Consider the following 72,089-nt stretch of genomic DNA (forward strand, 5'->3'; position numbering starts at 1 on the left):
GAAAAATAAGGCACGTTAGGAACCAACAACAATTACTTAAAAAAGATGACAGTTATCTAAAACTGGAAGTTAAATGGATGAGAGGGAGGTGGGAAAGGGCAGGCAGTTTTTAGTAAAAGGAAGGGCCTGCAATACTCCATGAGAGATAGGGGAAGCAGAGGGCTCACGATCTTGTTCTGGTTTTAATTGTAGTATTTTGAATTGTGTTTATTTGTGTTTTGGATTAGGAGGGTTTCTTTGCTTGTTGTTTGTAATTTCTCTGTAATTTTCTTATTATTGTAACTTTGAGTTTCAAATATCAATATAATAGGAAACAGTACATCAGTGTTCTATCATGGTTGTATGTTCAAAAGTGAGTAGATAGTTGAGGAGGTCCAATGTTCAAAAGTGAGTAGATGGTTTAGGAGGGTCCTATGTTCAAAAGTTTGCTGGTGTGTATCTTTGTTGGCTCGACATGTTTTTAATTTATGATTGTTGTTGGTGGAGAGAGCGGAAGATGCCGGGGACAGTTTGGAGAAGATCAAGCGGCAGCTGGCCTCTGGGTCTGGTCGGAATTTGTTGCAGGGTCCCCTTCTAAAGCGATCTGAAACAGTAAACTAACGCATTGCAACTCTTTCTGTCTTTCCTTTTGTTTTGAATTGATGGTTACTGCTTAATTGCGCTGCCTTTAGGTCTTCCATTTAAATCGTTCTGACTGTTTTAGTGATATTTGAAGACTTAATTAAATCACCTAGAAGTACTTATTAAGATTAGGACGTCGGGATTTGTGATTTCAAGGAGAATAGAAATGTGAGAAATGCCCATGTTCGTGATCTAACTGTCAGCATATTTGTGTTTATGAATATGGCCGTCGATGTGATAGTATTCTCAGACTGTTTTGTAGTGCGCATATGCAGAATTGTGGTCACATTTGATCAGCCTTCTATTTTCTGCGTTTCTGTTCTTAGACAGCATTTTTTATGGCAATGAGCCTTCATTGTAGCAAATCTGATTTTCTCTATTACAATGTTTGCAGTTGAGGAATTGGAATGAGCGATGGGTAGTTTTGGACCCAACAACAGGGAAAATGGAGTAACCATACGTCCCATTTACACTGTTTTTGGTCCTTCCTTGCTTGGTTCATCAATGTAGTAATATGTTGGTGGAAACAGCTCATTTCTAATGCTGCTGCGATGGTGATGGGGTCAATGGACCTCTGCCAAGAGTGTTCATATCACAAATTGTTGTGGATTAGTTGAGTAAATAAACTCAGGTGCGTTTCACCGAATTCTCGATATGCATAAATCTGAATATATTTTTTCCTTCTAAAATTTGGCTACAAGCTGTATCTTGGTGCTCCAGTAAGTGTATTGTTAGCGATGTAGTAGGCATAAGGTGGGAATAGGATGCATTTTGTGTTTTGTCCATTTAAGTTTTTGGTTTATGCAACAAAACCTTAGCTTGAATTACAACTTCATATTATTTTTCCTACTGCATTCAGTACATAATCAGAAGATACACTGAATGTTCTTGCATTGGGAAGAAGCATGCTGCTTTGGCTGGTTCTCTGGGTTCCTTCACATGGGAAAAGCCTTTGCATTCAGAGTTTGAGCAATTAGAGCAAGGCTTTTAATCTCCCATGACTCTGAAACTTATGTTATTTAGGTCACCATATTATCGTGGAGAATGAACCAAATTTCATTTCTGAATTGTGATTTCACCAAGAATTTGAAAACAAAAATGCATATGGTTTTCTTTCTGATTCTTTTTTATTGCGTATTATTTTTTATTGGTCATTTACCTCCCACAGATGACATGAATAGCGCCAAACAACTACAAAGAGAACTGCCACACTCCTATAATTGCTGCTAACCTACCTAACTAAGAATATACGACAATCTCGAAAATGTGCCAATGAGAGACAACATCAGATCCAGAGATCAAGTTTGCCAAGAACTACTCATAGTAGAATTTGCAAATATGTGGTGCAAACTGAGCCAAGAATAGACAACTCCAACCTTTTTGGAATAGACGTGGTTATCAACCTTTTCACTCTCTTCTTCTTTTCTTTCCTGACTTGGATTCACTGCCCTGATCATTGGATGAATTTAGTGACTTTCCCTTTGAGTTCTCCATTGTTTTTCCAGAAGTTGATGAATGCTTCACATCTCCACTTTCTTTTTCTTTTGCTTTTGAAGATTGTGAACTTAACCTTGGTGGAGAGATTGGTATTATTAGACTTATCGCCTGTTTTGGTAGACTTCCCTTTTGAAACAGGAGTTTTTGGGGTTTCTTGTTTGGACTTCCCCGTCTTCGATACATCTTGCTTGTTGGACTTTGCAACAGCGGCAGGTGTGGATGTCTCATCGTCCTTAGATTTGCTAGTCTTGTTGGATTCGGCATCATCATTCTTCGACTTGCCAGCGATTTTTGGACCTGTGCTACCAAGTTTACTTCCAATTTCAAGAGTGCCTTGATCCTTTGATTTACTTCCAATTTTTGGAGGCTGGTTTCAGCACAGGTGTGGTTTCCTTTTTATCATCATCACACTGACAATCTTTTCACGTTTTTCCAGAAATAGATTTAGCTGATCCCTTCTTTCTCTTGACCTCTGATTGTTTTAAAGAACTCCCCCCCCCCCCCCCCCCCACTCTTGCTGGTTCCATCACCCTTCCTAACAGACTGCTTCAATGTCTTAGTTTCAAAATCACTTGTAGTGTCATTAGTTTACATTTACATTTACGTTGAAGATATAATATTACATTTACGTCATTAGTTTTTGGATGAATTGAATGTTTGATTTAACATGCTCTAGAGTGGATAGTTTAGGAGGTCTGTTAGACCACCATTGTTATTTTACTTATAATAGAAGAAAGGAAAGTAAGGCACGTTAGTAATCAACACAGTTACTTATTCAAAAGGATGACAGTTATCTAAAACAGGAAGTTAAATGGATGAGAGGGAGATGGGAAAGGGCAGGCAGTTTTTAGTAAAAGGAAGGGCCTGCCAGAATTGTTCTGGTTTTAATTGTAGTATTTTGAATTGTGTTTATTTCTGTTTTGGATTAGGAGGGTTTCTTTGCTTGTTGTTTGTAATTTCTCTGTAATTTTCTTTCTATTGCAACTTTAAGTCTCAAATATCAATATAATAGAAACAGTACATAAGTGTTCTATCAAGGTTGTATGTTCAGAAGTGAGTAGATAGTTGAGGAAGTCCTATGTTCAAAAGTGAGTAGTTTAGGAGGGTCCTATGTTCAAAAGTTTGCTGGTGTGTATCTTTGTTGGCTCAACATGTTTTTAATACATTTTAGGTTAGATTGAGTTTGTTGCACTTGGTTGTCATTTTTGGTCTTGAAATGCTTGTTTCAACCTTTTTGGTAGATTATGAGTTACGAACCTATATTTAGGATTTGCTAGGTCGTTTTGAAAACTCAAGTAATACCTAGACACGTTTTGAGCACGTTTTAGGTTGGTTTGAACTAAGTTTGTTACACTTACACACTTGGTAGCCATTTTGGGTCTTGTAGTGCTTTTTTCACACTATTGGAACTTTTTTCGTAGGTTATGAGTTACGAACCTACACGTAAGCTGTTTTAGGTCGTTTTGAAAGTTCAAGTGATACTTAGACACATTTTGTTCAAGTGATACTGTTTTAGGTCGTTTTCAAGTGAACTTTTTTCTTCTTGTATTGACTGTTTTACTATTTCTTCATGGTATTTATTTTCGTAATGAATCTTTCATGTTCTGGTAAACATTGCAGAAACACATAATTTCAGCATCAGAAAGTCGTTTTAGTGGTCCTTCTCGTCGATTAGGTTCACCAGCCACTCCTCGAAGTGTAATCATCCGCATTCGAACAATCCCTCCTGACTTATTATCATTAGAAATCACAGGAATTTGAGGTTTAAAAGAAGCAGAAACCTGGAATTTTCCATCCGCTGCACGTTTGAAACTTGATTCTCCCATTATCACTTCTCGGTTCTCAATCTTTTGGGCCAACTTCATCATTTGAACAAGCCCCATAGGTTCCCAACATTCCATGTCTGCCTTAATCCATGGTTTCAAACCATTCATAAATGTTTCTTCTAAGACAGCCTTTTGTAGAAAAGGCAATGGTGCTACTGATTTATCAAATAAATTCCAATATTCTTCCACTGTAATTTCTTGCTTGATCTTTAAACATCTTCCCAGAATTGATCCCTCACGACTCGATCGAAATCAAACAATAAGTCTCTTCTTTAAATCGTCCCAGTTAACAAACGGTTCACGATCTTCATGAGATCTATACCAATTCAAAGCTGCTCCATCAAAACTAATAATGGACACAGTCATTTTCTCTGACTCACTCAGTTTGTGTATCTGAAAGTATCTCTCAGCCCTAAACAACCAAGAATCAGGATCATTTCCCACAAAAACTGGCATTTCAATTTTTTTAAATTTGCTTCGGTCGCCCGCAGAATCTTCACCCTCCAACTTGGTATGTTTTTCCTCATATTTTCCTCCCATCATCGTCCAATCACTGACATCAACCATGCTGTCAACTCACTTGATGATCCTTCTAGTACTTCTTCCATCGTTGTCTTCCCTTTGATCATTTCTTCAATATATTTCAACAGTGTTTCTGGTTGCTGTTGTTGCTTCTCAGCCTGTACTCCTAACCTCTCAATACTCTTCGCCAAAGATGACATGTTTTCCTTGATTGTTGGCAGATCATGTAATTCTGCACGAATGCCGGATATTTCTTGATCTACCATTTCCAACTTTTCCTCAATTCGCTTTTGAGCCATGATATAGAACTTCACAGATTCGATTTCTCCGATACCAAAATGATAGAACACCAAATAGTGTGTTCTACTAATTTATTAATCAGCCAAACATTTACAGAAAACATGTTCTAACACAGTCTTGAAAACAAAGTACTCGACAATTTGGAAGACAGAAAGCCCTAGAAGAGTGAATATCACGCTTTGGAGAATGCGAAATGGACTATGAACTGTGCAGAAGTTTTGCAAATGAAACCTCCCTTTCTCAGTTTATCTTCTCATGTTTCTCCCTTGTGTTTGCATGCTTTAGAAGATTTACATCATATTTTCTTCTCCTGCCTACATGCAAAGAAGTGTTGGTTTTGGCTTACTTGGCTATCTTCATTTGAATTGGGTTTTCGACTATAGATTTAGGAGAACGCGGTCCAGCTTATTTCATGTCCCATTCTCAAGAAGAAACCAAGATTGATTTGGTTAAATGCAGTAAAGGCCATTTTACCAGAAATTTGCTTTGAACATAATCAACTAACAATTTAACTGATCTCAACTGCTCATGAAGAATGAAACCAGCCCATCCCTGGAAGTTAGAGTTGCTCACTGTTTCAACAATAATCTGATTAGAATCACTGGACACCAACCAGCTGTTACAAAACCGAAAAGGAGAGGGACCCCAAAGAAAAGAACCAGCCTCCAAGAATAAAGGAAAGTGATCCGAGAAGATGCGTGCTTTTCGAGAAACCCGAGAATTTTCAAAACAAATATCCCACATCTGATTTATGAAGAATCAGTCTAATAATGATCTTCAAGGAGAATTACCGTCTCTAGACCAAGTGAACCTTCCATTTTGCAATGGAATTTCCATGAGAGAAACCACTATCTGATCGTAATTCTAATTATTTACTTGGCCTTGTTTCTTTGTAGGCAGTGATAGAAAATACCAGAGCAAATGATATACACAAGCGAGTTCCCTTTTTAGTACCGTTTACTAGCAGGGTTAAGATTTTCACTGTAAGCAAGTTATTTTTTTGGTTTCCTTATCCACAATATTGAATTTCTTGGATGACTGTTAGTTATAGAAATATGTAAGATATTTTTTATTTATGGTTACTTTCTCTATAACTCATTTCACAGACACAACTAGCAGCAGCTAGGCAAAGGAATGGATCTCTTGCTGTTTTTGCCAGAAACCGGTTTAGAATTCGACGAAATCATATATTGGAAGATGCTTTCAGTCAGATGAGTGCATTGTCTGAAGTTGATCTTCGAGGATCGGTAATTTTTCATGATTTATGAAAAATGAAATTGTTATCTTACTTTTTTCTATCTTTTTCTTTGCCCTCGTGAAAACGACCCCTTCCCTCTTCTGCATCCTATAGTTGCAGAGTTACTTGTAATTGTTTATTAGTTTTTTCTTGTTTGTGTTGGGTCAATTGCTTCACTTTTCTGCATGCAGATACGTGTGTCTTTTGTTAATGAATTTGGAGTTGAGGAGGCAGGAATTGATGGTGGTGGTATTTTTAAAGATGTCATGGAGAACATTACACGGGCAGCCTTTGACGTGCAGTATGGTTTATTTAAGGTTATCACGACATTCCTTATTATTAGCATGGCATGGCTTTGTTAATCCTGTAGTATTATTGGATAACATGAAGCGTGATGAGACAGCCATAGTTGTTTGAAATCGCTTTTCAAAATAAAAATAGTTGTGAGATCACATTTCAATATAAAAATTGGTTGCTTGAAATCTATTTCATAAAATTTCAGTAATATGTGGGTATGTATTGTTCATTTTTTCTAATATAAGTTATTTTCTGCTTGGTAATCCAGCAAATTGCTGACCATTTGCTCTACCCCAATCCTGGTTCGGGAATGATACATGAGCAACATCTCCAGTTTTTCCATTTCCTCGAAGTTCTTTTGGCAAAGGTATGGCCATAATTCCCAATCATACATGGAATTTACTTTGGTTGATTAGTTTTTTCTTTTTTTGGATAAGGATATCCTGGTCTTGGCCTTATCATGGAAGATTCTTATATATCTTTCACCCCATACTTTGGTTGAATTTTGGAACATCAATGAATCGCCTGACATTCATAAATACAATGTCATAATTTGAAATCTGCTGTCTTCCTACATTATGCATGTTTTTCTGTTATTGAAGTTGCTGCCCGGTTGTGCTAAAAGTTCTCAAGCAGTCATGCTAAAAGATCTCAATCACATTAAATGATTTTTGACAGGATGTTGTTGTTGTTTTACCCTTCTTCCTGTAGGTCATGTTTGAAGGAATTCTTGTTGATATACTTTTTGCAACATTCTTCTTGAGCAAGTTAAAACAGAAGTAAGGTTTTTAAAGATTTACTGTCTTACTGTTTTGTATTTTGTGCTGATCCACTAATCGTAGTATTGATGGTCATGACAATGACTAGTTGCAAGTTACTTGAATTTTTAGGGTTCTAAAAATCTTACATTTTATTATGGGTGCACTGCCTACTAATGAGATTGTCAATTGCTAACTTCCAAATGTTGAATTTGGGATTTCCATGCTACATTCACTTTCTTGATCTGCAATTACAGAGCTACTCTATACTGGAATAAAGTCTCATCTGAACTGTACATTGCTTTTGATGCTGTAATTGCAAAGCTAGGAAATCTTTATGTATAATGCCTTTTTTTTTATCATTTATTAATGAAAATGAGAAGCCTTTTTATAGGCTGGAGATTACAAGAGTTGTTAAACTAACTTGGGGTTGAGTTAGTTTACTTATAACTAACTCAAGATACAAAATTGTTAATTCAAATAACTAATCCTAAACTATAAAAATGGTAATTCAAACACCTCCTCTAGGATAAAACTCAAGAAACATAAAGAAGGGGGATGTTCTACATTAGCTTTTGTCAAGGCTTTAGCCAAAATTTTATTTATCAACTGTGGGGGAGGATTTGAGAGCTCCCCAATCTCTACACACTTCTCTAATGAGAGTCTATACCAAAATCAAGATACCCATACCCTCCACTCAAGAAACTTAAGTAATTGCTTAGAGAAATAACAAAATACTTGGCCCCACTCTAACAAACACATTCCTAAGGGCCCACACAAATAGAAAAATATCAACTAACTCTCAATCATTCTTTCTTCTTCCTATTCTTGTCTCTACGGGAATACACCTTTACTATGGGAGGTCTATCATTACCCGCCCCCCAAATAGCCACCTTGTCCTCAAGGTGGAATTCAGGAAACTGTTTCTTGAATAAGAGCAGCTTGTTCCCACGTTGCACTTTCAAGTGTCCCCTCACTCCAACGGATCAAAACTTCTAAGTTGTCCTCCTTTTCTATTGTTTTGCGAACTCCCAATACTTCTACCGGAGACACTTGCATAGACAAATCAGCAGCCAAATCTTTTGAAATTGGGAATAATGGCCTGTTTGAACCCACGACCTTGCGAAGAACAGAAACATGAAAGACCGGGTGTATAAGCGATTCCTTGGGAAGGGCCAAACGGTATGCAACGAAACGAATTCGTGCCACGATCATAAATGAACCAATGAATCTTGGGGCCAATTTGGAGTGCTTAAAACGGCTGAGAGAGGACTGTCGGTAAGGGCGTAACTTCACATAAACCCAATCATGAACCTCAAACTGCACCTCCCGTCTTTTAGCATTAGCATATTTGACCATTCGCTGCTGTGATTTCAGTAAATTGGCCTTCAAAACGCCCAAAATTTCATCTCTTTCTTTCATCAAATGGTCTACTTCATCATTCACCCGGCTCGAGCCCTTCACATATGGTAATATAGAGGGGGGTGGTCGCCCATAGAGGGCCTCGAAGGGGGTCATCAATGTGGCTGTACGGACTGTTGTATTATAGCTCAATTCAGCCCAAGCTAGCCATTTAACCCATTGTTTAGGTGTGTTCATAGAAAAATACCCTAGATACGTCTCCACCCCTCGATTGACAACTTCCGTTTGACCATCTGTTTGGGGGTGGTAAGTGGTGCTTCGTCTCAACTGAGTTTCCAACAACCTCCACAACTCTTCCCATAATAGACTTGTGAAAATACGATCACGATCCGACACTATACTTCAGGGGCATCCATGCAAACGAATAATCTCTCGCATAAAAACAGCAGCAACCACTTTTGCACCAAATGGATGTTTCAAGGGGATGAAATGTGCATACTTGGAAAGAAGATCCGCAACTACCAATATAACATCATAACCCTCGGATTTGGGGAGGCCCTCAATAAAATCCATACTAATATCTTCCCACACACGGTCCGGAATGGGTAATGCTTGAAGGAAACCAGCCGGAGTTAAAGACAAGTATTTGGCTTGTTGACACACGGAACATTCAGCAACATAGGTGCGGATATGGGCTGTCATACCTCGCCAATATACCTCCCTTGCTAGCCTTTAATATGTTTTCAATGCACCATGATGTCCCCCTATCTGGCTGTTATGGAATTCAGCTAATAATAAAGTAATATCAGGTGAATCCTCCTCCTTGTAGCGAATATCCATCTGGAGCTTGTTGTCCATTTATCAAGGATAGTCGAATATTGTTAAGAGATTCATATCCAGCCACTTGATCGATGAAAACTGAAGGGTTTAGCCCGCCCACAATACTTACGAGGCCCAATTCAAATACCGGTGGTAATCTCTATAAGGCATCGGCCGCTTTGTTTTCCAATCCTTTCTTGTACTCAATCACAAAATCATACCCCAATAGTTTAGCGATCCATCTCTGATATTCTCCCCCGATAGCCCGTTGTTCAAGAAGAAACTTCAAACTTTTCTGATCTGTACGCACCACAAAAGGCTTACCCAATAGATATGGTCGCCATTTTTGAACAGCCAGCACTATTGCCATAAGCTCCCGTTCATAAACAGCCTTAAACCTATGGGTAATAGGTAAAGCTTGACTGAAAAAGGCCACTGGTCGTTGATTTTGCATTAGGACAGCCCCAATACCCACACCCGAAGCATCAGTTTCCAGCACAAAACTTTGTGAAAAATCAGGAATACCTAGCATCGGGACAGACATCATTGCTGACTTTTAACTGCTGAAATGCGTTCTCGGTCGTCTCATTCCACTTAAAGTTACCTTTTTTAACAGTTGTGTCAAGGGGGGCAGCACAATAGAACCGTAGTTTGCAACGAATTTCCGATAATACCCCGTTAGCCCCAAAAAACCCACCTAGCTCCTTCACGTTCTTGGGTGCTGGCCATTTAACCATCGCTTCTATTTTTGTTGGATCCGCTGCCACCCCCTCTGAAGAAATAACATGGCCCAAGTATTCAATTTTGTCAACCGCAAATTGGCATTTTTTAAAGTTGGCTACCAGTTGATGAGCTACTAGAGTTTCCAAAACCATTGCCAATTGGTGCAAATGCTCGTCCAAGGACTTGCTGTAAATTAAGATGTCATCAAAGAAAACCAAAACAAACTTGCGTAAATATGGGCGAAGAACATCACTCATGATTGATTGGAATGTTGCCGGAGCGTTTCAACCCAAACAGCATCACAAGGAATTCATAGGGCCCCTCGTGGGTTCGAAACGCTGTTTTGTGAACATCGGCTGCCCGCACAAATAGAAAAATATCAGAATGCTTGTTTTTCTTTATTTATTTTGTAATGTCAATTAATTGGCTAATTATTTATCAGAATGCTTGTTGATATCGCTGCATGTTTTATTTTGTAATGTTTGTACTTTTTAGTTGTGATTTGTGAATATGCTAGGATTGATTTGATTTGCTCTTCTGACTGTTAAGATCGGAATGATGTTGCTCATCTGAAAGTAGGCAGCATCATGTGCTTGAAGACTTGTAGAGTATGGAGAGTGAATGGTCAAATTTGAGGAATCATATCTGCTGGCTTTGTAGTCCAAACAGGTTGTCTGGCTAACTTTCTTTTTCTCATTTTCAACCAATTAGGATAGCTGTCATGTTTTTTGAATTCCTTGCCATTCTTGAGTAGTAACTTCGCATTTATTTATTAAAAGGTTTTAATTAAGATTATGGTGTTCATAACTTTGTAGTCACACTAAATAACTTAAAAGAGTTAGTTTGACAGTTGACAAACATGATAGTAATGTGATAGTGAGTGCAAGGGTAAAAAGAGTTGCTTCTGTTGGGTTAAAGTGATGTTTGTGTTTTTTAGTGTGATGTGTTTTGTTTTCAAGTTCGTTAGTAGACGTATTACTTAATTGAAAATTTTGATACCATAGCCAGTGTAGGGGAAGATGAATGGAGGGTGCTATTAGACTAGTTAAGACTTATATGTATCCTAATTTTAGTAATATATAAAATTGAGAGAATTTCCTTTGATTTTCAGGAACAAGGATGAATAATCAATGAAAAAGGAATGAAAAGGTTTATCCATGCAAGCTTCAAACAAAAGTCAAGGATGTCGATCCTTCCAGGGGAGTCCAAAGTTCCCCCCTTATTTTTCTCCATTTACTTTGATTTTCAAAAGCTTTTAGGACAGAAAAAGCAATTTTTTGAGTGGTGTGTGGATAATAGCTTGCTTAGCTTGCATGTTTAGTGTAAACTTGGGGGTTCAAATTTTGCCCAAATTTCAAAATTTTTCAGAATTCTTTCCATACAATAATGAGCATAGCTTAATTAGATCTTGCATAAAAAGCATGATTGGCAACCCTTGAGCACTGAGCTCGGGTTTATGATGTGAAATTCTGAATTTTGATGAGTATATGTGCTGAAATTTGAGCATAAGCTGCTGTCTTTTTTGTTTTAAGCTCCTTTTAGCTATTTCTTATTGAGATGTGAATGCATGATTGAGAAAATGGTATGTGTGTTGTGAATGCTTGATTGCATGTATAATAAATAAGTGCATGGATACTTTTCTAGCTTTGTCTTCCTTTGTTGCTTTGTCGTGACTTACCTATGATGCACTTAGTCCAAACCTAGCCTAGATAGAGTAAAAAAGGATAGGAGGCACTCTTTAGAAACTGGGATGGTTTTAACAAATTTGTCTTGTCAAACATGAGTTAGAAGCCTCTTGTCTAGCCACAATGAACTAAATCCCTTTAGAAAAGGGTCGACATTAACAAAACTTATTGTCACTTCGAAGGGAGCAATCAAACTTAATTAGTAACTAAATGTAGAACCATAGAAAGGTTAGCCCACCGTTCTAGCAAGGCCTAGTTACCACATTGCATACCAAAGAAAGAAAAGAGAGACTTGACAATGCAAAACATAAAACAGTAAGACAATCAAGAGCTATAAAAAAAATCAAACATACACATTAGAAAAAGCCCATAAAAAATGGGGGAAAACTTCACTTTTGGCCTAACCAAAACCAGACTACCTACTCTTAGCGTTCTAAACATAGCATCGAGTTTGATGAGGGCTTTGAAAAGAGGAGGAATCCTCCCCGATCCACATTAGGGGGAAAACAAGGCTTGTTGTCACTTCGAAGGGAGCAGTCAAACTTAGCATTGAGTTTGACGAGGGCTTTGAAAAGAGGAGGAATCCTCCCCGTTCCATAGTAGGGGGAAAACGAGGCTTGTTGTCACTCCGAAGGGAGCAGTCAAACTTAGAAACTAAGTTTAGAACCATAGAAAGGTTAGCCACCGGTTCTAGCAAGACCTTGTTACCACATTGCATACCAAAGAAACAAAAGAGAGACTTGCAAATGCAAAACGTAAAAAGGTTAGACAATCAAGAGCTATAAAAAAACAAACAACACATGCAATATACATTAGAAAAATCCCATAAAAAAACAAAGAGCCAACTTGGTTCGGTCAAGTAGAATGTGTTGAGTTCCCTAACTATCAGAGCTTTTAGCAGAAAACTTTACTTTTGGCCTAACCAAAACCAAACCACCTACTCTTAGCGTTCTAAACTTAGCATCGAGTTTGATGAGGGCTTTGAAAAGAGGAGGAATCCTCCCCGATCCACATTAGGGGGAAAACAAGGCTTGTTGTCACTCCGAAGGGAGCAGTCAAACTTAGCATTGAGTTTGACGAGGGCTTTGAAAAGAGGAGGAATCCTCCCCGTTCCATAGTAGGGGGAAAACGAGGCTTGTTGTCACTCCGAAGGGAGCAGTCAAACTTAGAAACTAAGTTTAGAACCATAGAAAGGTTAGCCCACCGGTTCTAGCAAGACCTTGTTACCACATTGCATACCAAAGAAACAAAAGAGAGACTTGCAAATGCAAAATGTAAAAAGGTTAGACAATCAAGAGCTATAAAAAAACAAACAACACATGCAATATACATTAGAAAAATCCCATAAAAAACAAAGAGCCAACTTGGTTCGGTCAAGTAGAATGTGTTGAGTTCCCTAACTATCAGAGCTTTTAGCAGAAAACTTTACTTTTGGCCTAACCAAAACCAAACCACCTACTCTTAGCGTTCTAAACTTAGCATCGAGTTTGATGAGGGCTTTGAAAAGAGGAGGAATCCTCCCCGATCCACATTAGGGGGAAAACAAGGCTTGTTGTCACTCCGAAGGGAGCAGTCAAACTTAGCATTGAGTTTGACGAGGGCTTTGAAAAGAGGAGGAATCCTCCCCGTTCCATAGTAGGGGGAAAACGAGGCTTGTTGTCACTCCGAAGGGAGCAGTCAAACTTAGAAACTAAGTTTAGAACCATAGAAAGGTTAGCCCACCGATTCTAGCAAGACCTTGTTACCACATTGCATACCAAAGAAACAAAAGAGAGAGTTGCAAATGCAAAACGTCAAAAGGTTAGACAATCAAGAGCTATAAAAAAACAAACAACACATGCAATATACATTAGAAAAATCCCATAAAAAAACCAAGAGCCTGATAGAACTAAGTCATGCACAGCGGAAAAAGAATCGAATTTCTACCCTAATTGCCACAATTAACATGTAACCATAAACTAATCAAATTAGGGTTTTAAGAAGTATTACCTTTGAAGCTTTCAAAAGGTTTGATGTCTTCTTACCAATTCTACCCGAGACCACACTAGTACTCAACTGCTATCCTCTAGACAAAGAACCGGGTTGTGGGACCCAATTTTGGTGTAGAAAGTAATGGAGATAAAATGAGATTGGAAGCTTTCATTTTTCTTTTGTTGAGATTATGAAAATGATAAAAGAGGCAAAAGTCCTTCAACATTTGAAAACATCTCTATTTATAGCCTAATTACATGCAAAAATGCATGCAATTCAATTGCCAAATCTCAACACCTAATATTCCACTAACAATTAGTGGAACTTAGTGGGCTAGGTGTCTATATCTCATATAGCCACATATCCCACTAAGAGTTAGTGGGATTATCCAACAAAATGTTGGATTTTCCCACTAACTTAGTCCAAGGGTAAAATGGTCATTAGATTTTTCTAGTCAAAAGTCAAACTTTGACTTTTCTAAGTCAAAAGTCAATATTTTGACTTTTTACCATTTTGTCCGTCTTGACTAATTCCAACCTCCCGAGCATGAATCCGCATTCATTTTTCCAAAATTCAAATCACATTTGAATATAAGGCCGGTCAAAGTTTGACTTTTCAAAGTCAAAAGTCAACATTTTGACTTTTTACTATTTTTGACCAATTCCGAGCTTCTTAGTATGAATCCGCATTCATACTTATAGTATGTAAAACATAAAGCTCTATTTCTAATTAGAAGACCGACGATTATATCACTGTATATGTCGGTTTTCCTTTCTTCTCCCTATTCGAACAATTCGACTTATTTCATCACACTGTTCTAAGTTTAATCCATATGAGCTAGCAGAGGAACCTAATGGACCTATAGATCATGGGCTCCAACGATTCAAGATTAACTAGCTAAACTCTTTTAAACCGAGTTAATCAACATTCGTTAACTAACGGGTCATTCCACTAAAGTCCCGTAGTTGCACTCCCCTCACTATAGATATATTTGTGTCCATTTGATAAAACCATAATCAGTAAGTTAATCCTTCACAGGTTGCTCGTAACCTTGGCTGGGTCAAAATACCGTTTTACCCCCAAGATTACATCTTGCTCCTTAAGTCCCACTAATCCACTATTGAACAATTCGTTTAAGGTTCAACCTATAAACTTAATCCCTCTCGGGCCAATGAGAGGGTGGGGCCCCTTGTTCAAGACTTGGATTCAGTGCTTAAGAGAGCAACCTATCTACTAACCCTAAAGCGGGTAGGAGTGAATTCCATCTTGTACCCTATGTTCCCAGCTATCCACCGATCTTACCCCTGAAATGGGAGGCTTATTGGGCCAACGCTGATGAGCTGCCCTCACCTATGCAGATCTAAGGATAATCTCGTATGAACAGGAGTTCATAGTTAACTCAGGATTAAGACTAAGTTACCTAGGTCATCAATAATTGAGATAGTCAGTTTTTAAACAGTAAACGGTGTTATAACGTAAAAATGACTAATTCATGGTTCAGTCTTATGTAAACATTTTACATAGGATGCCCCACTTTCATGTCTCTACATGAACGATTAGGATCACATCGTTTGTACAACAAAGTGGGCCGCATCCATAGTCTCTCAAATAAGGCGCCCAACCTTTATTTCATATACTATAGACTATTTAGGCTATATACTCGAACTTGATCCACGTTTATGTTTACACATAAAGTTCAAGTTTATTCAAAAAATAGCCTTGGAACTTTGATTTATTGGATTTAAGATTATAATATTTAATTTCTCAATAACAACTTTATTGAATAGAATATGATTTACAAACTACGAGTTTTAGGACAAAAAATTCCAACAGAGCCAACTTGGTTCGGTCAGGTAGAATGTGTTGAGTTCCCTAACTATCAGAGCTTTTAGCATAAAACTTTACTTTTGGCCTAACCAAAACCAAACCACCTACTCTTAGCGTTCTAAACTTAGCATCGAGTTTGATGAGGGCTTTGAAAAGAGGAGGAATCCTCCCCGATCCACATTAGGGGGAAAACAAGGCTTGTTGTCACTCCGAAGGGAGCAGTCAAACTTAGCATTGAGTTTGACAAGGGCTTTGAAAAGAGGAGGAATCCTCCCCGTTCCATAGTAGGGGGAAAACGAGGATTGTTATGAGGATTTTCCCTTGGGAAATTATTATAAAAGTGACAAATGAAAATATTGATTTGTTTCTAAACCACTGTGGTGCCCTTGTTTGTTATTTTCGCTTATGTGGCTTTATGCTTTGTTTTCTAATTGATAATATCATCTTAAAGTGTTCTAATTGATAGCACATATCTCTTAGTGTTAGTACTTTCTTACCTTTCTCTCTCTTACATATATAGGGGATATGTTGAGCATTTTCGCTAGCAAGGATTATGTACTTAACAAGGCCTTAGTGGATTAGAGAGTTAAGAAATTTGCATATGCTTGCATCCAGACTGTACACCATAATAGGTAATTAGTTTTTTCCATTTCAACATTCCTTATTAAAAACTTATCCTTTTTAACGTTTTGATTGGAAGAACAGATGTTTGATCTATCATTGTTTATTTTGTTGGCTTTCTATGCTGTGATCCTTTAATTGTATATGATATATTTCTTTTGTTGAAAAGTGATATATTTCTTTTGTTGAAAAGTGATATATTTCTTAGATTTTGTTCAGATATATATAACTGACAGAAAGGTTTTTTTACCTTCAGCTAACGAATTCAGATTAATCTTATTTATATATATGATAAGTTGTCTTTATTTTTTCTCTGAATTATTCTTACTTGATGTTGTTCTTGATAGAAACCAATTGAGGAATCAACTTTTGGCTGCATCTGTGAACTCTAACACACCTGCAACTCTATTGTTAGACACAATTATTTTCTTATTACAACCTGAACTCCCATGGGTTTGTAAAATTGTTGGTTACTTCCTGGAAAGAAATGCATATGCGTTGATTAGGGATATCACTTTGACAGGGAAGGTATAAATGTACTTCCTTTTTCTTCTACTTGCAAGTGGTTTTTTTTTTATAGATATTCTGTTTTGCCATGGATTATCCTCTGCAGGTGTTTTCAGAGAACTAATTCACACTCAAAGTATTACAGGAAAGTGCAGATTCACATTCCAAGAGTTCATTGGCTTCTCTAGAACATCTGCTGTCTCTTTTGAGTTCTCATGTTGGTAAGAAGCCATGTTGTTGCCCACGTGTTGATCCCAATTGGAGTTTCTCCTCTCAAATTCTTACTCTTCCTTTTCTGTGGCGGACATTCACATTTCACACCTCTCTCTACCCAATGGACAAAGTTGCATGTGTCATCCTCTACTAGGTTTGTGTACCTTGCTGTTTGGATATAATGGCGTTAGTAATGGTTTAAAGGTCATGTTTTCTCAATAACGAGAAACATAACATGCATGTACTTCATTTAAAAAAGAAAAAAAAACTCTATAGATTTTTTTTGAAAAGATCTTTTTAAGTACAACTTGGTGTGGGACATAAAAAATTATGACTATTCTAGCATACAGAATGGAGTTAGTTCCAGTACTCTGGAGTTTTATTAAAAAGTGCCACGAGAATAAAAAATGGTCATCCTTTTCAGAGAAATTGGCATATTTATCAGGTTGGCTATTACCTTTGGCTGTTTTTTGTCCTGTGTACAAGTAAGATTATCTTCTTTATTCATGTTCCTCTACTTTTGAATTTCGCTTTAATTCCTCATCTGATGTTATATAATTATATGGTATGTTATAAGATTCGGCATGTCCTGATCACTTCTTTCCTTATCAATCAGGCACATGCTCATAATAATTGACAAAGAGGAGTTTTATGAGCAGGAGAAGCCACTATCGTTAAAGGACATCAGATGCCTGATCGTTATTTTAAGACAGGTGAGCTCTTTAATTCCATCATATGTCCAAAAAGATACCCATACCCTCCCATGCAAGACACTTAAGTAATTGCTCAGAGAAATAATAAAATACTTGGCCCCACTCTAACAAACACATTCCTAAGGGCCCACACAAATGGAAAAATACCAACTAACTCTCAATCATTTTTTCTTCTTCCTATTCTTGTCCCTACGGGAATACACCTTTACTATGGGAGGTCTATCAGCTTTCTATATAATTTATGAGAGTTTAATATTGCATGGTTGCATGGTATAAAGATGGAATAATATTTAACCCAACATTGAATATTTCCAATGTTTATCATCACAACATGTATAACTATCTAAATGACTTGCCATCCTTGGATCCTGAATTGTATCGCCACCTTATTTTCTTAAAGGTGTGTATTCCCTGGTATCACTTTTAGCTGATACCACACTTAGCCTGTTGATCAATGATCTAGATCAATCTAGTATCCTGGTAGAATCTTTTTCTCACTTCTTATCTTAAATTATGAAGGTGACATTCCTGAACTAGAGCTATATTTTGTTATTATAAACAATGAATATCGAAAGCAAATTGAAGAAGAGCTACTTCCTGGAGGAAAAAACCGTCGTGTCACCTGTGAAAATGTCATCACATTCATTCATCTTGTTGCCAATCATCGTTTGAACTTTCAGCATAGTTTGTCACTTGTTTATCCAATGTGTCTCCCTACTCCAATGTTGATTGAAAACATGTCCTCCTCAGATACGACAGCAAAGTTCTCATTTTTTGAGAGGGATTCAGCAGCTTATACAGAAAGAATGGATCAACATGTTCAATGAGCATGAATTCCAGGTATCACTATACCGTTTGAAGAAATTCTACCAGAGCTAAATAGCGATCAAATCGGTTACGGTATTCTTCTACATTCGTTTTCTGTTTGATTGAGAAAAATCTTCCAACCAAAGTTCCTTCTCGAATTGATCGAAACTGTACAAGCATTCGTTCTTTCAGGGCAACCCAATTCTTAAAAACTTCCAACTCTTCTTGTGCTTGGTACCAATCCAATGCCAGATCATCAAAACTAATAACGCCTGTGGTTAATTTCTCTGAATCGGTAAGATCATGTATCTTAAAGAAGCGATAGGCTCTAAATGTGAGACTCATTTCTAATTTGAGTAATGAAGTAAAATTTGGCTAGGTATTAAGAATTTGGCATTTGAATAAATCCATGAAAAGGATTAAGTGATAAAATTTTTTATGGTTAAGTATACGTTATTGCGATTCAGTGGGTAGTTCGCGAAGGAAGTTGTGCGACTCATTTCTAATTCGAGTAAGGAAGTAAAATTCGGCTAAGAATTAAGAAGTTGGTGTTCGAATAAATCCATGGAAAGATTAAGTGATATGATCTTTTACGGTTAAGTATACTTTTTTGCGATAAGTGGGTAGTTCGCGAAAGAAGTTGTGCGATAAGAAGCGAAAAAGTCTTTGCGTAAGTTAAGAAATGAAAGTTTTGAGTGTTAGACTAGGAGTTTTGGGTGGTCTTCGTGAGAAGAACCAAGTGTTTCGTGGAGAAGAAGTCTACGAGGAAGCCTTGGAGTTTAACTTCACGATAAGAGTTCTATGCGAGTAAAAATTGGTTAGTTCACGTGGAACGTTTCTTATAATATGTTCAGAAGTGAGTAGATAGTTGAGGAAGTCCTATGTTCAAAAGTGAGTAGTTTAGGAGGGTCCTATGTTCAAAAGTTTGCTGGTGTGTATCTTTGTTGGCTCAACATGTTTTGAATACGTTTTAGGTTAGATTGAGTTTGTTGCACTTGGTTGTCATTTTTGGTCTTGAAATGCTTTTTTGAACCTTTTTGGTAGATTATGAGTTACGAACCTACATTTAGGATTTGCTAGGTCGTTTTGAAAACTCAAGTAATACCTAGACACGTTTTGAGCACGTTTTAGGTTCGTTTGAACTAAGTTTGTTACACTTACACACTTGGTAGCCATTCTGGGTCTTGTAGTGCTTTTTTCATACTATTGGAACTTTTTTCGTAGGTTATGAGTTACGAACCTACACGTAAGCTGTTTTAGGTCGTTTTGAAAGTTCAAGTGATACTTAGACACATTTTGTTCAAGTGATACTGTTTTAGGTCGTTTTCAAGTGAACTTTTTTCTTCTTGTATCGACTCTTTTACTATTTCTTCATGGTTTGTATTCATGGTATTTATTTTCGTAATGAATCTTTCATGTTCTGGTAAACATTGCAGAAACACATAATTTCAGCAATCTGTCAAAGAGTTGAAGAAGAAAACAGAAAGTACTTAAAGGTCACATGAAGACCTAAAAGTTAGGTAATTTTTTGAAAACTTTTTTCTTCGTCTTGCTTAGTTTTAGTGGTATTTGTTAACAGGCTGAGACATACTCTTGTATGCCAAGGCTGGGTGGCCAATTCAATGGATGGCCTGAGACGGTGAAATGACGAGTGTAGAACAAAGTAGACAATCGAGCAGATTTACAAGTAGGAGGATGGTGTTTGGTCTTACTCTAAAGCTACTGCTAGAAAGGTGATTCTCCCTTTATTTACACATGTTATCTATATTTAATTACTGTTTTTATGTGATGGTGAATAAATATTTAAGTCGTTTCAAGTTTTTACATCATGCTTGAGTTAATACATTTCCCAACTCGCACTAATTTTAAAGTTGAGACTAAGTTTGTTGCACTTACACACTTGGTTGCCATTTTGGATTTTGGAGTTTTTTCTACATTTTTTGAACTTTTGGTAGGTTATGAGTTATGAAGTAACACTAAAGCATTATTAGGTCGTTTTTAAAGTTCGAGTGATACTTAAACATTTTTTGAACATCCTTTAGGTTGCTACAAACTAAGTTAGTTTTACATACAGCCATGTTTGCCATTTTGAGTCTTGAAAGATTTTTTTTCACACTTTTTGAAATTTTTGGTAAGTTATGAGTTATAAAGTTACACTTAAGCGGTGTTAGGGTGTTTGAAAACTTATACGTGTTTTCAATACTTGTTAGGTTTGTATAGAACTAAGTTCGTTGCACTTACACACTTGACATTTTGGGTTTTGGAGTGTCTTTTTAAAAAATTTTGAACTTTTTGCTAGGTTATGACTTATGAACTTGTATTGAATATTTGTTAGGTCGTTTTGAAAGTTCAAGTGAAACTTAGAGATGTTTTGAACTCATTTTAGGTTGGTTTGAAACTAAGTTTTACATTGAAGTACTTTTTTCATACTTTTTGAAATTTTGGTAGGTTGTGAGTTACAAACTTACACTTAAGCATTGCTTGGTCGTTTTGAAAATTCAAGTGATACTTACACACGTTTTGAATACATTTTAGGTTAGATTTAGTTTGTTGCACTTGGTTGTCCTTTTTGGTCTTGAAATGCTTTTTTCAACCTTTTTGGTAGATTATGAGTTACGAACTTACACTTAGGATTTGCTAGGTCGTTTTGAAAACTCAAGTAATACCTAGACACGTTTTGAGCACGTTTTAGGTTGGTTTGAAACTAAGTTTGTTGCACTTACACACTTGGTTGCCATTTAGGGTCTTGTAGTGCTTTTTTCACACTATTTGAACTTTTTTCGTAAGTTATGAGTTATGAATCTACAAGTAAGCTGTTTTAGGTCGTTTTGAAAGTTCAAGTGAAACTTAGACACGTTTTGAACTCGTTTTAGGTTGGTTTGAAACTAAGTTTAAAACACATTTGATTGACATGTTGGGTCTTGAAGTACTTTTTTCACACATTTTGAAATTTTGGTAGGTTGTGAGTTACAAACTTACACTTAAGCATTGCTTGGTCGTTTTGAAAATTCAAGTGATACTTACACACGTTTTGAATTCATTTTAGGTTAGATTGAGTTTGTTGCACTTACACACATGGTTGTCATTTTTGGTCTTGAAATGCTTTTTTCAACCTTTTTGGTAGATTATGAGTTACGAACTTACACTTAGGATTTGCTAGGTCGTTTTGAAAACTCAAGTAATACCTAGACACGTTTTGAGCACGTTTTAGGTTGGTTTGAATTAAGTTTGTTGCACTTACACACTTGGTTGCCATTTTGGGTCTTGTAGTGCTTTTTTCACAATGTTTGAACTTTTTTCGTAGGTTATGAGTTACGAACCTACACGTAAGCTGTTTTAGGTCGTTTTGAAAGTTCAAGTGAAACTTAGACACGTTTTGAGCATGTTTTAGGTCGTCTCGAGTAAATGGTATGTATGTTGTGATTGTTTGATTGCATGTATAATACCTTATTGAGAATGCTTAATGCTTGATTGAGAAGCTGATAGAACACCAAGTAATGGTTCTTATTTGTTCATTAAGCAACCAAACTATTACAGAATACAATACTCAAACCAGTCTTGAAAACACAGAACAAATAAGTACTATTACAGACAATAACCAAGTACAAAATAAAACATTCAAACATCAAAAGTAGTTTACGATAATGGAAAACACTTTCTAAGATTAAAGTAACTGAACAACTTCTGTAATTCTGCTCTCCAGAAAATACAGCCCCTCCACTTCCAGAAACTGATTAACCAACCCCCATCTTTCCTTCCATCTCTCCCTTTTAACCTCCCCCTGTAACTAACTGTTGTCCCCACTAAGGTGGTTTCCACTTCCTCCAATTCCATCACCTGTGCACGTGCAATTCCACTTGTCTTTCTTCTGCTATATTGTATTGCAATTGGTGGTCTATCATTACTCTCCCTCTCCAAAGACACCTTGTTCACAAGGTGGGAAATGAGGAAGCTTTTGTGTAACATCATCACAATTCTCCCATGTAGCCTCATGAGGTGGTATTCCTTTCCAACTAACAAGCACTTCCCATCTTTCCTTCCATATAGTTCGGTAAATGTCATTCCTCCCTCCATAGCTCGACATTTGGTCAAGAAACCGTAATCAGATGGTGTCCATGTCTCCATCATGTGTTACAGACTCACTCTAGTCTTTGTCAAACTCGGGTCACCCCTTATAACAACATTCTTTTCATTTTGTATGAAAGTTAAAGTGAGTTTCCGCCAATCCACTTCAGTTACCCCAACGTGTGCAGCCATTGCATTCCAAGGATGACATCATGATAGAACACTGATGTAGTGTTTCTATTATATTGACAATTCAAACACAACTTACAACATAAGCAAACCGTGAACCTCAGAAAAGGAGTCACGTTACATATAATTCACAAACATCAAACAAAGAAAACCTCCTAATCCAAAATTCCGAACAACAAAATACTAATAAGCAAACCAGAATATAGAACACCAAACTTCTGCTTCCCCTGTCTTTCAAGGAGTATTGCAGACCTTTTCCTTCACTCCAAAAACTCACTTTAACAAAGAAGGCAGCCACATTTTCAGGTACAGAAAATAAAGTAGGTAGTATGTAGGAAGGCTAACCAGAACTGAGTTGCATAAGGTTTGTCTTCCGCCTCTAGAGATGTTATATCTTTTCCACCTTTCAAGTTTCTTGTGAATTCGATCAATGACTGGTTGCCAAAAAGACTTTTGTCGAGGGTAGCCTCCCAAAGGGAGACCTAAATATATAATCGGAAGCTGGAATAAAAAGAGAAGAGTATCATCGACAAATTGAAGCAAAGGGAGGTGGATCAAGTCTTTGCCAACAAGGAAACCTTCAAACTGGCTGTTAATATGAAGCTTGTTTATGATTTCTCCTAAAACCTCACTTACTAGGAGGAATAAAAAGGGGGAGAGGGGGTCCCCTTGGCGGATACCTCTAGATGCTGTTATCCGGCCTCTAGGCTTACCATTGATGAAGACTGAATACTTTGGATTTTTTAGGCAGCCCATTATCCATGATATCCATTTTGAACTAAACTTTTTCAAAGATAAATTTTTGTCTAAAAAGTTCCAATTCACCCTATCGAAGGTTTTTTCCAAGTCAAGTTTTAAAATTCATCCTTTTTTCCGTTTTGCCCTATAATCTTCCACGGCCTCGTTAGCAATTAATATTGGGTCAAGAATTTGCCTACCTTCAATAAAGGCGCTTTGAGTGGGGCTTATAATTGCATCCATAACTTGTTTTAGACGTTCAGATAAAACCTTTGCAACAACCTTGTATGCTAACGTAGTAAGGCTGATTGGACGGAAATCCTTGACTAAAGTCACATTCTCTTTTTTCTGCACTAAACAAATGAAGTTTTCTTGGATGCAAGCATCCAATCTTCCATTTCTGTGGAAATCAGACATTAGTGATTTGAAGATATCCTTGAAAATAGACCATTGGGTGATTAGGAACTTCACTGTGAAGCCATCCGGGCTCGGAGCTTTATTGTTGCCAAGTGCCTTTAATGCCTTAAAGATCTCCTCCACTGAAAATTGGGTAACAAGAGCCTCATTCTGAATTGAGGAAACACAAGACCAATTACTGTTAATAGGGATGAATCTGTCCCCCGGAATTCTGGTATAAAGTGACTCAAAAAATTCCAGCACAAGCCTTTCAATGTCGCGGAATGAAGTCGAGACAACCCCATCATCATTTTTTAATTCAGTTATGAGGTTCCTTCTTTTTTTCGCATTTAGAAAGCGGTGGAAGAAGCCCGTATTCTCATCACCCAAAGAAAGCCAATTGAGTTTACTCTTCTGAATAAAATTACGCTCTTCATTTTGATAAATACTAAGTAATTCCGCTTGCAAAGCAGCTCTAGAATTCAACTCTTCTTGATTTAATCCAATCAACTCAGCCACAGAATCATATTTTTCTAATTTTGACATCAAGGATTTCTCTGTTTTTTTTTTTACCTTAGCTTGCGCAGCAATATTCCAAGCTTTTACTGCCAATTTAGCTGATCTCAACTGCTCATGAAGAATGAAACCAACCCATCCCTGGAAGTTAGAGTTGCTCACTGTTTCAATAATAATCTGATTAGAATCACTGGACACCAACCAGCTGTTACAAAACCGAAAAGGAGAGGGACCCCAAAGAAAAGAACCAGCCTCCAAGAATAAAGGAAAGTGATCCGAGAAGATGCGTGCTTTTTGAGAAACCCGAGAATTTTCAAAACAAACATCCCACATCTGATTTATGAAGAATCTGTCTAATAATGATCTTCAAGGAGAATTACCGTCTCTAGACCAAGTGAACCTTCCATTTATGCAATGGAATTTCCATGAGAGAAACCATGTGAATAAACTTATTGAATAATGACATTCCTCTAGTACTTCTGCCAAAAGGAAATCTTTCCCGGGCCCAACGAGTGATATTAAAATCCCCACCTATGCACCAGGCCACGGCCGAACAATCAGCCAAGGAAGACAATTCGGGCCAAACCAATTTCCTTTCTCTGCAACCACAAGGGCCATAGACATTTGTGATCCAACAAACCTTTTTGCACAAAGTGAGGCATTTGATTGACTAAGAGAGGCGTCTTTTAATGACCTCTGTTACATATATTTTACTGCTGTCCCACATGGTAAGAATTCCCCAAGAAGATCCAACAGAAGCCACATAATCCCAGCCAATATCCTTAGAACTCCACAGTGATTTTATAAAAGTCGGGTTCAAGGTGTCCTTCTTAGATTCTTGAATCATGACTACAGTTGTTGATGAATTTTTTAAGTGCTGCACGTTTAGAGGAGTCGTTCAAACCCTTAGTGTTCCAGAAGACAACCTTAATAATGACTGGGAGGAGGAAAAGGCAGTTGCACATCTAATTTAAGCCAAAATGATTCCACAATCACCGACTATAGACACTAAATCTTTAGGCAAATCCAGGGGAATTTTAATAGGGAGAATATCTTCATCATTGAACAAGAAATTCAGATCCATCCCATTAATTTCTGGGACTAATTTAGGGTCAACTTCAGTGTTGGGGACTGCCAATTTTAACTGATCTTAACAGTAAGTTGATTAAGTTGGGCAGTAGGAGGGACACGAGACAAGGCATCTGCTGCTTTGTTTTCTAGTCCCGGTTTATACACGACATCAAAATTGTAGCCAAGAAGCTTAGCAATCCACCTCTGATGTTGAGGTTGGATAACCCTTTGTTCCAATAAAAGTTTCAATGATCGTTGATCAGTTTTCACTACAAACTCTCTTGCCCAAAAGATTAAGGTCTACAGCGTTGCACAGCCAAAACTACAGCCATTAATTCCCGTTCATAAACTGGTTTAGCACGATCCCTCATAGCTAATGTCTGGCTCAAAATAAGCAATTGGCCGATGATTTTGAATTAAGACAGCACCTACCCCGTATCCAGAAGCATCGGTCTCTATTTCAAATGGTAAGGAAAAATTTGGCAGTGTTAAGTTTGGGAGAGTCATCGTAGCCATCTTTAAATTCTCAAAAGCTTCAGCAGCTGCAACAGTCCATTCATATGCTCCTTTCTTCAATAGTTGAGTCAAAGGAGCAGCCACACTTCCATAATTCATTACAAATCTTCGATAATATCCTGTCAACCAAGAAACCCACGAACTTCACGGACATTAGTGGGCACGGGCCATTCTTTGATAGATCTAATTTTCTCGGGATCAACCTCTACACCCTTGCCCGAAATTATATGGCCAAGATACACCCTTGCCCGAGAGTCCATATTTGATTCAACACATACTCAAGCATGTGACAACCTTCTCTTATCGAATTTTATGTTGTTGTTTGAATTTAAAGAAATCAAATAATTATCAATCAACTTTTAAAAAATTAAAAATTTGTTTCTAGACATCCATATTCTTACCGATTAAAATTCAACTTACATATTCTCTTTTTTACTTAATATCTAAAATTTACATATACTTTTAAAATTTATTGGTAGGGAGCTGAATCCTTTCTTAGGAACGTTTTGGGGAGCATGGAGGCTGTTTATTTGAGTTGGAAGCCTGCTGCAAAATCTGTTTTGGAGCTTGTTCGATCTGTCCATGATGATACAAATTTGTTATGATCATACTGCATTTTGAAGTTTTGGGGTATTTTTCTTCCATTTCTTTTCTTCTTCCAATTTCTGCCTATCTTTTTATTCTTTCTTCTGTATATTATTTTCTAATGGTCACTTGTTGTGCAATAGCTTTCTTTTAAATCATTGGCTACTTGTTGTGAAATGGTGTCACTTCTTAGGAACGTTTTGGCGAGCATGGATGCTGTTTATTTTAGTTGGACGCCCACTGCAAAATCTGTTTTGGAGTTTGTTCGATCTGTTCGTGATGATACCTATCTGTTATGATCCTATTGCACTTGCAACTTTTAGGGTATTTTTCTTCCATTTCTTTTCTACTTCCAGTTTCATTTTCAATTTCTGCAAATTTTTTAGTTTTTCATATGTATATTGTTTTCCAATGGTCATTTGTTGTTGTGGTGTCTTTCTTGTAAGTCATTGGTTACTTTGTAAAGAGAAACACATTATGCACTATGTCATCGTTCTACTCTTTCTGCAACATTTCCATAAAGAAGCAAGAAAACAGCTAGCAGGCAGATCAAACTTCCTTAAATATTCAATTGGCCATTTCGCCTTTTTGGATTTAACATTCTGCATTTGTGTCATTACCCTTAAATCTCCTCACATCTCTTTGTTCTTCAAACAATCGTTAAGAAAAATTCCTGTAAACCGAACCCCACGTATTCCCTTTTCTCCTCACTCGCCAGAATTTTGCCCACTCTCCAAACAAAATCATTTCAGCCTTACTTTTGTTCACTACCCATTTCCAAAAATTTCATTTCCCTCTGAAAATCTTTGTCGATGGCCAAACCTGTGGCTGGGAACCGAATGTTCTCGATCATGTCCAGTGCTGAACCTCCCGATCGACGGCAAGGATCAAGGGTTAAGGTTGGTTTTTCTATTTTTGTTGGTTAGAGTTCGTGTTCTGTTTTTTTTTTACTTTGAGTTAAATCCTTTGTATTTGAAGAAATTAAAGTTATGGGATGTGATGCATGTTGGCAGGGAGCTGATTCCTTAAAAGTTGGTTAGTGTTCTTGTTCTGTTTTTTTTTTTTTTTTACCTTGAGTTAGTTACATTGTTTTTTGTAGGGAGCTGAATCCTTTCTTGGGAACGTTTTGGGGAGCATGGAGGCGGTTTATCTGAGTCGGAAGCCCGCTGCAAAATCTGTTTTGGAGTTTGTTCGATCTGTCCATGATGATACAAATTTGTTATGATCATACTGCATTTTGAAGTTTTGGGGTATTTTTCTTCCATTTCTTTTCTTCTTCCAATTTCCGCTTATCTTTTTATTCTTTCTTTTGTTTATTATTTTCTAATGGTCACTTGTTGTGCAATATCTTTCTTTTAAGTCATTGGCTACTTGTTGTGAAATGGTGTCACTTCTTAGGAACGTTTTGGCGAGCATGGATGCTGTTTATTTTAGTTGGACGCCCACTACAAAATCTGTTTTGGAGTTTGTTCGATCTGTTCGTGATGATACCAATCTGTTATGATCCTATTGCACTTGCAACTTTTAGGGTATTTTTCTTCCATTTCTTTTTCTACTTCCAGTTTCATTTTCAATTTCTGCAATTTTTTAGTTTTTCATATGTATATTGTTTTCCAATGGTCATTTGTTGTATGGTGTCTTTCTTGTAAGTCATTGGTTACTTTGTAAAGAGAAACACAATATGCACTAATTCATCGTTGTACTCTTTCTGCAGCATTTCCATAAAGAAGAAAGAAAACAGCTAGCAGGCAGATCAAACTTCCTTAAATATTCAATTGGCCATTTTGCCTTTTTGGATTTAACATTCTGCATTTGTGTCGTTACCCTTAAATCTCCTCACAATCTCTTTGTTCTTCCAACAATCATTAAGAAAAATCCCTGTAAGCCGAACCCCCCGTATTCCCTGTGCTACCAAGTTTACTTCCAATTTCAAGAGTGCCTTGATCCTTTGATTTACTTCCAATTTTTGGAGGCTGGTTTCAGCACGGGTGTGGTTTCCTTTTTATCATCATCACCTGACAATCTTTTTCACGTTTTTTCCAGAAATAGATTTAGCTGATCCCTTCTTTCTCTTGACCTCTGATTGTTTTAAAGAACTCCCCCACTCTTGCTGGTTCCATCACCCTTCCTAACAGACTGCTTCAATGTCTTAGTTTCAAAATCACTTGTAGTGTCATTAGTTTACATTTACATTTACGTTGAAGATATAATATTACATTTACGTCATTAGTTTTTGGATGAATTGGTGATTTAACATGCTCTAGAGTGGATAGTTTAGGCGGTCTGTTAGACCACCATTGTTATTTTACTTATAATAGAAGAAAGGAAAGTAAGGCACGTTAGTAATCAACACAGTTACTTATTCAAAAGGATGACAGTTATCTAAAACAGGAAGTTAAAATGGATGAGAGGGAGATGGGAAAGGGCAGGCAGTTTTTAGTAAAAGGAAGGGCCTGCCAGAATTGTTCTGGTTTTAATTGTAGTATTTTGAATTGTGTTTATTTATGTTTTGGATTAGGAGGGTTTCTTTGCTTGTTGTTTGTAATTTCTCTGTAATTTTCTTTCTATTGCAACTTTAAGTCTCAAATATCAATATAATAGAAACAGTACATAAGTGTTCTATCAAGGTTGTATGTTCAGAAGTGAGTAGATAGTTGAGGAAGTCCTATGTTCAAAAGTGAGTAGTTTAGGAGGGTCCTATGTTCAAAAGTTTGCTGGTGTGTATCTTTGTTGGCTCAACATGTTTTGAATACATTTTAGGTTAGTTAGATTGAGTTTGTTGCACTTGGTTGTCATTTTTGGTCTTGAAATGCTTTTTTCAACCTTTTTGGTAGATTATGAGTTACGAACCTACATTTAGGATTTGCTAGGTCGTTTTTGAAAACTCAAGTAATACCTAGACACGTTTTGAGCACGTTTTAGGTTGGTTTGAACTAAGTTTGTTACACTTACACACTTGGTAGCCATTTTGGGTCTTGTAGTGCTTTTTTCACACTATTGGAACTTTTTTCGTAGGTTATGAGTTACGAACCTACACGTAAGCTGTTTTAGGTCGTTTTTGAAAGTTCAAGTGATACTTAGACACACTTTTGTTCAAGTGATACTGTTTTAGGTCGTTTTCAAGTGAACTTTTTTCTTCTTGTATTGACTGTTTTACTATTTCTTCATGGTTTGTATTCATGGTATTTATTTTCGTAATGAATCTTTCATGTTCTGGTAAACATTGCAGAAACACATAATTTCAGCAATCTGTCAAAGAGTTGAAGGAGAAAACAGAAGTACTTAAACAGGTCACACGAAGACCTAAAAGTTAGGTAATTTTTTGAAAACTTTTTTCTTCGTCTTGCTTAGTTTTAGTGGTATTTGTTAACAGGCTGAGACATACTCTTGTATGCCAAGGCTGGGTGGCCAATTCAATGGATGGCCTGAGACGGTGAAATGACGAGTGTAGAACAAAGTAGACAATCGAGCAGATTTACAAGTAGGAGGATGGTGTTTGGTCTTACTCTAAAGCTACTGCTAGAAAGGTGATTCTCCCTTTATTTACACATGTTATCTATATTTAATTACTGTTTTTATGTGATGGTGAATAAATATTTAAGTCGTTTCAAGTTTTTACATCATGCTTGAGTTAATACCTTTCCCAACTCGCACTAATTTTAAAGTTGAGACTAAGTTTGTTGCACTTACACACTTGGTTGCCATTTTGGATTTTGAAGTGCTTTTTCTACATTTTTTGAACTTTTTGGTAGGTTATGAGTTATGAAGTAACACTAAAGCATTATTAGGTCGTTTTTAAAGTTCGAGTGATACTAAACATTTTTTGAACACCCTTTAGGTTGCTACAAACTAAGTTAGTTTTACATACAGCCATGGTTGCCATTTTGAGCCTTGAAAGATCTTTTTTCACACTTTTTGAAATTTTTGGGCTGTTATTGCTTCATCCAAGAGTGAAGAGTACCTAATGCACGTTCATGTCTCGAAGGAACCCGATGCACTCTGACCTAATCGATTTAACTCTCCTACTTTCTATGGGTTATTATGGCTTCGACAAAGATTGAAGAGTTCTCCACACAAGTTCTGATCTCGAAGGAACCCAACACATTCTGAACTAACCAGCTTAACTCTCCTACATGCTACGGGTTATTATGGCTTCGACCAAAGAGTGAAAAGTTCTCTACGCTAGTTTTGATCACGAAGGAACCCGATGCATTTTTGCCTAACCGACTTAACTCTCGTACTTTCTATGGGGTATTGTGGCTTTAGCCGAGAGTGAAGAGTTCCCGATAAAAGTTCTGATTCGGAAGGAACCTGACACACTTTGAGCTTTTCGGCTTAACTCTCCTACATTTTACGGGCTACTGTAGGTTCATCCGAGAGTGAAGAGTTCACGAACAAGTTCTGATTCTAAAAGAACCCGATTCATTTTAATCAAACCAGCTTAACTCTTTTACTTTCTACGGGCTATTGTGGCTTCGGCCGAGAGTGAAGAGTTCCTCACACAAGTTCTAATCCCAAAGCAACTCGACGCATTCTAACCTAATCGGCTTAACTCTCCTACTTTCTACATGTTATTGTTGCTTCGACCATAAGTGAAGATTTCATTATGAAAGTTTTGATCCGGACGGAACCCTACGCACTCTAAGCTATCCGACTTAATTCTCCTACATTCTACAGGCTATTGTTGCTTGGTCGAGAGTGAAGAGTTCACCAACAAGTTCTGATCACGAAGGAACCAGACGCATTCTAACCTGATCGGCTTAACTCTCTTACTTTTTATGGGCTATTGTGGCTTCGGCCGTGAGTGAAGAGTTCCGGACACAAGTTCTGATCTCAAAGGAACTCTATACATTCTGACCTAATATGCTTAACTCTTCTACTTTTTATGGGCTATTGTTGCTTCGACCATGAGTGAAGATTTTCCTACGCAAGTTCTAATATCGAAAGAACCGAATGCATTTTGACCGAACTAGCTTAACTCTTCTACTTCCAACGACCTATTGTTGCCTCGACCAAGAGTTAAGAGTTCTATATGCAAGTTCTTATTCTGAAGGAACCCGATGCATTCTGACCCAACCGTCTTAACTCCCCTACTTTCTACGGGCTATTGTGGCTTCGACCAAGAGTGAAGAGTTCTCTAAGCAAGTTCTGATCCTAAAGGAACCCGACGCATTCTGACCTAACCGATTTAACTCTCCTACTTTCTACGGGCTATTGTGGGTTTAGTCAAGAGTGAAGAGTTGTTGATGAAAGTACTGATCTCGAGGGAACTAGATGCATTTTAACCTATTCGGCTTAACTCTCCTACTTTCTATGGTCTATTGTGGCTTCAACCGAGGGTGAAAAGTTCCCAACACAAGTTCTGATCTGGAAGGAACCCGACGCATTTTAACCTATTTTGCTTAGCTCTCATACTTTCTATGGGCTATTGTGGCTTCAGCTAAGAGGGAAGAGTTCCTGACACAAGTTATGATACCAAAGGAACTCGATGCATTCTAACCTAACCAGCTTAACTCTATTACTTTCTACGAGTATTATTGCTTTCACCATGAGTGAAGATTTTCCTATGCAAGTTCTGATATCGAAAGAACCAAATGCATTCTGACCCAACTGGCTTAACTTTTCTACTTCCAACGAGCTATTGTTGCTTCGGCCAATAGTAAAGAGTTCCCTACGAAAATTCTGATTTCAAAGGAACTCGATGCATTCTGACCTAACCGTCTTAATTCTCTTACTTTCTACAGGCTATTTTTGCTTCCACCAAGAGTTAAGAGTTCCCTACGAAAGTATTGGTCCCGATGGAACCCAATGAATTATGATTTAACCACTTTAACTCTCCTACTTTCTATAGTATTGCTTCGGCCAAGAGGGAAGAGTTCCCTATGGAAATTCTGATATTGAAGGAACCTGACACATTTTGACCTAACCAGCTTAACTCTCCTACTTTCTACAAGTTATTGTTGCTTCGGCCAAGAAAGCATTCCCTACGCAAATTTTGATCCTGAAGGAACCCGACGCATTCCGACCTAACCGGCTTAACTCTCAACCTTTTTATGGGCTATTGTTGCTTCGACCAAGAGTTAAGAGTTCCCTATGCAAGTTCTAATATCGAAGGAACCAAATGCATTTTGACCTAACTGGCTTAACTCTCCTACTTTCTACAGGCTATTGTGGCTTTAGCCGAGAGTGAAAAGTTCCATGAAATTTCTGGTCAGGAAGGAACCCGATGCCTTTTAACATATTCGGCTTAACTCTCCTACTTTCTATGGGCTATTGTGGCTTCAACTGAGAGTGAAGAGTTCCTGACACAAGTTCTGATCCCAAAGGAACTCGATGCAGTCTGACCTATCCGAGTTAATTCTCCTACTTCCTACGGGCTATTGTTGCGTCGACCATAAGTGAAGATTTCCCTACGCAAGTTCTTATATTGAAAGATCTAAACGCATTCTCACCTAACTGGCTTAACTCTTTTACTTCCAACGGGTTATTGAAGCTTCAACCAAGAGTGAAGAGTTCCCTACGAAAATTTTGATCCTGAAGGAAATCGACGCATTTCTGACCTAATTGGCTTAACTATCCGACTTTGTACAGGCTCTTTTTGCTTCAGCCAAGAGTTAAGGGTTCCTTACGCAAGTATGGATCCCGAAGGAACCCGACACATTCTGATCTAACCGCTTTAACTCTCCTACTTTCTATATGAAATTATTTCTTTGGCCAGGAGGGAAGAGTTCCCTACGAAAATTTTGATACGAAGTGAACCCGACGCATTCTGACCTAACCAGCTTAACTCTCCTACTTTCTACGGGCTATTGTTGCTTCAGCCAAAAGTGAAGAGTTCCCTAAGCAAATTTTGATTCCGAAGAAACCGATGCATACCGACCTAACCGGCTTAACTCCCCGACTTTCTATGCGTTATTGTTGCTTTGGCTAAGAGTTAAGAGTTTCCTACGCAAGTTCTGATTCTCGAGGAACCCGATGCATTCTAACATAAATGGCTTAACTACCGTACTTTCTACGGGCTATTGTGGCTTCGGCCGAGAGTGAAGAGTTGTCGAAGAAGTTATGATCCCAAAGAACCCGATGCATTTTAACCTAACCGGCTTAATTCTCCTACTTTCTACGAGCTATTGTGGCTTCAATCGAGAGTGAAGAGTTCCCGACACAAGTTCTGATCCCAAAGAAAGCCGACACATTCTGACCTAACCAGCTTAACTCTCCTACTTTCTACAGGTTATTGTTGCTTCGACCATGAGTGAAGATTTCCCTGTGCAAGTTCGGATATCTAAAGAACCAAACATGCATTCTGACCTAACTGGCTTAACTCTTCTACTTTCAACCGGCCATTGTTGCTTCGACCAAGAGTGAAGAGTTCCCTACGAAAATTTTGAACCCGAAGGAACTCGACACATTCTAAACTAATTGGCTTAAATCTTCGACTTTCTACGGGCTATTTTTGCTTCCACCAAGAGTTAAGAGTTCCCTACGCAAGTATTGATCCCGAAGGAACCCATCGCATTATGATCTAATCGCTTCAACTCACCTTCTTTCTACAGGAAATTGTTGCTTTCACCAAGAGTGAAGAGTTCCCTACGCAAATACTAATACGGAAGGAACCCGACGCATTTTGACCTGACCAACTTATCTTTCCTACTTTCTACAAGTTATTGTGGCTTCGGTCGAGAGTGAAGAGTTTCCTACGAAAGTTTGATCCTGAAAGAACCCAATGCATTATGACTTAATAGGCTTACCTCTCCTACTTTCTACCAGCTATTGTAGCTTCGACCGTGAGTGAAGAGTTCTGATGCAAGTTTTGATCCCAAACGAACCCGACGCATTCTAACCTAACAAGCTTAACTCTCCTACTTTCTACGGGCTATTGTAGCTTCAGGCAAGAGTGAAAAGTTCTCTACTTTCTATGGGCTTTTTATTATAAGTGTAAAGAAATAGGTGTATGAATTGGATCGATGAACATATTTTTAAATTTTTTTTAAGCTTAAAAGGATATTTATGGAACTTTCAATAATTCATCAATATTTTTTAAACAGAACTTTTCAATAGTTGATGATTATTTTTTAAACAAAACTTTAGCGGCTTTCATCTAAAACCAAAGACAATGGTATTTTTGAACCGTTTTCGAAAGTTTAAGGGCATCTTTCAACTTTTAAAAGGAGACTTTTTTGACACAAACCACTAGGGGTATTCTAACACTGACAACACTAACAACCCAGACTACCCATCCCAAATTTCGAGTATTATTACAAAATATGTTTTTTAACTTATGGATATGTTGAATTTTGATATTATGAAATTTTAGTAATTGATATGTGTGGTAAAAAAATTTAAGTGTTTAAGTTAATCAAGAATACACTCCATTTACAAGGAGTACAAGGAGTCCAAGTAGATATTAGTTGTGTTTGAAAAATTATGAAAAAAATGTCCTATTTTAAAAAAAAGTACAATCAAGTGAAATGTTACATAAACTTCACAACATAGTTAATAAGATAACACAATATTACAAGATTTTGTTTACACGTATACATACATATACTAGTGGTTAAAGTAAGATTAGATTTGAATGTATATTTAAACGAAAGTTATGCCATTCAACTAGAGTAATAAAATAACTAAAGAGCTCAATAAATTACAACAAATGTGATGGTACTTTGACACCAGAAGCTCAACCATTTGAAGGAAAGTTCCAAACAATGGATAAAAGGAAGCATACTAAAACACAAGTAAAACAAGAGGATTATTTTTATTGTCTTCCATTATCTGAGAGTGGAATGCAAACAAAGCAATGCAAAAGCACCATTCAAGACATCTGACTGATTTATACAAAGTGTAAATAAGACACCAATACAATGCTGAACATTCTCCAAAACAAGATGCAACATACACATCATTCATTTGGCTATTCAACGGGAATATGTCACGTTTTTTGCCATAATTATTCTTGTTTCATGTTTGCCCACGATGGCAGGACAAGACTTTCAGGTAAAGCAAATCCTGGTTTTCCAATGTCAAAAGGCCTTGGCCGCTTGCAGGTAATACTTAGTTTTCCATTTTTAACCTTAAGGTTGCACTTTATGTTTAAATTGTCCATCCGAACATCTTTTTTTTTCTTTTTCTTCTTTCCTTCGGGTAATAAAGAATAGTGACCTTGAAGAATTAAGAGAATTGGGGTCCGGCACCTTTGGCACTTTTTACCATGGAAAATGGAGGGGACTGATGTTGCTATAAAACGAATCAATGATAGGTGTTTTGCTGGGAAACCTTCTAAACAAGATCGCAAGGTTGTTCATTTTAAGCAACTGGCTTTTCTTTTCTTTTGTTATTCGTGTATTTTTCTTTTTGTTCCTTGACTCAAGTCCTTTTTGTTGTTTTATATTGTACCAGTGAGAAGATTTTTAGAATGAAGCAATTAAGTTTGCTGATTTGCACCACCCAAATGTGGTACTTTTTATGGTGTCGTGCTTGATGGGCCTGGGAGATCTGTGGCCACAGTAACAGAATATATGGCCAATGGTTCGCTCAAAAATGCTTTGTTGAAGAATGAAAAGTAACAATTGTTCTCATTTTTCATACGTTTAATTTAATTTGTTAGAAGTTAGTTGCAGTATAATGTATCTTCACCCTTAGATTAAGCATAAATACAATTGATGCAGGAGTCTTGAAAAGTGGAAGCGCCTCTTGATTGCTATGGATGCGGCTTTTAGAATGGAACACCTGCACAGAAAGAATATTGTGCACTTTGATTTTGAAAGTGATAATCTACTGGTCAATCTTCGAGATCCTCATCACTCAATATGCAAGGTTTGTGTATTACTGATAATAGCAGAATCATCATTGTAGTGCATTCCATTTAGTTAAACTCTTGATTTGATTTTTAAACAAAACAGGATGATAACCAATTTTTATAGTTATTGTTGTAATTAACACAATTAATTGTCAAATAAAAAATGTATTTGACTATTAACATTTTTTTGTTTGACTAATTATAGTATGTTTTAAGAAGAAAATAAGCTTGGCTTGTCTTAGATATACGGGATAAAGTAATGTTTTTAACTAACAAATGCCTTAAACCAGCAATGGTCTCAATCTCCTCCCAAGACCTCTCAAAACCCTTACTCTCTAATCAAATGTTCCATTAAAAAAAATCTAGTGAGATATTTCACAACCTTGATCGCATAAGACAACAATCTCTATTTCAAACCAAACTAACTCTAAAGGGCTCGACAAAAGTTGAAAATCAAGGTAGCAAACTGCGATCTCTAAAGGATACGATGTGATCTAAAGGAATGCTCCTGTGCTATAAATGCATGGGTGCAGTCCAAACACAAAGGAAGATTGTCCCTATATATAATAACTTTTTATAGGAAGTATTTTTGAAGTGTTAACTCATCTATTTCCAACGGGCTATTCCTACTTCGACCAAGAGTGAAGAGTTCCTTACGAAAATTCTGATTCCGAAGGAACTCGACGCATTTTGACCTAACCGACTTAACTTTTTGAGTTTCTACATGTTATTTTTGCTTCCTCCAAGAGTTAAGAGTTTCCTACGCAAGTATTGATTCTGAAGGAACCCGACGCATTCTTATCTAACTGGTTTAACTCTTCTACTTTCTATTGGAAATTGTTGCTTCAACCAAGAGGGAAGAGTTTCCTACGCAAATTCTGATACCGAAGGAACCCGATGCATTCTGATCTAACCAGCTTTACTCTTCTACTTTCTACATGCTATTGTTGCTTCAGCCAAGAGTGAAGATTTCCCTACGCAACTTTTGATCCTGAACGAACCCGACGCATTCGGAGGTAGGGAGCTGATTCCTAAGAAGTTGGTTAGTGTTCTTGTTCTGATTTTTTTACCTTCAGTTAACTACGTTGTTTCTGAAGAAATTAAAGTTATGGGATGTGATGCATGTTGGTAGGGAGCTGAATCCTTTCTTAGGAACGTTTTGGTGAGCATGGAGGCTGTTTATTTGAGTCGGAAGCCCACTGCAAAATCTGTTTTGGAGTTTGGTCGATCTGTTCATGATGATACAAATTTGTTATGATCATATTGCATTTTGAAGTTTTGGGGTATTTTTCTTCCATTTCTTTTCTACTTCCAATTTCATTTTCAATTTCTGCTTATTTTTTATTCTTTCTTATGTATATTATTTTCTAATGGTCACAAGTTGTGCAATGTCTTTCTTTTAAGTCATTGGCTACTTTGTAAAGAGAAAAACAAAGTTAACTATATCATCATTCTACTCTTTCTACCCCATTTCCATAAAGAAGCAAGAAACCAGCTAACAGGCAGATCGAACTGGCTTAAAGACTCAATTGGCCATTTAGTCTTTCGAGATTTAACATTCTGTCATTGTTGTCGTTGCCCTTAAATCTCCTCACAATCTCTTTGTTCTTCCAACAATCATTAAGAAAAATCTGTGTAAACTGAACCCCATGTCTTCCCTTCTCTTCCCACCGGCGAGAATTTTTCCCACTCTCCACTGCAAAACCCATTTTGGAGCTTATTCGATCAGTTCATGTTGATACAAATTTTTCCGAATCGTAATGCATTTGTAACTTTTGGAGTATTTTTCTTCCTTCAGTTTGTTTTCTACTTTCACTTTCATTTTCAATTTCTGCGTATTTTTTATTCTTTTTTATGTATATTGCTTTCTAATGGTCATTTGTGGTGCAAATTCTTTCCTTTAAATCATTGGTTATTTTGTAAATAGAAAAACAAAGTGAACCATGTCATCGTTCTACTCTTTCTATAACATTTCCATAAGGTTTATTTTGCAGTTATCGTTGGTTAGAGTTGTTCTGTTTTTTTTCTGCTCTGATTTCATTGCATTGTTTTGAAGAATTTAAAGTTATGGGTTGTGATGATCCTTTCTTAGAAACGGTTTGGCATTCCTAGAGACTGCTTATGTGAGTTGGAATCGCACTGTAAAATCCATTTTGGAGCTTGTTCGATCTTTTCATGGTGATACAAATTGGTTATGATCATATTGCACTTGGAACTTTGGGGGTATTTTTCTTCCTTCCATTTTTTTTTCTACTTCCAATTTCATTTTCAATTTCTGCATATTTTTTATACTTTCTATTGTATATTGTTTTCTAATGGTCATTTGTGGTGCAATGTCTTTGATTTAAGTCAATGGTTATTTTGTACGTAGAGAAACAAAGTGAACTATGTCATCGTTCTACTCTTTCTACAACATTTCCATAAAGTAGCAAGAAAACAGCTAAAGATCAAACTGCCTAAAACATTCGATTGACCATTTAGTCTTTTGGGATTTAGCATTCTGCCATTCTTGTGGTTACCCTTAAATCTCCTCACAAACCTCTTTGTTCTTCCAGCAATTATTAAGAAAAATCCCTGTAAACCGAACCCCATGTCTTCCCTTTTCTCCCCACCGGCCAAAATTTTTCCTTCCATTATTTGTTATGATCATATTGCTTTTAGAACTTTTGGGGTATTTTTCTTCCTTCCATTTTTTCTACTTTCAACTTCATTTTTATTTTATGGATTCATCATTCAATTTCAGCAAACCCACTGCTTATGGTCAAAAGCAAATTTAAGTTGACAATGGTTAGAAGATATAATATTACATTTACCTCATAAGTTTTTGGATGAATTGGTGATTTAACATGGTCTAGAGTGAATAGTTTAGGAGGTCTGTTAGGCCACCATTGTTATTTACTTATAATAGAAGAAAGAAAAATAAGGCACTTTAGGAACCAACAATAGTTACTTAAAAAAGATGACAGTTATCTAAAACAGGAAGTTAAATGAACGAGAGGGAGATGGGAAAGGGCAGGCAGTTTTTAGTAAAAGGAAGGGCCTGCAATACTCCATGAGAGATAGGGGAAGCAGAAGGCTCATGATCCTTTTCTGGTTTTAATTGTAGTATTTTTAATTTTGTTTATTTGTGTTTTGGAGTAGGAGGGTTTCTTTGTTTGTTGTTTGTAATTTCTATGTAATTTTCTTTTTATTGTAACATTGAGTTTCAAATATCAATATAATAGAAACACCACATCTGTGTTCTATCAAGGTTGTATGTTCAAAAGTGAGTAGATAGTTGAGGAGGTCCTTATGTTCAAAAGTGAAGTGAATTCTAGGTGATACAATATAAAATTTATCTTAACCCATCAGCTTAAGCTTTTGGGTGATTAAATGGTTTAACAATAATATGATTCCAAAGTAGAAATCAAGTGGAGAGGACACAAAGGCTAGTATTTTAGGTAAAGGTGAACAAAGGTTCTTTATTCAATTTCTAATGCTGGGCTGTAGAACATAATTATGGTTGAAGTTGTAATAGTACTCTACTTCATTTGTACAATGTACTCTACTTCATTTGTACAATGTACTCTACTTCATTTGTACAATGCCTTCTACTTCTATTGTACAATGCATACTAATTAAGTTGAGTCAACATTGTTAAATAAAAAAAGCTGCTTGATGTTGGTTGAGTCAACAATCAATTCTTTACTGTAACTAATGTTGAAGTTGTGTTTGTATTCTGTGATGAACTAGATGGATGGGCGTGGGATTGACTCATTAGCAAGATTTTACCTGTATTTTGGATATACTCAAAAAGAAGAATTATCATTCCCAGCCAAAAAGTTGAAAGCATTTTGGTTTTCACCTCCCTCCATTTCTAATGTTGCTGATGATGGTGATGGAGTCAATGGACCTCTGCCAAGAGTGTTCATATCACAAATTCTCGTGGATTAGTTGAGTAAATAAACTCAAGGTGCGTTTCACCAAATTCTCGATATGCAGAAATCTGAATATATTTTTTTCCTGAAATTTGGCTACAACCTGTATCTTGGTGCTGCAGTAAGTGTATTGTTTTTTTTTAAACACAAACTACTAGCATTTTTATTATTGAACTGATGAACAAAAATTCAGACAAACTAATCATTTACCTCATTTTTCCCTCCTCTCAAAATACATCATGGAAAGAATAAAACAAACACAAAATCAATAACATGAGGCAAACCACAGTTTGAACCATGCACGATGCTCTCTCTTTCTAGACTTTTAATGCACGGTCATTCTGTTTTCCGGCACTGGTTGTAAAGCAGTTCTCACTTTCACGCCACCTCCAACAACTTTTGTGTTGATGTTATTATTTTCCATCTTCTTATGGTTAAGTTGGAGTTTTTCCTTGAACAACTTCCTCAGCTGCCTTAGGCTAGTATTATCATTCTTCACCACTAACTGAATGAACTTTGCTTTGTTCTGTTCTTTTTCAGCTTCTTCTTCCTCAGCATCTGGGTTGTCCATTAGCAAACTAATGGTTTGTTCTTCAACGGGAGATTTGGCTTCTATTGTTGGCCTAGGGAATTGGTTTGCCAATGATTGAACTGCATTGTTGTTGGAGGATGTGATAGTGATTTCCACCAAAGCTTCCTCACATTGAACAATGGCATTTGGGATTTCTGGTTGTGAGTCGATAGCTTCGACAATTATGTCTTTAGGAAGAGTTTCTTCTTCCATTTTCCATTGGATCTTGACATCAACCAAATCATCAGAAACATTCTCGGGGAACTCCTCCGTGGACTTATTGATAATTGTATCATCTTCTTCAGCTTGAACGGAACTTTTCTCCATTTTTGTTTCCTTCTTGTCTCCTTCAATGTCAGCATCTGATGCTACATTTCCGGTTGTGGAATCTGATCATTTTCATCTTGATCGTCTTTCACTTCCAAAGATTCTTCATCACTGCTCAAGGCATCATCTCCATCAACTTCAGTTTCTTCTTCCACATTTTCGTGGGGAAGAGACAGTTCTTCAGCAGAGTTATTCACGTGTGTTTTCTTCTTCAACATCTTCTTCAATTTTATGTTCCAATTCACAGGTAGACTCATTTTGTTGAGATTCAAATTCCATACCAAATTCTTCTGCAATGCTCGATTTGTGAACTTCAGTAACATCCAAGTCTTCAGTAGGCAGAGAAGATTTGTCAGATTCATTGATTTCCTCAGCAGAAATCTCCACAAAATCATCATCTTTCGAAACTTCATTTACTTTTTCATCTTCAGAGAAGCATTGCACATCCGAGTTAGCATGAGGTGCCTCTGTTTTAGAATCATCAACGCTCTTTGCACTAATTACATTTTCATCAAAAGATTTTAACAGATCATCAAGAACCATTTCTGGTTCCTTCTCTGAGAGTGCAGTAAGTGTATTGTTAGCAATGTAGTAGGCATAAGGTAGGAACATGATGCATTTTGTGTTTTATCCATCTAAGTTTTTGGTTTATGCAACAAAACCTTAGCTTGAATTACAACTTCATATCATTTTTCCTACTGCATTCAGGACATAATCAGAAGATACACTGAATGTTCTTGCATTGGGAAGAAGCATGCTGCTTTGGCTGGTTCTTTGGGTTCCTTCACATGGGAAAAGCCTTCACATTCAGAGTTTGAGCAATTAGCAAGGCTATTATTCTCCCATGACTCTGAAACTTATGTTATTTAGTTCACCATATTATCGTCGATAATGAACCAAATTTCATTTCTGAATTGCGATTTGACCAAGAATTTGAAAACAAAAATGCATATTGTTTTCTTTTTTATTCTTTTCTATTGCGTATCATTTTCTATTGGTCATTTGTTGTGCAATGTCTTCTTCTTAAGTCATTGGTTACTTTGTAAAGAGAAAAACAAAGTGATTTATTTCATCGTTCTACTCTTTCTACAACATTTCCGTACAAAAACAAGAACACTGCTAACAGGTAGATCAAACTTCGCTAAAATTCGTTTCCCTTCTTGGAAGATATTCGTCCATGCCTAAACTTGCAGCTGGAAACTGATTGTTCTCGATCATGTCCAGTGCTGAACCCCCAAATGGATTGGAAGGATCAAGGGTGAAGGTTTATTTTCTTCTTATCGTTGGTTAGAGTTTTTCTTTCGTTTTCTTCTGCTTTGAGTCAATTCCATTGTTTTTTAAGAATTTAAAGTTATGGGTGTGATGATCCTTTGTTAGGAACGTTTTGGCAAGACTGGAGACTGCTTATCTGAGTCGGAATCCCACTGCAAAATCATTTTGGAGCTTATTCGATCAGTTCATGTTGATACAAATTTCACTTGATCGTAATGCATTTGGAACTTTTGGAGTATTTTTCTTCCTTCCATTTATTTTCAACTTTCAATTTCATTTTCAATTTCTGCGTATTTTTTATTCTTTCTTATGTATATTGTTTTCTAATGGTCATTTGTGGTGCAAATTCTTTCCTTTTAAGTCAATGGTTATTTTGTAAATAGAAAAACAAAGTGAACCATGTCATCGTTCTACTCTTTCTACAACATTTCCATAAAGAAGCAAGAAAACAATAGTCTTTTGTGATTTAACATTCTGCCATTCGTGACGATACCCTTAAATCTCCTCACAATCTCTTTGTTCTTCCAACAATCATTAAGAAAAATCCCTCGAATCTGAACCCCATGTCTTTTCTTTTCTCCTCACCAGCTAGAATTTTGCCCACTCTCCAAACAAAATCTTTTCAACCTTATTTTTCTTTACTACCCATTTCCAAAAATTTGATTTCCCTCGGAAATTCTTTGTCGATGTTGAAACCTGCAGCTGGGAATTGATTGTTCTCGATCTTGTCGAGTGCCGGTTCTAATGGATTACAAGGATCAAGGGTTAAGGTTTATTTTTTAGTTGTTGTTGTTTAGAGTTGTTGTTCTGTTTTTTTCTACTCTAATTTCATTGCATTGTTTTTGAAGAATTTAAAAGATATGGGTTGTGATAATCGTTGATAGGGAGCTGAATCCTTTGTTAGGAATGTTTTGGTGAGCATGGAGGCAGTTTATCTGAGTGGGAATCCCACTGCCCATCATTTTTGGGGCTTGTTCGTTCAGTTCATAATGATACAAAGAACTTTTTGGGTATTTTTCTTCCTTCCATTTTTTTTCTACTTCCAATTTCATTTTCAATTTCTTGATTGAGCATTCAATTTTAGGAAATGCACTGTATACTGTCAAAAGCAAATTTCAGTTGGCAAGTGGTTTGGAATATCAGAAAAAAGTAATTGTATAGTTTATAAGGTAATTTTGAGGTGATTTAAGAAAAATTGGTTGTTCGGCAATCAATTTTTCTACATTACCTTGACTCTACCTTAATAGAGGACATGTGTGTCTTCTAGTTTCACATTAGTTGGGTCTTTCTTTTCTATTGCATATTATTTTATGTTGGTGATTCGTTGTGGAATGTGTTTGTTTTAAGTCATTGGTTACTTTGTAAAGAAAAATACAAAGTGAATTATTTCATCGTGTACTCTTTCTACAACATTTCCGTAAATAAGCAAGAAAACTGCAAACAGGGAGGTGAAACTTTCTTTAAAATTCAGTTGGCCATTTCTTCATTTTTGATTTAATATTTGTGTCATGACCCTTAAATCTCCTCACAATCTCTTTGTTCTTCCAACAATCATTAAGAAAAATCCCTCTAACAAACTTCCGCGGACAAGATCAGTCTTGATGTTTGTTGCTGTTGCAGGAATAGTCGAATAGTCAGATAGGATTAGCAGTAGAGAAAACGGAGTTCTTTCGCAGCATGGAATCGGGATACAGAGTTTGAAGTCTTAGGCAACAACTTGGAGGAGATCTCTCTGGCATGGTGGTCAGAACTGGGTTAAACTTCTTCAGCCATGGCTCGCCCATATGGTGGTATCCCTCTTTTTGTAGCATATGAAACCCCCATCTTGTCTAAGATAACAATGGTTTCACACCTTAGATTATAGACATTTATTTGCAAATAGTTTTGTTAAGTTCAATGTCCTTGGTATAGAATTACCATTTAATTGTTATTTGTTACTAATTTATTCTTCCTGGATAGAAAATTATCAATTATTCAATCATATTTATCTTTTGAGTATAGGGTTTTGAAAAGTGAGCTACAAACAGGTGTGTAATTTTAGATTTTGTTGCCTTTTCAAATATGATGTTGGATATGATATTTGGTTTAAGAATTTTTGGACCAAGTACAAATAATTGAATTTTGTTGCCTTTTCAAATATGATGTTGGATATGATATTTGGTTTAAGAATTTTTGGACCAAGTACAATTAATTGAATTTAGGACTAATTAAAAGTTGACATGTGTTTGACATAAGGATGATGCCACGCATTTTCATTCGTTGGTTCAAGTTAAAGTTAACTATTTTAGGTTCAATTAAATTATTATTTATTTGTACAATTTTAGCCTAAGAGCTAAAATATGACAAAAATTTATGTAATAAGGTTAACTTAGTTGGAGAGCTAAATATGACAAAAATATATGTGATTGGATCCATGAGTCTGATCCATGGATCAACAAAGTCCAAGCCCATAAGAGGACTATAAATAGAGAGAGTCCTCCTCATTTGTGGAGATAGAAATTTTTACTCCATAGGGTTTAAAGAGAATTCTCCCAAGAACAAGAAGACTCTCGAGTTGAAAGAGAATTCTCCTAAGAACAAGAAGACTCTCCTCGACCACCCTCCAAGATTGAAGAAAAACATTATGTGATGTAGCTTCCTCAAATCAAACATATAGACATTCAATCGACGAGAAAATTAAAGGATCAAATATTAGAAATATTGTTTGGTCAAATTGACACGTTCGATGGGATATCTCTACCTCTTATCTCTCTCTCATCATCTAAATCTACAAGCAAACCAATGACAATAAAGAAAGCTTTAATCCAAATCTTCTATAAGCGACACTTGCACATCTTCTATTGCAAGCGACGGTTACACAGGACTAGGACCTGTACCCACAGTGTTCAAGGGAAATCATCCAGGAGCAGAATCAAGGTTCTGTCATTGCGTAGAGCATTCTTAAGCAATTGATGGAGTTTCCTAAAGTTGGGATTGTCATCAAGGAATCCCTTGCTATTAAGAAGATCGATAATCACGATAAGGTATATAGGGAATAAGTTCACACCTAAATGAAATGAAATAGACCCTACATTGTCAAAGAAGTTTACACAAATGAAGTATACAAGATTGTTGATCGAGATAGATTAAAAGTTGCCCCAATCAATGATAGGATTCTCAAGACATTTTATGTGTAACGTCATTATGTAAAAAGCTCTTTATCGCAAGAGCTTAAACTGCATAATCTCCAAACCCACACGAGCTTAAAAGGTGAGTGATAAAAAAAAAAAACCCAATCAAACTATTTGATCTCAATGTTATAAAAATGGTACGTAGGCAGCTTAATGTTAACTTTAAGTTCAGTTATATGTGCAAGAAAAAAGTTTAGTAAGCGACATTATGACTTAATCTCATAGTAAATGGTACGTAAGCAACATGAAATAAGAAATTTTCATTATCATTAAAGCAAAGTTTTGTATTTACTGAAATTAAAAAAAGAAAACGAATAAAAAAAAGGGAAGGGGAGCAAAGCCAAATCTTCCACATGAAGCTCTTAAATTCCTCGTGTGTAGCCTCCATACTCTTATGAACTGTAGCTAGAGCCTCGATGACTTCTTCTTTGATAGCCGGAGTGTTGACTTCATTCTGGATCTTTGCAACTTCTAGTTCTTTCTTGTCTATGTCTTCGTTCTTCTCACAAGATAAGATAGATAGCTGTTTAGACTCAGTATTTATACTTTGAAGTCAGCTGCTTTCTAGTTCCATCTTTTCCAAAGCCAATTGTGCAACCCTCTCTTGAATAACTTTGGCATCTTTTCGTAATTGGTTTATCAAAGTTAAGGCTTCTTGTCTAATTGATGAGCTTTGTCTGTCGACGACAACTACGCAAAATACGAAGATTGTGCAACATTGAAATTGTCTACCCTCTTAAAATAGTTGTTTAAATATTCTTCAACAAGGAGTTAGGTTGTCTGCATAGATCTTCGCAATTCTTGAAAGTATCGTCGTTATATTTTGTCTAAATCTTGAGATATATTTAAAAAGAGTGCACATGATCTTGTCTTGAATGTCCTCTCACATGCATAAAGCCATTTTCTGAAGTATGTTTGAAACTATCTCACAGGGTGTCCTACCATCTGCTTCTTGGAAGTGTTTAAAGACAACTTAGAAATCTGGAAGAAGAGCATGTGTGGATATGACATTCTCTGAAGTTTCTTTGGGGCAGACATTTCCTTTAGATGGAGGATTCAAATTTTTAACATTTTTTTCATTCACTTTCATCTTACCACGTCGATTCTCCTCGAGGAGAGCACATGATTGTTCAGCTTGTTCAGCAACTAGTAGTTTTTAGGTACCAACTTCTTTAATGGCCAAATCCACAACATGAGGCCGTGTCAAAGATTCATCGTTGCATTGCTCAAGCTCTTGAAGATGATCATCTAAAGGTGACTATAGAAATAAGTAATAATAATAATAATAATAATAATAATAATAATAATAATAATAATAATAATAATAATAATAATAATATATAATAATAATAATAATAATAATAATAATAATAAATAATAATAATAATAATAAATAATAATAAATAATAATAATAATAATAATAATAATAATAATAATAAATAATATAAATAATAATAATAATAATAATAATAATAATAATAATAATAATAATAATAATAATAATAATAATAATAATAATAATAATAATAATAATAATAATAATAATAATAATAATAATAATAATAATAATAATAATAATAATAATAATAATAATAATATATAATAATAATAAAAATAATAATAATAATAATAATAATAATAATAATAATAATAATAATAATAATAATAATAATAATAATAATAATAATAATAATAATAATAATAATAATAATATAATAATAATAATAATAATAATAATAATAATAATAATAATAATAAATAATAATAATAATAATAATAATAATAATAATAATAATAATAATAATAATAATAATAATAATAATAATAATAATAATAATAATAATAATAATAATAATAATAATAATAATAATAATAATAATAATAATAATAATAATAATAATAATAATAATAATAATAAAATAATAATAATAATAATAATAATAATATAATAATAATAATAATAATAATAATAATAAATAATAATAATAATAATAATAATAATAATAATAATAATAATTAATAATAATAATAATAATAATAATAATAATAATAATAATAATAATAATAATAATAATAATAATAATAATAATAATAATAATAATAATAATAATAATAATAATAATAATAAATAATAATAATAATAATAATAATAATAATAATAATAATAATAATAATAATAATAATAATAATAATAATAATAATAATAATAATAATAATAATAATAATAATAATAATAATAATAATAATAATAATAATAAAATAATAATAATAATAATAATAATAATAATAATAATAATAATAATAATAATAATAATAATAATAATAATAATAATAATAATAATAATAATAATAATAATAATAATAATAATAATAATAATAATAATAATAATAATAATAATTAATAATAATAATAATAATAATAATAATAATAATAATAATAATATATAATAATAATAATAATAATAATATATATAATAATAATATATAATAATAATAATAATAATAATAATAATAATAATAATAAATAATAATAATAATATAATAATAATAATAATAATAATAATAATAATAATAATAATAATAATAATAATAATAATAATAATAATAATAATAATAAATAATAATAATAATAATAATAATAATAATAATAATAATAATAATAATAATAATAATAATAATAATAATAATAATAAATAATAATAATAATAATAATAATAATAATAATAATAATAATAATAATAATAATAATAATAATAATAATAATAATAATAATAATAATAATAATAATAATAATAATAATAATAATAATAATAATAATAATAATAATAATAATAATAATAATAATAATAATAATAATAATAATAATAATAATAATAATAATAATAATAATAATAATAATAATAATAATAATACAAGAAAAGAAAAATATGTGAACTAGTAGTGTCGAAACTTTAGGAATTTTCAGAGCACTCAAACCCTTTCCATAGAAATCATCACCTAATGCCTTTGCTTTCTTCGAAGGTCTCTTGCAATGACGATCACTTCTGCTACCATCACTTTCATCTCTAAGCTCCTTGGCCTCCTTTTGGAGGGTAGGAGCCATTGCTTTAACCAAATGAATATGTTTACCACCTAGGTTACTCCCTCAATTCTTGAGTAGTTTGGGTGCTCACCAAATGGTGTCTATTATCCTTAAAATATGTCTTGTGCTTTGTTGTCCACCAATTTCTAAATCGTGTTGTCACATGCTTGCAAGACTCTAACGTATGGGCAAGCAAGAACAACCCAAATAAAGATTTGCACCTCGTGCATATCTCCACCGATATAATGTGTTATTTGGTGTAATCACAAGTGACATTTCCTCTATATCATTAGGTATATCTTGGTAAAAGCCAAACTACTCTTGAAACTGATATGGACTCTATGATTGCACAATTCAAACATTTCCACAGCGAGATAATAAGTAGCATCAGCGCATACTTACAAGATAGGAAGACTGAAGGAATGATGAGTCATTAATATCAACCATGCGTTCATGCTTATCGGTTTTGAAGGTTTGCAGGCCATTGAATTCTTGAACCATTGTGGATAAGTTCTAGCGCCTCATATTCTCCAAAATAAATAGACATATCTTCGTCAGAAAAGTTAGCCAATTTGGGACCCGAAACTTCTGTTGGTAGAGGGTAATGCGTGCCAAAATAATTGAAAATTTATGTTGATTCAAAGAAATTAATGGTGGAAAAAATTATGGATTACTGGTGGATTCAAGAACTGTAACTAGTCAGGTCGAGGAAATCCAAGTAAATCCATGCTGAGAATATGACCTTAAGTGAATCTTTTTAGGTATCAACAATAATTGAAAAATTGTCACTCTCATGGAGAGATTTGAAAAATTATCTCAAACATAAACGCAAAGAGATAAAACTTGAGAAACTTGTGGATCGGCTTGGGACTAAAGACAATAATAGAAAGGCAGAAAAGTGTGTATTTTGGATAGTACAATAGATCCCAAGGCGAACACCGTGAAAAATAAACAACAATGTAACAAAGAAAAGAAAGTTTTTTTGGTGAAGGTTTGAATACAAAACCTTTTATTTGTTTGATTGTAATAGAAGAATTTTCTGATGCCTTGTCAATTTTCAAAAGTCCTAAAAATAGTGTTCAAATTTTAAAACGACACCAAGTTTTAGCAATTCCTTGTAAAAATACTCGTAAATTTTAAAAATGTGTGAATACCTCAATCACCCTCCTCTTCTCTTCCCCTTTTCTACTTCAATGTACAACTAAACTCTTCTCTATTTGTTCTTGACTCGACGTCAATACCCTTTCGTCTTTCATCTCCCTCTTCTTATTTATATTGATATATTATATTAGTGCTTCATGTTACCCTAAACCAAGCAAGGTTTAGAGAAAGGGAAATAGAATTTGTTTTGGGAAAAGGGAAAAAAGAAAAAGGTAAAAGAATTGAAATGATAAAAGGTAGAGAAAAAGGATTTGTACAAGTTGTTAGAAAAAAGAGAGAGAAAAAAAAAGGGAAGTTGGGAAGTTGGGAGGTTGAGGTTGAGGTTGAGGTTGAGGGGACCAATTATGGGAAGTATGTGATGGGCAATACACAAAGAAAAAGGCAGCCTTTATTGATGTGCCTTTCTCATCATCATCTCACAAAGCTCATCCAATTCAATATATGAAGATTAAATTACCATTGCTTCTTGTTACTGTTACCATTCTCATCACTATTTGACAATAAATGCAATTAAATTTACAACACTAACAAAATTCATAAAAGAAAGGTAGAAATAATAACAATGTAAATAAATAAATAATTGAATTAAAAATGCGGCTAAATTTAGAGAAAGAGAGAGTTACTTAATATTGACATATAAAACACAAAGTTCAATTATATGTTAACTTTGAAAACAATGTTCAATATTGTGTCAATGCTATGTTAGACATTGTTGAAAAGTTAAAAAACCTATTTCATATAAAGGTGAAAGATGATATTTATAATCATATATAGATATGGGATGTAATGGTTTTGGTTAAACTTATAATTTAACAAAAGAGAGATAAAGGATAAGAAATCACTATCCTCACCTATAAACATCTCTATTACACAAAAGAAAAAGAAAAGAAAAGGGAAGTAATTGTTGTGATTGATGAAGTCATGAATGCACAAGTCCATACAAATTGACTTTAGTACAAGTTTGAAAGTATAGCTCAAGTTTGAAAGTATAGCTCAAGTTTGAAAGTATAGCTTTGGCATCATTGCTATTAGAATGGGGAGCCAAAAGGACAAATAATATGTTGGTACAACAAATATATAATATCTCCTCCACTCCTAACTTTTTGTCCATTTCATTTTTGAACTATCCAACTTTAATCTTACCTTTTATCTATAATCATCTAACACACTTCTTCTTTAAGCTCTCATAAACCCATTTTTATTAGTGTTGCAATCATTGCTTTTAATAGAAATAGAAGTATCAACATTTCAATTTAGAGTAGTTGTTAATGCTTAATGCTTTTTTTTTCTTTTTTTTATAAAATAATTCATGGAAGACGAATATGAGGAGTGATTCATATGGATGTAACATCATTTGAATGCCTATCTAATAAAAAATGACTAGAGTTTTAGAAGTGACTCAAAAATGAACTTCTGCTTGCACTAGCATCTTGTGAATTTACTAATTCATCCTTATAAATTTGCAGTACACTTATAATTGAAAAACGCTAATTGATGCACGATCTATTGTACTTAATGCTCGATACTTGATGTTCTATGCTTTATATTATATTCTCTATGTTATATTTTAGATACTAGATACTAGATACTCACTCGATGCTTTAATGCTCACTCTTCAATACTTGATGTTCTACGTTTTATTTATGTTATATATATGTTTACCACTTGATGCTCTATACTTGAAAAAAAAAAAAAAAAGCATTTAAAGTTAAAAGTGATAATTTTAGATATTTTAATTGGTTTTAAAAAAGTATGAGATATTTTTATTTGAGGTGATATATGCAAAAATTTCAAATAAGGGTGTAAAACTTTATAGCTATATTTGCATTTAGAATAAATATTTTATAAGGTTATTTATCATAAGACAACAATAAAATTGTGAGAGGTTGGATTTCAAAACTTTTACAAATTTAGGAACATTTTCATTTAATACTTCTATTCATTTGACAATATTTATAGTGTTATATCATTTAAAATAATTTATATTATTCAAAATCAATTATTTTGCTTTCGATGCCTTTAAAAATAGCAATTGATAAAATATTTACAAAATTAAATTTGCTAATTTTGTTGATGGAATTGAGTTGGTTATTTTACCAACTTACTCCAACTCTCTCCAATTCTTCGTCCATTCAATGTTTTAAATGGTTTCCCCCATTGGCCTCCATTAACAATTACCACTACCACACTTTGGTGACATACTCCGACAACTTTGAGCTTATATGACCAACTTTGATGATCACCTTCACACAAGCAATTTCAGTGACATACTTCGACTTCTACCTTCGTGTCGCCAATTTCATCAACCAACTTGGGGCTCCGCTAACCACCTCCGACCAAAATCCTAGTCACTAACTCTAATGACTACCTTTGCACAAGCAACTCCATTGACATATTTTGAGCAGCCACCTTTAGGTGACCAACTCTAGGCTCCAATAACCACCTCTAACCACAAACTTCGATGAATATCACTTTGGATGATCAACTTCAATGACAACCATCTCTGGCAACCAACACTAACATATAATCAAGAGACCAACTTCGATGAAGGCCACCTATAATGAGACCGTTAGTGATAACTCTATTTTTTGTGAACACGTAAATAGACGTTTGCACATTTCCTCCAACTAGTGGACAAACAACGAAACAAGATAGGAATTGTTCTCTTTTTAGCTAACATTTATGATGGAGTTAAAATTAAGTGAGAGTTCAAAATTGAAGGTTAGGGAGTAGAGAAAAATGTTCATTTTATTGAAAATATAAGGTGTCAAAGTATGATATATGTTTACTTGGTAGAAGTTTTGTTAGATTTGAAGGAATAGAAGAAAAAAAAGCATTTTTTAGTAATTTTTTTTTATAGAAAAAGTAGTGTACATTTGGAGGAAAAAAAAAAAAAAAACTCAATACAAACTCAATTATGTTTTAGAAAAAACGCACCACATATACGTCAACATAACTTTACACAAACTTTTAACTTAGCTCAACTCACTACTCCAAAGATCCAAACACAGACATTCTAACTTTCCAAATAATAATTACCAACCTAACTTAACTATGCACAGTCAACATCTCGTTAAAGCTTTGTTTGAAGCCTCGGAATTCTGAGTGATTTTATTTTATAACAGATTTCAAATAAATTTCGTTGTTTGTTATCACATAAAAGAGAAGGATTTTAAAATTTGAAATGATTTCAAATCATGTTTTTATTTGAAAATTTTTCTTGCCAAAATAATCGGTTTTTGTAGGATTTTATAGGGTTTAGAGTAAATTATATAATTGACCTCGTCATTTTCTAATTTTCAAGTAACAATCATAGATAAAAGTCTAATTTAGTGAATTCTTAACTTTTTTTTTTTTTTCAATTACCATCCACATATGAAATTTTAAATAGGTTTTCTTTTCAAAAAAATCTAATAAACTAGCAAAATATTACACTGTATTGGACAATTTTGAAAACGAAAAAAGCTTGCAAGCCCACAATAGAAAATACAAAAAATATCCCAGTCAAACACGTGATTAATTGGTCAGTCACATACTCGCGTGTAATTTTTCTTCTACGATCATGATATGCAATCACGTAGAAAATGATATACAATCGTATAGTTTTTTCTAACGAACATAAAAATGCTTCAAATCTAAACGAATGTGTTGACCACACTTTATGATCGTGTTGACTATGTAAACAATCATTTAGATCATATCCACATGATTTTATAGTTTTTTTTAATCGATGGAAAAATGATTTAAAACCTAAACGATTGTGTTGACCATGCTAAATACGATTTTGTTGACTAGGTAAGAGATTGTTTAGATCATATAAAAATGATATTCATACGACTTTGATGTTTTGGAAGAGGATCTAGAAGAAAGAGAAGATGAAAAAAATAGAAGAAAAGAATATGAATAAAGTAGAAGAAAATTTGGAAAAAGAGTCGAAGAAATCTAAAGGAAAATATGGATATTGCAAAGAATAAGAAAGAAAAATGACAAATTGTCCGTAATATCAAAGACAAACTTGAAATTTATGAAAATATTTCACCGACTTTATGAACTTTTTGTTTTTGTTACACGGACCGTAAATATTTTGGTATTTTGTTCCATTTATAAAAATTAACATTTTAAATATAGTTATATAAACAATTTCTCATTAAAAAAAAATAATTATTTTTTAATATTTGTGTTTGAAAACTTTCCTACATTTTGAACCTTTGAAAATGCTCCAATGTTTTATTTCATTAATTTTTCTCCTAAAAGAGTTGTTTTCAAATATGACAAAATGAACAACTTTTTTACAAATATATCAAAATATAACAGTCGACGAACAATAGACTACTTTCTGTGACACGATCGCTAACTCTGTCATAGTCTATCACTAATAAAGAAAAAATATAATATTTTGGTGTAATTGTAAATAATTATTTTAGTAATTTTATAATTTAAAACAAAATGCTAGTACTTTATTCCCTTACAAACATAACATAAATTTAATTATCATCTTTTTTTGTTTTTATTTAAGTTGTTATATTTGGAAACATAATTTTATAATTTTATGTTATGCTACTCATGTGTGGATATCTCTAAAAAAAATGTGATATTGATTTTGTTGTAAAAACTAATTGGAACACCTATCTCAGAAATACAATATTCAACAAGAAAATAACAAAGATAAAGATGAAAAATCTCAAAATTTCACACTTTCTCCACACGTTATTGGAATTCCTCGGTGTCCATTAAAATTGACAAAATCCAACTATTTATAGGTAATTTGACAAGCATGAGGTGAATTACATAGTTAAGGGTGGACATGTGGCTATGGACACTGACCATACTTACGAGTATAATATTTATAATAATTTAATAATTTTTTTTTAAAAAATATTTTTCAATATTATTTATTGGTCCTTGTATTATTATTATTATTTTGAAAGAGACTATGTTCTCTTCAATCTTTAATTTTCTTTCTCTACTTTAAATATACAATTTATATATTTGCCACCTCCATACCGATCAAATATTCCTGAAATATTGATTTTATATGATACATAAATATAATTCGGTAATTCTAAAATCATTTTTGGAACAAAATTAATTTTAAACATTTGAAAATCATTTTTCAGAAATCAACTTTACTTAAAATCTTTTTTCTAAAATTACTACTCCCACTATTACTCACAAATACATCCTAATGAGAATAGTTGAAGATATAACAAATTCCAAGTTTCTTCTTGAACAACGGGCTATCGGGGGAGAATATCAGAGATGGATCGCTAAACTATTGGGGTATGATTTTGTGATTGAGTACAAGAAAGGATTGGAAAACAAAGCGGCCGATGCCTTATAGAGATTACCACCGGTATTTGAATTGGGCCTCGTAAGTATTGTGGGCGGGCTAAACCCTTCGGTTTTCATCGATCAAGTGGCTGGAAATGAATCTCTTAACAATATTCGATTATCCTTGATAAATGGACAGCCAGCTCCAGATGGATATTTGCTACAAGGAGGAGGATTCACCTAATATTACTTTATTATTAGCTGAGTTCCATAACAGCCCGATAGGGGGACATCATGGTGCATTGAAAACATATCAAAGGCTAGCAAGGGAGGTCTATTGGCGAGGTATGAAAGCCCATATCCGCACCTATGTTGCTGAATGTTCCGTGTGTCAGCAAGCCAAATACTTGTCTTTAACTCCGGCTGGTTTCCTTCAAGCATTACCCATTCCGGACCGTGTGTGGGAAGATATTAGTATGGATTTTATTGAGGGCCTCCACAGTTAGTTACAGGGGGAGGTTAAAAGGGAGAGATGGAAGGAAAGATGGGGGTTGGTTAATCAGTTTCTGGAAGTGGAGGGGCTGTATTTTCTGGAGAGCAGAATTACAGAAGTTGTTCAGTTACTTTAATCTTAGAAAGTGTTTTCCATTATCCTAAACTACTTTTGATGTTTGAATGTTTTATTTTATACTTGGTTATTGTCTGTAATAGTACTTGTTTGTTCGGTGTTTTCAAGACTGGTTTGAGTATTGTATTCTGTAATAGTTTGGTTGCTTAATGAACAAATAAGAACCATTACTTGGTGTTCTATCAGCTTCTCAATCAAGCATACACATCTCAATAAGGTATTATACATGCAATCAAACAATCACAACATACATACCATTTACTCAAAACGACCTAAAACATGCTCAAAACGACCTAAAACGTGCTCAAAACGTGTCTAACTTTCACTGCAACTTTCAAAACGACCTAAAACAGCTTACGTGCAGGTTCGTAACTCATAACCTACGAAAAAAGTTCAAATATTGTGAAAAAAGCACTACAAGACCCAAAATGGCAACCAAGTGTGTAAGTGCAACAAACTTAGTTCAAACCAACCTAAAACGTGCTCAAAACGTGTCTAGGTATTACTTGAGTTTTCAAAACGACCTAGCAAATCCTAAGGGTAAGTTCGTAACTCATAATCTACCGAAAAGGTTGAAAAAAGCATTTCAAGACCAAAAATGACAACCATGTGTGTAAGTGCAACAAACTCAATCTAACCTAAAATGTATTCAAAACGTGTGTAAGTATCACTTGAATTTTCAAAACGACCCAGCAATGCTTAAGTGTAAGTTTGTAACTCACAACCTACCAAAATTTCAAAAAGTGTGAAAAAAGTACTTCAAGACCCAACATGTCAATCAAATGTGTTTAAAACTTAGTGTCAAACCAACCTAAAACGAGTTCAAAACGTGTCTAAGTATCACTTGAACTTTCAAAACGACCTAAAAAAGCTTACGTGTAGGTTCGTAACTCATAACCTACGAAAAAAGTTCAAATAGAGTGAAAAAAGCACTACAAGACCCAAAATGGCAACCAAGTGTGTAAGTGCAACAAACTTAGTTCAAACCAACCTAAAACATGCTCAAAACGTGTCTAGGTATTACTTGAGTTTTCAAAACGATCTAGCAAATCCTAAGTGTAAGTTAGTAACTCATAATCTACCAAAAAGGTTGAAAAAAGCATTTCAAGACCAAAAATGACAACCAAGTGCAACAAACTCAATCTAACCTAAAATGTATTCAAAACGTGTGTAAGTATCACTTGAATTTTCAAAACGACCAAGCAATGCTTAAGTGTAAGTTTGTAACTCACAACCTACCAAAATTTCAAAAAGTATGAAAAAAGTACTTCAAGACCCAACATGTCAATCAAATGTGTGTAAAACTTAGTTTCAAACCAACCTAAAACGAGTTCAAAACGTGTCTAAGTTTCACTTGAACTTTCAAAACGACCTAACAAATATTCAATACAAGTTCATAAGTCATAACCTAGAAAAAAGTTCAAAATTTTTGAAAAAGACACTCCAAAACCCAAAATGTCAAGTGTGTAAGTGCAACGAACTTAGTTCTATACAAACCTAACAAGTATTCAAAACACGTATAAGTTTTCGAACACCCTAACAACGCTTAAGTGCAAGTTTATAACTCATAACTTACCAAAAATTTCAAAAAGTGTGAAAAAAAATCTTTCAAGACTCAAAATGGCAACCATGGCTGTATGCAAAACTAACTTAGTTTGTAACAACCTAAAAGGTGTTCAAAAAATGTTTTAAGTATCACTCGAACTTTAAAAATGACCTAATAATGCTTTAGTGTTACTTCATAACTCATAACCTACCAAAAAGTTCAAAAAATGTAGAAAAAGCACTCCAAAATCCAAAATGGCAACCAAGTGTGTAAGTGCAACAAGCTTAGTCCCAACTTTAAAATTAGTGCGAGTTGGGAAATGTATTAACTCAAGCATGATGTACAAACTTGAAACGACTTAAATATTTATTCACCATCACATAAAAACAGTAATTAAATATAGATAACATGTGTAAATAAAGGGAGAATCACCTTTCTAGCAGTAGCTTTAGAGTAAGACCAAACAACATCCTCCTACTTGTAAATCTGCTCGATTGTCTACTTTGTTCTACACTCGTCATTTCACCGTCTCAGGCCATCCATTGAATTGGCCACCCAGCCTTGGCATACAAGAGTATGTCTCAGCCTGTTAACAAATACCACTAAAACTAAGCAAGACAAAGAAAAAAGTTTTCAAAAAATTACCTAACTTTTAGGTCTTCATGTGACTTTTAAGTTCTTCTGTCTTCTCCTTCAACTCTTTGACAGATTGCTGAAATTATGTGTTTCTGCAATGTTTACCAGAACATGAAAGATTCATTACGAACATAAATACCATGAATACAAAGCATGAAGAAATAGTAAAACAGTCAATACAAGAAGAAAAAAGTTCACTTGAAAACGACCTAAAACAGTATCACTTGAACAAAATGTGTCTAAGTATCACTTGAACTTTCAAAACGACCTAAAACAGCTTACGTGTAGGTTCGTAACTCATAACCTACGAAAAAAGTTCAAATAGAGTGAAAAAAGCACTACAAGACCCAAAATGGTAACCAAGTGTGTAAGTGCAACAAACTTAGTTCAAACCAACCTAAAACGTGCTCAAAACGTGTCTAGGTATTACTTGAGTTTTCAAAACGACCTAGCAAATCCTAAATGTAGGTTTGTAACTCATAATCTACCAAAAAGGTTGAAAAAAGCATTTCAAGACCAAAAATGACAACCAAGTGCAACAAACTCAATCTAACCTAAAATGTATTCAAAACGTGTGTACGTATCACTTGAATTTTCAAAACGACCCAGCAATGCTTAAGTGTAAGTTTGTAACTCACAACCTACCAAAATTTCAAAAAGTGTGAAAAAAGTACTTCAAGACCCAACATGTCAATCAAATGTGTTTAAAACTTAGTGTCAAACCAACCTAAAACGAGTTCAAAACGTGTCTAAGTATCACTTGAACTTTCAAAACGACCTAAAAAAGCTTACGTGTAGGTTCGTAACTCATAACCTACGAAAAAAGTTCAAATAGAGTGAAAAAAGCACTACAAGACCCAAAATGGCAACCAAGTGTGTAAGTGCAACAAACTTAGTTCAAACCAACCTAAAACGTGCTCAAAACGTGTCTAGGTATTACTTAAGTTTTCAAAACGACCTAGCAAATCCTAAGTGTAAGTTCGTAACTCATAATCTACCAAAAAGGTTGAAAAAAGCATTTCAAGACCAAAAATGACAACCAAGTGCAACAAACTCAATCTAACCTAAAATGTATTCAAAACGTGTGTAAGTATCACTTGAATTTTCAAAACGACCCAGCAATGCTTAAGTGTAAGTTTGTAACTCACAACCTACCAAAATTTCAAAAAGTACGAAAAAAGTACTTCAAGACCCAACATGTCAATCAAACGTGTGTAAAACTTAGTTTCAAACCAACCTAAAACGAGTTCAAAATGTGTCTAAGTATCACTTGAACTTTCAAAAGGACCTAACAAATATTCAATACAAGTTCATAAGTCATAACCTAGCAAAAAGTTCAAAATTTTTTAAAAAGACACTCCAAAACCCAAAATGTCAATTGTGTAAGTGCAACGAACTTAGTTCTATACAAACCTAACAAGTATTCAAAACATGTATAAGTTTTCAAACAACCTAACAACGCTTAAGTGTAAGTTTATAACTCATAACTTACCAAAAATTTCAAAAAGTGTGAAAAAAAATCTTTTAAGACTCAAAATGGAAACCATGGCTGTATGTAAAACTAACTTAGTTTGTAACAACCTAAAAGGTGTTCAAAAAATGTTTAAGTATCACTCGAACTTTAAAAACGACCTAATAATGCTTTAGTGTTACTTCATAACTCATAATCTACCAAAAAGTTCAAAAAATGTAGAAAAAGCACTCCAAAATCCAAAATGGCAACCAAGTGTGTAAGTGCAACAAACTTAGTCTCAACTTTAAAATTAGTGCGAGTTGGGAAATGTATTAACTCAAGCATGATGTACAAACTTGAAACGACTTAAATATTTATTCACCATCACATAAAAACAGTAATTAAATATAGATAACATGTGTAAATAAAGGGAGAATCACCTTTCTAGCAGTAGCTTTAGAGTAAGACCAAACACCATCCCCCTACTTGTAAATCTGCTCGATTGTCTACTTTGTTCTACACTCGTCATTTCACCGTCTCAGGCCATCCATTGAATTGGCCACCCAGCCTTGGCATACAAGAGTATGTCTCAGCCTGTTAACAAATACCACTAAAACTAAGCAAGACTAAGAAAAAAGTTTTCAAAAAATTACCTAACTTTTAGGTCTTCATGTGACCTTTAAGTTCTTCTGTCTTCTCCTTCAACTCTTTGACAGATTGCTGAAATTATGTGTTTCTGCAATGTTTACCAGAACATGAAAGATTCATTACGAAACTAATTACCATGAATACAAGCCATGAAGAAATACAAAGAAGCCTCTTCATTAAGCTGAAAATGAGTAGACAAGACAAAAGATAATACAAAGAAGCCCTAGGATCAGCTAGTGCACTTGGACATCTCATCTAGGTTGACACCCACTTAGCATTCTCACCATATCGAGACTTAAACCAAAAGAACGACAAGGTTTAGAATAGATCATACAAACTGCCCAATAACTATACAACATAGATTTAAGACCACTAGAAATCCAAAAGAAATAAAATAAGAGTACAGTAGTGGACTAAGAATTAAAAATGAAAGTCGGCCAATTATGACTTATATCTTGTATGGAGAAATCTTTGAAGTCTTTTGAAAGAGAGCATCAAGTAGAAGCATTGATTCTAGCCATTTCGACTCGAGTTGTCCAAGAGGAAGCTTTATTTTGAAATGTTAGTTGATTTTGTTCAAACCAAATTTCTGGTAAAATGGCCTTTACTGCATTTAACCAAATCAATCTTGGTTTCTTCTTGAGAATGGGACATGAAATAAGCTGGACCACGTTCTCCTAAATCTATAGTCGAAAACCCAATTCAAATGAAGATAGCCAAGTAAGCCAAACCAACACTTCTTTGCATGTAAGCAGGAGAAGAAAATATGATGTAAATCTTCTAAAGCATGCAAACACAAGGGACAAACATGAGGAGATAAACTGAGAAAGGGAGGTTTCATTTGCAAAACTTCTGCACAGTTCATAGTCCATTTTGCATTCTCCAAAGTGTGATATTCACTCTTCTAGGGCTTTTTGTCTTCCAAATTGTCGAGTACTTTGTTTTCAAGACTGTGTTAGAACCTGTTTTCTGTAAATGTTTGGCTGATTAATAAATTAGTAGAACACACTATTTGGTGTTCTATCATTTTGGTATCGTAGAAATCGAATCTGTGAAGTTCTATATCATGGCTCAAAAGCGAATTGAGGAAAAGTTGGAAATGGTAGATCAAGAAATATCCGGCATTCGAGCAGAATTACATGATCTGCCAACAATCAAGGAAAACATGTCATCTTTGGCGAAGAGTATTGAGAGGTTAGGAGTACAGGCTGAGAAGCAACAACAGCAACCAGAAACACTGTTGAAATATATTGAAGGAATGATCAAAGAGAAGACAACGATGGAAGAAGTACTAGAAGGATCATCAAGTAAAGTTGACAGCATGGTTGATGTCAGTGATTGGACGATGATGGGAGGAAAATCTGAGGAAAAACATACCAAGTTGGAGGGTGAAGATTCTGCGGGCGACCGAAGCAAATTTAAAAAAATTGAAATGCCAGTTTTTGTGGGAAATGATCCTGATTCTTGGTTGTTGTTTAGGGCTGAGAGATACTTTCAGATACACAAACTGAGTGAGTCAGAGAAAATGACTGTGTCCATTATTAGTTTTGATGGAGCAGCTTTGGATTGGTATAAATCTCATGAAGATCGTGAACCGTTTGTTAATTGGGACGATTTAAAGAAGAGACTTATTGTTTGATTTCGATCGAGTCGTGAGGGATCAATTCTGGGAAGATTTTTAAAGATCAAGCAAGAAATTACAGTGGAAGAATATCGGAATTTATTTGACAAATCAGTAGCACCATTGCCTTTTCTACAAAAGGCTGTCTTAGAAGAAACATTTATGAATGGTTTGAAACCATGGATTAAGGCAGGCATGGAATGTTGGGAACCTATGGGGCTTGCTCAAATGATGAAGTTGGCCCAAAAGATTGAGAACCGAGAAGTGATAAGGGGAGAATCAAGTTTCAAACGTGCAGCGGATGGAAAATTCCAGGTTTCTGCTTCTTTTAAACCTCAAATTCCTGTGATTTCTAATGATAATAAGTCAGAAGGGATTGTTCCAATGCGGATGATTACACTTCGAGGAGTGGCTGGTGAACCTAATCGACGAGAAGGACCACTAAAACGACTTCCTGATGCTGAATTTCAGGCTAGACGTGAGAAAGGTCTCTGTTTTCGTTGTGAGGAATGATTTTTTGTGGGCCATAAGTGTAAAGTGAAAGATCATAAGGAACTTAGAGTTTTAGTTGTTGGGGCAAATGGGGAAGAACTAGAAGTAGTTGAAGAAGAGGATTCAGGAAACTTCTGATTATGGGGTTATTTTGGGGTCTGAATCAGCTGTAAAAGGGAAGGGAATTTGTAAACAAGTGGAACTGCTATTGGGTGAATGGAAGGTTGTGGATAATTTTCTGCCATTGGAATTGGGGGGGAGTGGATGTCATTCTTGGTATGCAATGGCTACATACATTAGGAGTAACCGAAGTAGATTGGTGAAAAATTACTTTGACATTCATACAAAATGGGAAGAAGGTTGTATTAAGGGGAGATCCGAGTCATACGAAGGCTAGGGTGAGTTTGAAGCACATGATGAAGACATGGACAGAACTTGATCAGGGATTTCTGATTGAGTGTGGATCTTTGGAAGGTGGAATGGCATTTGCAGCGATGTATGGGGTTGATGAAGTGCCTACCACTCATGAGTCTATTCCAGCCGTGTTAGCTAAGAATGAAGATGTTTTTGATTGGCCTGGAGAGTTGCCACCACAATGTACCATTGAACATCATATACATCTTAAGAAGGGGACTAATCCAGTCAATGTTCGGCCTTATAGATATGCATACCAGCAAAAGGAGGAGATGGAAAGATTGGTTGATGAAATGATGGCATTTGGCATAAAAACCTAGTACTAGTCCATATTCGAGCCCGGTCTTGTTGGTGAAAAAAAAATGGTAGTTGACGGTTTTGTGTAGATTACCGTGCGTTGAATAGTGTGACCGTTCCAGACAAGTTTCCTATTCCAGTAGTAGAGGAATTGTTTGATGAACTTAATGGGGCTAATATATTTTCGAAGATTGATCTCAAGGCGGGATATCATCAAATTAGAATGTGTAAAAAGGATGTGAAGAAAACAGCTTTTAGAACTCACGAGGGGCATTATGAGTTTCTTGTCATGCCTTTTGGGCTCACCAATGCACCATCAACGTTTCAAGCTTTGATGAATAGTATCTTTAAACCTTACCTACGCAGGTTTTCTTAGTCTTTTTTGATGATATATTAATTTACAGCAGAAGTTTGGATGAAAATCTTCAACATTTAGAATGGGTGTTAGAGGTGCTGCGAGAGAATAAATTATATGCTAATATGCAGCACAAGTGTGGGTTTGCCAAAATGAAAGTGGAGTATCTTGGCCATATAATTTCGGGCAAGGGTGTAGAGGTTGATCCCGAGAAAATTAGATCTATCAAAGAATGGCCCGTGCCCACTAATGTCCGTGAAGTTCGTGGATTTCTTGGGTTGACAGGATATTATCGAAGATTTGTAATGAATTATGGAAGTGTGGCTGCTCCTTTGACTCAACTATTGAAGAAAGGAGCATATGAATGGACTGTTGCAGCTGCTGAAGCTTTTGAGAATTTAAAGATGGCTACGATGACTCTCCCAATCTTAGCACTGCCAGATTTTTCCTTACCATTTGAAATAGAGACCGATGCTTCTGGATACGGGGTAGGTGCTGTCTTAATTCAAAATCATCGGCCAATTGCTTATTTTAGCCAGACATTAGCTATGAGGGATCGTGCTAAACCAGTTTATGAACGGGAATTAATGGCTGTAGTTTTGGCTGTGCAACGCTGTAGACCTTATCTTTTGGCAGGAGGTTTGTAGTGAAAACTGATCAACGATCATTGAAACTTTTATTGGAACAAAGGGTTATCCAACCTCAACATCAGAGGTGGATTGCTAAGCTTCTTGGCTACAATTTTGATGTCGTGTATAAACCGGGACTAGAAAACAAAGCAGCAGATGCCTTGTCTCGTGTCCCTCCTACTGCCCAACTTAATCAACTTACTGTTGAGATCAGTTAAATTGGCAGTCCCCAACACTGAAGTTGACCCTAAATTAGTCCCAGAAATTAATGGGATGGATCTGAATGTCTTGTTCAATGATGAAGATATTCTCCCTATTAAAATTCCCCTGGATTTGCCTAAAGATTTAGTGTCTATAGTCGGCGATTGTGGAATCATTCTGGCTTAAATTAGATGTGCAACTGCCTTTTCCTCCTCCCAGTCATTATTAAGGTTGTCTCCTGGAACACTAAGGGTTTGAACGACTCCTCTAAACGTGCAGCACTTAAAAAATTCATCAACAATTGTAGTCATGATTCAAGAATCTAAGAAGGATACCTTGAACTCGGCTTTTATAAAATCATTGTGGAGTTCTAAGGATATTGGCTGGGATTATGTGGCTTCTGTTGGATCTTCTGGGGGAATTCTTACCATGTGGGACAGCAGTAAAATATCTGTAACAGAGGTCATTAAAAGACGCTTCTCTTTGTCAATCAAATGCCTCACTTTGTGCAAAAAGGTTTGTTGGATCACAAATGTCTATGGCCCTTGTGGTTGCAAAGAAAGGAAATTGGTTTGGCCCGAATTGTCTTCCTTAGCTGATTGTTCGGCCGTGGCCTGGTGCATAGGTGGGAATTTTAATATCACTCGTTGGGCCCAGGAAAGATTTTCTTTTGGCAGAAGTACTAGAGGAATGTCATTATTCAATAAGTTTATTGACATGGTTTCTCTCATGGAAATTCCATTGCAAAATGGAAGGTTCACTTGGTCTAGAGACGGTAGTTCTCCTTGAAGATCATTATTAGACACATTCTTCATAAATCAGATGTGGGATGTTTGTTTTGAAAATTCTCGGGTTTCTCGAAAAGCACGCATCTTCTCGGATCACTTTCCTTTATTCTTGGAGGCTGGTTCTTTTCTTTGGGGTCCCTCTCCTTTTCGGTTTTGTAACAGCTGGTTGGTGTCCAGTGATTCTAATCAGATTATTGTTGAAACAGTGAGCAACTCTAACTTCCAGGGATGGGCTGGTTTCATTCTTCATGAGCAGTTGAGATCAGTTAAATTGGCAGTAAAAGCTTGGAATATTGCTGCGCAAGCTAAGGTAAAAAAAAAAACAGAGAAATCCTTGATGTCAAAATTAGAAAAATATGATTTTGTGGCTGAGTTGATTGGATTAAATCAAGAAGAGTTGAATTCTAGAGCTGCTTTGCAAGCGGAATTACTTAGTATTTATCAAAATGAAGAGCGTAATTTTATTCAGAAGAGTAAACTCAATTGGCTTTCTTTGGGTGATGAGAATACGGGCTTCTTCCACCGCTTTCTAAATGCGAATAAAAGAAGGAACCTCATAACTGAATTAAAAGATGATGATGGGGTTGTCTCGACTTCATTCCGCGACATTGAAAGGCTTGTGCTGGAATTTTTTGAGTCACTTTATACCAGAATTCCGGGGGACAGATTCATCCCTATTAACAGTAATTGGTCTTGTGTTTCCTCAATTCAGAATGAGGCTCTTGTTACCCAGTTTTCAGTGGAGGAGATCTTTAAGGCATTAAAGGCACTTGGCAACAATAAAGCTCCGGGCCCGGATGGCTTCACAGTGAAGTTCCTAATCACCCAATGGTCTATTTTCAAGGATATCTTCAAATCACTAATGTCTGATTTCCACAGAAATGGAAGATTAAATGCTTGCATCCAAGAAAACTTCATTTGTTTAGTGCAGAAAAAAGAGAATGTGACTCTAGTCAAGGATTTCCGTCCAATCAGCCTTACTACGTTAGCATACAAGGTCGTCGCAAAGGTTTTATCTGAACGTCTAAAACAAGTTATGGATGCAATTATAAGCCCCACTCAAAGCGCCTTTATTGAAGGTAGGCAAATTCTTGACCCAATATTAATTGCTAACGAGGCCGTGGAAGATTATAGGGCAAAACGGAAAAAAGGATGGATTTTAAAACTTGACTTGGAAAAAGCCTTTGATAGGGTGAATTGGAACTTTTTAGAAAAAAATTATCTTTGAAAAAGTTTAGTTCCAAATGGATATCATGGATAATGGGTTGCCTAAAAAATCCAAAGTATTCAATCTTCATCAATGGTAAGCCTAGAGGCCGGATAACAGCATCTAGAGGTATCCGCCAAGGGGACCCCCTCTCCCCCTTTTTATTCCTCCTAGTAAGTGAGGTTTTAGGAGAAATCATAAACAAGCTTCATATTAACAGCCAGTTTGAAGGTTTCCTTGTTGGCAAAGACTTGATCCACCTCCCTTTGCTTCAATTTGTCGATGATACTCTTCTCTTTTGTATGTATGATGTGAAGATGCTCCTTAAACTTTAAAACGTCATTAGATTATTCGAATGGTGTTCGGGGCAGAAAGTAAACTGGGAAAAATCAGCCCTTAGCGGCGTTAATGTGGGAGAGGAAGAAATAAGGGGACGTGAGGTTGTGGTGCTGATCGATGGGGGAGCCACGCACAATTTTATTGCAGAAGAGGTAGTCAAAGAGCTAAAAATTTCAGTAGAAACCATGGATGCATATGGGGTTGTTATGGGAACCGGAGGCGTAGTCCAAGCAACCAGTGTGTGTAAGGATGTAAACCTGACAATCGCCAATTTATCAATCACTCACGATTTTCTCCCTCTACCACTCGGGAGTGCCGACGTTATATTAGGAGTTACTTGGTTGGAAATGTTAGGGAAAGTAGTTTTTTATTACAAGTTGTCGGAGATGGAATTCTCACTGGGTGAATGGGTGGTAATTCTTCAAGGGGATAGAAGTTTAGTAAGATCCCAAGTGTCACTGAAATCGATAATGAAAACCTTTGAGAAGGAAGATCAAGGCGTGTCAATCGAATTAAGTGCAGTTGTACAGTGGGGAGTGGGCGAAGCAAGGGAACACATAGCAGACTACTTGATGTAAACTACAACCAGAAATTCATAAAGTTCTTCAGTCCTTTAGCGTTGTGTTTGAACCAAGCAATCAATTACCCCCACCAGGGGCTCGTGCAGTGAACGTGCGCCTGTATCGTTATCCCCAATTTTAGAAAGATGAGATAGAGAAACTAGTTAAGGAAATGCTGCTAGCCGGAATAATTCAGCCAAGCAAAAGTGCCTTTTCAGTGCTCCTTGTTAAGAAAAAGGATGGTAGCTGGCGATTTTGCGTTGATTACCGAGCACTGAATCTTGCCACTATACCAGATAAGTATCTGATTCCTGTTGTTGATGAACTGTTAGACAAATTATTTGGGGCAACCATATTCTCCAAAATTGATTTAAAGTTAGGTTATCAGCAAATTCGGGTGCGGGCAGCCGATGTTCACAAAACAGCGTTTCGAACCCACGAGGGGCCCTATGAATTCCTTGTGATGCTCTTTGGGTTGAAACGCTCCAGCAACATTCCAATCAATCATGAGTGATGTTCTTCGCCCATATTTACGCAAGTTTGTTTTGGTTTTCTTTGATGACATCTTAATTTACAGCAAGTCCTTGGACGAGCATTTGCACCAATTGGCAATGGTTTTGGAAACTCTAGTAGCTCATCAACTGGTAGCCAACTTTAAAAAATGCCAATTTGCGGTTGACAAAATTGAATACTTGGGCCATGTTATTTCTTCAGAGGGGGGTGGCAGCGGATCCAACAAAAATAGAAGCGATGGTTAAATGGCCAGCACCCAAGAACGTGAAGGAGCTAGGTGGGTTTTTTGGGGCTAACGGGGTATTATCGGAAATTCGTTGCAAACTACGGTTCTATTGTGCTGCCCCCCTTGACACAACTGTTAAAAAAAGGTAACTTTAAGTGGAATGAGACGACCGAGAACGCATTTCAGCAGTTAAAAGTCAGCAATGATGTCTGTCCCGATGCTAGGTATTCCTGATTTTTCACAAAGTTTTGTGCTGGAAACTGATGCTTCGGGTGTGGGTATTGGGGCTGTCCTAATGCAAAATCAACGACCAGTGGCCTTTTTCAGTCAAGCTTTACCTATTACCCATAGGTTTAAGGCTGTTTATGAACGGGAGCTTATGGCAATAGTGCTGGCTGTTCAAAAATGGCGACCATATCTATTGGGTAAGCCTTTTGTGGTGCGTACAGATCAGAAAAGTTTGAAGTTTCTTCTTGAACAACGGGCTATCGGGGGAGAATATCAGAGATGGATCGCTAAACTATTGGGGTATGATTTTGTGATTGAGTACAAGAAAGGATTGGAAAACAAAGCGGCCGATGCCTTATAGAGATTACCACCGGTATTTGAATTGGGCCTCGTAAGTATTGTGGGCGGGCTAAACCCTTCGGTTTTCATCGATCAAGTGGCTGGAAATGAATCTCTTAACAATATTCGATTATCCTTGATAAATGGACAGCCAGCTCCAGATGGATATTTGCTACAAGGAGGAGGATTCACCTAATATTACTTTATTATTAGCTGAGTTCCATAACAGCCCGATAGGGGGACATCATGGTGCATTGAAAACATATCAAAGGCTAGCAAGGGAGGTCTATTGGCGAGGTATGAAAGCCCATATCCGCACCTATGTTGCTGAATGTTCCGTGTGTCAGCAAGCCAAATACTTGTCTTTAACTCCGGCTGGTTTCCTTCAAGCATTACCCATTCCGGACCGTGTGTGGGAAGATATTAGTATGGATTTTATTGAGGGCCTCCACAGTTAGTTACAGGGGAGGTTAAAAGGGAGAGATGGAAGGAAAGATGGGGGTTGGTTAATCAGTTTCTGGAAGTGGAGGGGCTGTATTTTCTGGAGAGCAGAATTACAGAAGTTGTTCAGTTACTTTAATCTTAGAAAGTGTTTTCCATTATCCTAAACTACTTTTGATGTTTGAATGTTTTATTTTATACTTGGTTATTGTCTGTAATAGTACTTGTTTGTTCGGTGTTTTCAAGACTGGTTTGAGTATTGTATTCTGTAATAGTTTGGTTGCTTAATGAACAAATAAGAACCATTACTTGGTGTTCTATCAGCTTCTCAATCAAGCATACACATCTCAATAAGGTATTATACATGCAATCAAACAATCACAACATACATACCATTTACTCAAAACGACCTAAAACATGCTCAAAACGACCTAAAACGTGCTCAAAACGTGTCTAACTTTCACTGCAACTTTCAAAACGACCTAAAACAGCTTACGTGCAGGTTCGTAACTCATAACCTACGAAAAAAGTTCAAATATTGTGAAAAAAGCACTACAAGACCCAAAATGGCAACCAAGTGTGTAAGTGCAACAAACTTAGTTCAAACCAACCTAAAACGTGCTCAAAACGTGTCTAGGTATTACTTGAGTTTTCAAAACGACCTAGCAAATCCTAAGGGTAAGTTCGTAACTCATAATCTACCGAAAAGGTTGAAAAAAGCATTTCAAGACCAAAAATGACAACCATGTGTGTAAGTGCAACAAACTCAATCTAACCTAAAATGTATTCAAAACGTGTGTAAGTATCACTTGAATTTTCAAAACGACCCAGCAATGCTTAAGTGTAAGTTTGTAACTCACAACCTACCAAAATTTCAAAAAGTGTGAAAAAAGTACTTCAAGACCCAACATGTCAATCAAATGTGTTTAAAACTTACTGTCAAACCAACCTAAAACGAGTTCAAAACGTGTCTAAGTATCACTTGAACTTTCAAAACGACCTAAAAAAGCTTACGTGTAGGTTCGTAACTCATAACCTACGAAAAAAGTTCAAATAGAGTGAAAAAAGCACTACAAGACCCAAAATGGCAACCAAGTGTGTAAGTGCAACAAACTTAGTTCAAACCAACCTAAAACGTGCTCAAAACGTGTCTAGGTATTACTTGAGTTTTCAAAACGACCTAGCAAATCCTAAGGGTAAGTTCGTAACTCATAATCTACCGAAAAGGTTGAAAAAAGCATTTCAAGACCAAAAATGACAACCATGTGTGTAAGTGCAACAAACTCAATCTAACCTAAAATGTATTCAAAACGTGTGTAAGTATCACTTGAATTTTCAAAACGACCCAGCAATGCTTAAGTGTAAGTTTGTAACTCACAACCTACCAAAATTTCAAAAAGTGTGAAAAAAGTACTTCAAGACCCAACATGTCAATCAAATGTGTTTAAAACTTACTGTCAAACCAACCTAAAACGAGTTCAAAACGTGTCTAAGTATCACTTGAACTTTCAAAACGACCTAAAAAAGCTTACGTGTAGGTTCGTAACTCATAACCTACGAAAAAAGTTCAAATAGAGTGAAAAAAGCACTACAAGACCCAAAATGGCAACCAAGTGTGTAAGTGCAACAAACTTAGTTCAAACCAACCTAAAACATGCTCAAAACGTGTCTAGGTATTACTTGAGTTTTCAAAACGATCTAGCAAATCCTAAGTGTAAGTTAGTAACTCATAATCTACCAAAAAGGTTGAAAAAAGCATTTCAAGACCAAAAATGACAACCAAGTGCAACAAACTCAATCTAACCTAAAATGTATTCAAAACGTGTGTAAGTATCACTTGAATTTTCAAAACGACCAAGCAATGCTTAAGTGTAAGTTTGTAACTCACAACCTACCAAAATTTCAAAAAGTATGAAAAAAGTACTTCAAGACCCAACATGTCAATCAAATGTGTGTAAAACTTAGTTTCAAACCAACCTAAAACGAGTTCAAAACGTGTCTAAGTTTCACTTGAACTTTCAAAACGACCTAACAAATATTCAATACAAGTTCATAAGTCATAACCTAGAAAAAAGTTCAAAATTTTTGAAAAAGACACTCCAAAACCCAAAATGTCAAGTGTGTAAGTGCAACGAACTTAGTTCTATACAAACCTAACAAGTATTCAAAACACGTATAAGTTTTCGAACACCCTAACAACGCTTAAGTGCAAGTTTATAACTCATAACTTACCAAAAATTTCAAAAAGTGTGAAAAAAAATCTTTCAAGACTCAAAATGGCAACCATGGCTGTATGCAAAACTAACTTAGTTTGTAACAACCTAAAAGGTGTTCAAAAAATGTTTTAAGTATCACTCGAACTTTAAAAATGACCTAATAATGCTTTAGTGTTACTTCATAACTCATAACCTACCAAAAAGTTCAAAAAATGTAGAAAAAACACTCCAAAATCCAAAATGGCAACCAAGTGTGTAAGTGCAACAAGCTTAGTCCCAACTTTAAAATTAGTGCGAGTTGGGAAATGTATTAACTCAAGCATGATGTACAAACTTGAAACGACTTAAATATTTATTCACCATCACATAAAAACAGTAATTAAATATAGATAACATGTGTAAATAAAGGGAGAATCACCTTTCTAGCAGTAGCTTTAGAGTAAGACCAAACAACATCCTCCTACTTGTAAATCTGCTCGATTGTCTACTTTGTTCTACACTCGTCATTTCACCGTCTCAGGCCATCCATTGAATTGGCCACCCAGCCTTGGCATACAAGAGTATGTCTCAGCCTGTTAACAAATACCACTAAAACTAAGCAAGACAAAGAAAAAAGTTTTCAAAAAATTACCTAACTTTTAGGTCTTCATGTGACTTTTAAGTTCTTCTGTCTTCTCCTTCAACTCTTTGACAGATTGCTGAAATTATGTGTTTCTGCAATGTTTACCAGAACATGAAAGATTCATTACGAACATAAATACCATGAATACAAAGCATGAAGAAATAGTAAAACAGTCAATACAAGAAGAAAAAAGTTCACTTGAAAACGACCTAAAACAGTATCACTTGAACAAAATGTGTCTAAGTATCACTTGAACTTTCAAAACGACCTAAAACAGCTTACGTGTAGGTTCGTAACTCATAACCTACGAAAAAAGTTCAAATAGAGTGAAAAAAGCACTACAAGACCCAAAATGGTAACCAAGTGTGTAAGTGCAACAAACTTAGTTCAAACCAACCTAAAACGTGCTCAAAACGTGTCTAGGTATTACTTGAGTTTTCAAAACGACCTAGCAAATCCTAAATGTAGGTTTGTAACTCATAATCTACCAAAAAGGTTGAAAAAAGCATTTCAAGACCAAAAATGACAACCAAGTGCAACAAACTCAATCTAACCTAAAATGTATTCAAAACGTGTGTACGTATCACTTGAATTTTCAAAACGACCCAGCAATGCTTAAGTGTAAGTTTGTAACTCACAACCTACCAAAATTTCAAAAAGTGTGAAAAAAGTACTTCAAGACCCAACATGTCAATCAAATGTGTTTAAAACTTAGTGTCAAACCAACCTAAAACGAGTTC

General features: G+C 35.4%; 1 protein-coding gene across 1 annotated transcript; it reads left to right on the forward strand.

The window, feature by feature from the left end:
• Window positions 1-5,633: 5,633 nt before the first annotated feature.
• Window positions 5,634-18,292, forward strand: LOC116405612 (E3 ubiquitin-protein ligase UPL6-like). The gene is made up of 6 exons (XM_031889547.1): window positions 5,634-5,749; window positions 5,873-6,013; window positions 6,195-6,320; window positions 6,569-6,667; window positions 7,012-7,079; window positions 18,250-18,292. The coding sequence occupies exons 2-6, from the start codon at window positions 5,978-5,980 to the stop codon at window positions 18,275-18,277; spliced, it is 357 nt and encodes a 118-aa protein (XP_031745407.1). The 5' UTR covers window positions 5,634-5,749; window positions 5,873-5,977; the 3' UTR covers window positions 18,278-18,292.
• Window positions 18,293-72,089: the final 53,797 nt, after the last annotated feature.

Source organism: Cucumis sativus, unplaced genomic scaffold (genome assembly GCF_000004075.3).
Source record: "Cucumis sativus cultivar 9930 unplaced genomic scaffold, Cucumber_9930_V3 scaffold125, whole genome shotgun sequence".
NCBI classification, from domain to species: Eukaryota; Viridiplantae; Streptophyta; class Magnoliopsida; order Cucurbitales; family Cucurbitaceae; genus Cucumis; species Cucumis sativus.

Excerpts from the sequence above, each read along its gene's own strand:
- LOC116405612 (XM_031889547.1), top strand. The coding sequence starts at position 5,978 with ATGAGTGCATTGTCTGAAGTTGATCTTCGAGGATCG. Across the intron at positions 6,321-6,568 it reads TGCAGTATGGTTTATTTAAG|CAAATTGCTGACCATTTGCT; the intron begins GTTATCACGACA and ends TTGGTAATCCAG. Across the intron at positions 7,080-18,249 it reads TTGAGCAAGTTAAAACAGAA|ATACGACAGCAAAGTTCTCA; the intron begins GTAAGGTTTTTA and ends TGTCCTCCTCAG.